The following is a 72,089-nucleotide window of genomic DNA, read 5'->3' on the forward strand; positions in this document are numbered from 1 at the left end:
AGAAAGCAGAAACAACATGACTGAAATAATATGACTAGAATTATTTCTGACTAATGGCAGAAATAATATGACTAGAAATAACAATATGGCTAAAACTTTGAAAGTTATTGAATGAAAGAAGACAGAAACATAAGAGTTCTCTGGTGGCCTGGTGATTAGGATATAGTGTTTTCACTGAGGAGGACTGAGTTCAGTCCTTGGTCAGGGAACTATCCTGCATGTTGTGTGGCCAAAATGCAAAACAAACAAAAAAAAGATAGGCACAAAGAAATCTTCCATTTATATACAGTTCAAAAGCAGTAAAAATGAAACGATATTGTTTAAGGGTGCATATCGGAGAAGGCAATGGCACCCCACTCCAGTACTCTTGCCTGGAAAATCCCATGGATGGAGGAGCCTGGTAGGCTGCAGTCCATGGGGTCGCTGAGGTTAGGGCACGACTGAGCGACTTCACTTTCACTTTTCATTTTCCTGCACTGGAGAAGGAAATGGCAACCCACTCCAGTGTTCTTGCCTGGAGAATCCCAGGGACGGGGGAGCCTGGTGGGCTGCTGTCTATGGGGTCGCACAGAGTCGGACACGACTGAAGTGACTTAGCAGTAGCAGTAGCAGCATAGAGGTGGTGAAACTATAAGGCAAATTGAGGAATTGATTATTAAAAAATCAGGATGTTTATTATCTCTGGAGAGTGAGGAGGGGTCGGAATTGGGAGCGAACACAGGAAGAACTTCTGGGGATGCTGGCAATAAGCATATTTCTTAACCTGATGGTGGTTTCATAGGTATTCACTTAATATAATTTGTTCCATTGTATATTTGTGTTTTATGTACAAAGAGTACATTCTATTTCTTATATATGATGAAGAAAAATGAAGATTAAGAATCATGCACCATGTTCTTATGCTCCATTACCTAATTGAAATCCCCTTTCTTTGGTTAACAGATATTAACCTTTGTTTCTACATCATTTTTTATTAGTCAACTCATTGGTATTCAGCCCTGGCTGTGTGTCAGAATCTCCAGGGGAGTGTGTCTTCCTCCCAAACATAGTTGCTTGAGCCCATCCTCTTAAGATTTTGCTTCAGGAGAGCCAGGTGGGAGCCTAGCTAGGCCTTGCTAGTTTGCAGACACTCCCCAAGCAATAGTGATAGGCAGCTGGGGTGGAGAGCCTCTGGTTTCAGCTCCTGCTATCTCATTGCAATTTCTGCAGAGTATTCCCCTCAGTCACACACTTCACCCCCAATATTCATCCAAGCTGACAAGCTGAGCATTTTATTTTTAATTGCATTTTCCTTGAAGTTAGTTTGCCGTTGAGTAAAAAAGACTGGTCCTATTCAAGGTGTTATCTTATCTGGCATTTATTCTAGCTTTCCATTCACCCCTTCCTAAACTCCAGCACCTCGACACTTCCTTTTTGGTACATTCACTTCCTTATTTTAAGCCCAGGGCACATTCTTGGTTCCTTACAGCCAATCCCATCACTCTTTTCTCCCCAGTGCTGTGGCGGGCTTGCCACCCATCCCAGAGTAGATAAGTGCCTGTTTATCCCTCGCCTTTGTTTCTGGGCTTTAAGTCAGTTTCCTATCACGGGGAAACATTCCTTCCATCCTCTGCTGACTCATCTTTATCAGCATTTACTGGAGAACCTTATCAATAGCCTTTTGAACAGCAACGTAAATTAAATTTATCCCTCTTATCCTCCTTCTTTATTTACCCTTCCAAACATCACTAGCAACTGCAAAATATTCCAGATTGACTTCCTCTTGGAGAAAGCACTGCATTTCTTCCCAGTAGATTTAAAATAAATGTTTGATCATTTGTTCATTGGAAGGTAATCTCCATTTCTGCTCAAGTCAGGGTACCTGTAAGTCCCTGTTTGCCTTGGACAGTTCTGCCTTATCCCTGGTAATTGTTAATGGTGCCCCCTTTTACTTGAAGGAAAAAAAAAAAGTCAGGATGATGCATTTTATGATCACTTTATTAAAGTCCATTATCAAGTATACTTGAAAGATAACTAGAGGAAGAGGAAGAGACTGGATCCTCATGCTAAGAGGCACACATTAACTGTGTAGGTTTGATCATTATAAACCCTCACTCTCAAAGTGTGGTCTCTAGACTAGCGGCATAAGCATCACTTGGGAGCCTGTGAAAAATACAGACTCTAAGGCCCAGTCCAGACCTACTGAACTAGAACTTTCATGTGAATAAGACTCCCAGGTGATTTGGATGCACATTACAGCTTTTGAAGCGCTGTCCTGAACCTCACCAGGCTTCAGTTTATTAGAAAAATAAAAATTGTCCAGCCTCCACACAGCATTAAAATTATATCAGTGTATACAACTTGCTCTGTTTTAATAACAAACCCACAAGAACAACAGAGAAGTACATTAAAAACATGTACTTACCTGGTGGATGACTTGCTTTTCTCTTAAAAACAACAACAACAAGATGGCGGAGGATGAGGTGGATGTGGAGTACATCTCTCTCTTGGATACTTCAGGAATACACCTTCAGACACAGAAGTGCATGCAGAACACTAGCTGAGAGTGGACAGGAGTACCTGACCAGTGGAAAAGAATATATAGAACCATGCAAAACTCGGTAGGGTGAAGGAACTAGGAGGAAAAACAGGAGTGTTAGTAGGACTGGACCTGCCCTCAGGCAGTGGGGGAACTGAAGCAGTGGGCCAATCCCCATATTGGGGCAATTGTCTGAGTCAGAGGAGAAACATTCAAGGCTGAGAGCGAAACAGCTGATCTGTGGCAGCCCAAATGGAATGAGAATCAGACAGTCCTTGCCACAGCCATACATACCCCAGACAGGGATGCAGATTCCCTGGAAGGCACAGCAGCTGGGAGTTGGAGATTAGGGAGTGTGGAGCAATCCCAAGGTGAGGGCTGCTCTTAACTGTGGAGAGACAGATCAAGGGGACGTGAGGGAGGAGATTGTGGTGGGAAATGCCTGTGGAGGAAAGCCAGGCAGCCACGGAAGCAAGGCGATACTGCTGAGTCACGCATAGTGGATGGAGCCATCACCATATCCTCTCTCTTCCCACACTGCCACATCTGCAGCTAAACAGTAGAGAGGCTGGCCCATCAAATGCCTGATGTACTGAACTACAGAGTAGGACCCCACCCAGGGTGCCCCTTTAAGTGCCTGATGTGCCAATCTACAGAGTAGGACCCCAGGCAGGGTGTCCCCTCTATGTGCCTGATGCACCCAACAGCAGAGAAGGACCCCAGGCAAGGAAGCCCTCTAAGGACCTGAGTGGGTGGAGCTATGGAGAAAGACTAGCCAAAGAGGCCTTCTGATCGCAGCTACAAGAGGCTGGAAAGAAGACTCTGATAGGGCCATAACTCCTGTGGTGGAGACAGTCCGTGTCCCTGCACACTTGGTGCCGCCAGGGTTCCCGCAAGCCAAGCAGCTGCCCCACCTTCATGCTCAACTCTCACTGGGGCAGAGCTGCCACAGGCAAAAAAGTCTTGTGTCTATGTGAGCAGGATCACTTCGGTAGTGTCCAACTCTTTGCAACCCTGTACACTGTTACCTGCCAGGCTTCTCTGTCAGGGGGTGGTGGTGGTGGGAGGGGGGGGGGTGGGGGGCGGTTCTCCAGGCAAGAATACTGGAGCATATTGGCCAATGCTGGTTGCCATACCCTTCTAGAGCGCCACATTTCCTGCTTCCCTAGCTGCCAAGTCCCCTGAGTACCGGGTGCTGCCAGAACCCCTGCAACCACCTCCACACCTGGCCCTCACAGGGGCAAACCCAAGTCCTCCAGGGCAGCCTCAGGAGCAAACCCCAGTGGACGACCCACATGCAGAGGTGGAAATAAAACCACAATTGAAACCCAGGGGCAGTGTGGCTAAGGAAGAAGATCCAAAACCTCCCCACCAGCTGTACAGGCTGCAGATTAAATCCACATAATCAACTAGGCAGAGTCTGTGTCTATGGAATATATAAAAGGTCATTGAGAGCTCCTACAAAAGAAAACACACTAGTTCTGATAGCTGTGGACATTGAAGGCAAGAACACACAGGAGTAGGACCAGATTAGAATCTAAGCTGCCCCCACAGCAGATCCAGAGATCAGCACAGTGTTGGAGGGCATCCTAGGGAGGTGAGGTGGACTGTGATTCCAGGAAGGGAAGGACTTTGACAGCAGTGACTCAAGAAAAACATCTATATTCTTATGTCTTGATTTGTTCTGTAGATTCTGTTGGATTTCTTTTCTTTTTTTTCTCCCCCCCCCCCCCACCCCGCCCTGCTCTGTTGTAGTTGTCGAATTTATTGGCACTATGAAATCCAATTTCATATCCAATAGGGGCGGCAGCTGAGAGGAGCAACCCCACATCCAAGGAGCAGTGGCTGTGTGGGCGCAAGAGGGCCGAGAGGAGCTACTTCACGTTCAAGGTCAGGAGGGGCAGCCAGTGAGGAGAGATCCCTCGTCCAAGGTAAGGAGCAGCGGCTGCACTTTGCTGGAGCAGCCATGAAGAGGTACCCCACGTCCAAGGTAAGAGAAACCCAGGTAAGATGGTAGGTGTGCGAGAGGGCATCAGAGGGCAGACACTCTGAAACCATAATCACAGAAAACTAGCCAATCTGATCACACGGACCACAGCAGTGTCTAACTCAATGAAACTAAGCCATGCCGTGTGGGGCCACCCAGGACGGGCAGGTCATGGTGGAGAGGTCTCACAGAATGTGGTCCACTGGAGAAGGGAATGGCAAACCACTTCAGTATTCTTGCCTTGAGAACCCCATGAACAATATGAAAAGGCAGAATGATAGGATACTGAAAGAGGAACTCCCCAGGTCAGTAGGTGCCCAATACGCTACTGGAGATCAGTGGAGAAATAACTCCAGAAAGCATGAAGGGATGGAGCCAAAGCAAAAATACCCAGTTGTGGATGTGACTGGTGATAGAAGCAAGGTCTGATGCTGTAAAGAGCAATATCGCATAGGAACCTGGAATGTTAGGTCCATGAATCAAGGCAAATTGGAAGTGGTCAAACAGGAGATGGCAAGAGTGAATGTCAACATTCTAGGAATCAGCGAACTGAAATGGACTGGAATGGGTGGATTTAACTCAGATGACCATTATATCTACTACTGCGGGCAGGAATCCCTCAGAGGAAATGGGATAGCCATCATGGTCAACAAAAGAGTCCGAAAGGTAGTACTTGGATGCAATCTCAAAAATGACAGAATGATCTCTGTTCGTTTCCAAGGCAAACCATTCAATATCACAGTAATCCAAGCCTATGCCCCTATCAGTAATGCTGAAGAAGCTGAAGTTGAACGGTTCTATGAAGACCTACAAGACCTTTTAGAACTAACACCCAAAAAAGATGTCCTTTTCATAGGGGACTGGAATGCAAAAGTAGGAAGTAAAGAAACAGCTGGAGTAACAGGCAAATTTGGCCTTGGAGTACGGAATGAAGCAGGGAAAAGGCTAACTGAGTTTTGCCAAGAGAACTCACTGGTCATAGCAAACACCCTCTTCCAACAACACAAGAGAAGACTCTACACATGGACATCACCAGATGGTCAACATCGAAATCAGATTGATTATATTCTTTGCAGCCAAAGATGGAGAAGCTCTATACAGTCAGCAAAAACAAGACTGGGAGCTGACTGTGGCTCAGATCATGAACTCCTTATTGCCAAATTCAGACTGAAATTAAAGAAACTAGGGAAAACCACTAGACCATTCAGGTATGACCTAAATCAAATCCATTATGATTATACAGTGGAAGTGAGAAATAGATGTAAGGGACTAGATCTGATAGATAGAGTGCCTGATGAACTATTGATGGAGGTTCGTGACATTGTACAGGAGACAGGGATCAAGACCATCCCCATGGAAAAGAAATGCAAAAAAAGCAAAATGGCTGTCTGAGGAGGCCTTACAAATAGCTGTGAAAAGAAGAGAAGTGAAAAGCAAAAGAGAAAAGGAAAGTTATAAGCATCTGAATGCAGAGTTCCAAAGAATAGCAAGGAGAGATAAGAAAGCCTTCCTCAGTGATCAATGCTAAGAAATAGAGGAAAAAACAGAATGGGAAAGACTAGAGATCTCTTCAAGAAAATTAGAGATACCAAGGAAACATTTCATGCAAAGATGGGCTCGATAAAGGACAGAAATGGTATGGACCTAACAGAAGCAGAAGATATTAAGAAGAGGTGGCAAGAATAGACAGGAGAATTGTACAAAAAAGATCTTCACGACCCAGATAATCACGATAGTGTGATCACTCACCTAGAGCCAGACATCCTGGAATGGGAAGTTAAGTGGGCTGAAGGAAGCATCACTATGAACAAAGCTAGTGGAGGTGATGGAATTCCAGTGGAGCTATTTCAAATCCTGAAAGATGATGCTGTGAAAGTGCTGCACTCAGTATGCCAGCAAATTGGAAAACTCAGCAGTGGCCACAGGACTGGAAAAGGTCAGTTTTCATTCCAATCCCAAAGAAAGGCAATGCCAAAGAATGCTCAAACTACCACACAACTGCACTCATCTCACACACTAGTAAAGTAATGCTCAAAATTCTCCAAACCAGGCTTCAGCAATATGTGAACCATGAACTTCAAGATGTTCAAGCTGGTTTTAGAAAAGGCAGAGAAACCAGAAATCAAATTGCCAACATTCACTGCATCATCAAAAAAGCAAGAGAGTTCCAGAAAAACATCTATTTCTGCCTTATTGACTATGCCAAAGCCTTTGACTGTGTGGATTACAATAAACTGTGGAAAATTCTGAAAGACATGGGAATACCAGACCACCTGACCTGCCTCTTGAGAAGCCTATATGCAGGTCAGGAAGCAACAGTTAGAACTGGACATGGAACAACAGACTGGTTGCAAATAGGAAAAGGAGTATGTCAAGGCTGTATATTGTCACCCTGCTTATTTAACTTCTATGCAGAGTACATCATGAGAAACGGTGGGCTGGAAGAAGAACAAGCTGGAATCAAGATTGCCAGGAGAAATATCAATAACCTCAGATATGCAGATGACACCACCCTTATGGCAGAAAGTGAAGAGGAACTCAAAAGCCTCTTGATGAAAGTGAAAGGAGAGTGGAAAACTTGGCTTAAAACTCAACATTCAGAAAATGAAGATCATGGCATCTGGTCCCATCACTTCATGGGAAATAGATGGGGAAACAGTGGAAACAATATCAGACTTTATTTTCTGAGGGCTCCAAAATCACCGTAGATGGTGATTGCAGCCATGAAATTAAAAGACGCTTACTCCTTGGAAGGAAAGTTATGACCAACCTAGATAGCATATTCAAAAACAGAGACATTACTTTGCCAACAAAGGCCGGTCTAGTCAAGGCTATGGTTTTTCCAGTGGTCATGTATGGATGCAGAGACTGAACTGAACTGATGAAATCCAATTAAGTTTTTGAGGTTTTCTTTTTTTCCCCTCAGTCACATTTTTTGTTGTTGTTATATCTCTGCCTCTACATTGGGCTTCTGCAGTTCTGTGGAGTTTCCTTTTTTTTCTTCTTTCTTTTCTCTCTCTCTTTTTTAATTTTAATTTTTTAAACCTATTATTATTTTTTCTATATTTATTCCTTTGTTTACTTTTCCTGCTGTTCTTTCCCCCTTGCAGTTAATCTTTAATGTTAATCTTCATCAGTTCAGTTCAGTCACTCAGTCGTGTCCAACTCTTTGCAACCCCATGAATTGCAGCACACCAGGCCTCGCTGTCCATCACCAACCTCCGGAGTTCACTGAGACTCACGTCCATTGAGTCAGTGATGCCATCCTGCCATCTCATCCTCTGTCGTCCCCTTCTCCTCCTGCCCCCAATCCCTCCCAGCATCAGAGTCTTTTCCAGTGAGTCAACTCTTCGCATGAGGTGGCCAAAGTACTGGAGTTTCAGCTTTAGCATCATTCCTTCCAAAGAAATCCCAGGGCTTATCTCCTTCAGAATGGACTGGTTGGATCTCCTTGCAGTCCAAGGGACTCCCAAGAGTCTTCTCCAACATCACAGTTCAAAAGCGTCAATTCTTCGGTGCTCAGCCTTCTTCACAGTCCAACTCTCACATCCATACATGACCACTGGAAAAACCATGGCCTTGACTGCTGCTGCTGCTGCTAAGTCACTTCAGTCGTGTCCTTTTTTGGCAAAATAATGTCTCTGCTTTTGAATATGGTATCTAGGTTGGTCATAACTTTCCTTCCAAGGAGTAAGCATCTTTTAATTTCATGGCTGCAGTCACCATCTGCAGTGATTTTGGAGCCCCCCAAAATAAAGTCTGACACTGTTTCCACTGTTTCCCCATCTATTTCCCATGAAGTGGTGGGACCAGATGCCATGATCTTCGTTTTCTGAATGTTGAGCTTTAAGCCAAGTCTTTCACTCTTCACTTTCACCTTCATCAAGAGGCTTTTGAGTTCCTCTTCACTTTCTGTCATAAGGGTGGTGTCATCCGCATATCTGAGGTTATTGATATTTCTTCTGGCAATCTTGATTCCAGCTTGTGCTTCTTCCAGTCCAGCGTTTCTCATTATGTACTCTGCATATAAGTTAAATAAGCAGGGTGACAATATACAGCCTTGACGAACTCCTTTTCCTATTTGCAACCAGTCTGTTGTTCCATGTCCAGTTCTAACTGGTGCTTCCTGACCTGCATATAGGTTTCTCAAGAGGCAGGTCAGGTGGTCTGGTATTCCCATCTCTTTCAGAATTTTCCACAGTTTATTGTGATCCACACAGTCAAAGGCTTTGGCATAGTCAATAAGGCAGAAATAGATGTTTTTCTGGAACTCTCTTGCCTTTTCGATGATCCAGCGGATGTTGGCAATTTGCGTATCTGTTCTTTCTTTCTTTCTTTTCCTCTTAACATATTTGTTAGTTTTATTTTCATTGCTTTATTTCCCACTTTGCGCCTGGCTTTAGTTTTGTTTTCCAGTCTGTGCTTTAGTTAGTTTTGTGCTAGTAAATATAAATTTGGTTTCCTTTGCTCCTGGCTCAGTCTATTCTACTTTATTTTTGTTGAACTGTTTTGATTTTGATTATGGCTGTATATGTATATATGTATATTCAGTCACACTTTTTGTTATTGTTATAAACCTCTGCCTCTACATTGGGCTTTTGTAGTTCTGTGGAGTTTTCTTTCTTCTTTTCCTTTTTTGTTTCTTCTTCTGTTATTTTTTTCTCTTGTAATTTTAATTTTTAGTTTTTTAAACCTATGATATTTTTTTCTACATTTACTCCTTTGTTTGCCTTTCCTACTGTTCTTTTCCCCTTGCAGTTAATCTTTAATGCATATAAATCTCCTTCATCTACCCCTATTTAACTTTGCGTATCTATTCTTTCTTTCCTTTCTTCTCAACATATTTGTTAGTTTTGTTTTCATTGCTTTATTCCCCAGTTGGCACCTTCTTTAGCTTTGTTTTCCATTTTGTGCTTTAGTTAGTTTTGTTCTTAACAGGTGAATATAATTTTTGGTTTCTTTTGTTCACTGGGTCAATCTATTGTACTTTTTTTTGGACTGTTTTGACTTTGCTTATAGGTGTATATGTATATGTGTATATTCCATTACTTTATTATTATTTGCCTGATTTTGTAACTGCCATTTGTCTGGGGTTCATCTTTGGTTTCTTGTTTTTGTATATTTGTTTTAATCTCATTTAATGCCATAACAAACCACTTGTGGAATGTTCACTCCTGACCAGAGATCAAGCCCTGAGCCTTTGGAATGGGAGCATTAACTCCACAATCCTAGACTACCAGAGAACTAAGCCTAGGGAGTATAAAATAGTGAGAACTCACAGAAAGGCAACCACTTGAATATAAGACATCGTATCACCCAACCACCAGTAGTAACCTGTGCAAGATGCCTCATCTAAACAACAAACAAAACAAAAATACAAACCAAATCATCAGCAGACAGGATTACCACCTCACTCAGCCTTGCCCATCAGAGGAAAAACAAACAAGCAAACAAAAACTCAGCACAAATCTCACCCTATACAAAGCTTACATAAACCACTGGACCAACCTTAGAAGGGCAGAAACCAAAAGGAAGAAAGAATTCAACCTTGAAGACTGGGAAAAGGAGACCTCAAACACAATAATTTAAAAAAATAATGAAAAGTCAGAGAAATACTACACAAATGAAGGAACAAACTAGAAACACAGAAGTCCAAATAAATGAGAAGGAAATAGGCAAACTACCTGAAAAAGAATTCAGAATAATGATAGTAAAGATGATCAAAAAGCTTGAGGACAAAATGGAGAAAATGCAAGAATCAATTAAGAAAGACTTAGAAGAATTAAAGAATAAACATGCAGACACAAACAACACAAAATTAAAAACACTCTAGAAGGAATCAGTAGCAGAATACCTGAAGCAGAAGAACAAATCAGTGAGCTGGAAGATAAAATGGTAGAAATAACTCTTGATGGGCAGAATAAAATAAAAAGAATGATAAGTACTGAGGATAGTCTCAGAGACCTCTCAGACAATATCAAACACACCAACATTCGAATTATAGGGGTCCCAGAAGAAGAAGAGAAAAAGAAAGGGTATGAGAAAATTTTTGAAGAGATTATAGTTGAAAATTTCCCCAACATGGAAAAGGAAATAGTCAATCAAGTCCAAGAAGCACAAAGAGTCCCATACAGGACACACCCAAGGAGAAACATGCCAAGACACATACTAATCAAACTAACAAAACTAAACACAAAGAAAGAATATTAAAAGCAGCAAGGGAAAAGCAACAAGTAACATACAAGGGAAACCCCATATGCTTAACAGTTGACCTTTCAGCAGAAACTCTGCAGGCCAGAAGGGAATGGCAGGATATATTTAAAGTACTGAAAGGGAAAATTCTACAACCAAGACTACTATACGTGGCAAAGATCTCATTCAAAATTGATGGAGAAATAAAAAGCTTTTCAGACAAGCAAAAGTTAAGAGAATTCAGTACCACCAAACCAGTTTTACAACAAATGTTAAAGGGATTTATATAGTCAAGAAATACAAAAGAAGAAAAAAGATCTACAAAATCAACCCCAAACAATTAAGAAAATGGCAATAGGAACATATATAGCAATAATTAAATGTAAATGAATTAAATGCTCCAACCCAAAGACACGGACTGGCTGAATGGATACAAAAACAAGACCCATATATATGACGTAAACAAGAAACCCACTTCAGACCTAAAGACAAATATAGACTGATAGTGAGAGGATGGAAAAATATATTCCTTGCAAATGGGAAGCAAAAGAAAGCTGGAGTAGAAATTCTCATGGCAGACAAAATAGACCTTAAAATAAAGAATTTTACAAGAAATAAGGAAGAACACTACATAATGATCAAGGGATCAATCCAAGAGGAAGACATAACAATTGTAAATATCTATGCATCCAACATAGGAGCACCTCAATACATAAGATAAACACTGCTGCTGCTGCTGCTGCTGCTAAGTCGCTTCAGTTGTGTCTGACTCTGTGCGACCCCATAGACGGCAGCCCACCAGGCTCCCCCGTCCCTGGGATTCTCCAGGCAAGAACACTGGAGTGGGTTGCCATTTCCTTCTCCAAGACAAACACTAACAGACATAAAAGGAGAAATTGACCATAACATAATAATAGTAGGAGGCTTTAACACCCCACTCACACCAACAGACAGATCATCAAAGCAGAAAATTAATAAGGAAACACAGTCTTAAATGATACATTAAATGAGATGGATCTCATTGATATCTCCAGGACATTCCATCCAAATTCAGAAGAATACACCTTCTTCTCAAGTGCACATGAAACATTCTCCAGGATAGACCACATCTTGGGTCACAAATCAAACCTCAGTAAATTTAAGAAAATTGAAATCATATCAAGTATCTTCTCCGACCACAACACTATGAGACTAGATATCAATTATAAGAAAAAAAACTGTAAGAAACACAAAAGCATGGAAATTAAACAACATGTTTCTAAATAACCAACAGGTTACTGAAGAAATCAAAAGGGAAATAAAAAACTTTCTAGGGACAAATGGCAATGAAAACACAACAAACTGAAAACCTATGGGATACAGCAAAAGCAGTCCTAAGAGGGAAGTTGATAGCAATACAATCCTACCTCAAGAAACAAGAAAAATATTGAATAGATAACCTGACTTTACACCTAAAGCAACTGGAGAAAGAAGAACAAAAAGCCCCTCAAAATTAGTAGAAGGAAAGAAATCATAAAGATCTGAGCAGAAATAAATGAAAAAGAAATGAAAGAAACAATAGTAAAGATTAATAAAACTAAAATCTGGTCCTTTGAGAAGATAAACAAAACTGAAAAACCATTAGCCAGACTCATCAAGAAAGGAAGAGAAAAGAATCAAATCAATAAAATTAGAAATGAAAAAGGAGAGGTTACAACAGACCATGCAGAAGTACAATGGTTTATGAGACTATTATGAACAACTATATGGCAATAAAATGGATAACCTGGAAGAAATGGACAGATTCTTAGAAAAGTTCAATCTTCCAAGACTGAACAAGGAAGAAATAAAAATCATGAACAACCCAATTACAAGTGCTGAAATTGAAGTTGTGATAAAAAAAATCTCTTAAAAAACCAAAAGCCCAGGACCAGATGGCTTCATAGGAGAATTCTGTCAAACATTAGAGAAGAGCTAATGCCTATCCTTCTAAAACTCTTTCAAAAAATTGCAGAAGAAGGAACACTTTCAAATTCATTCTACAAGGCCACCATCAACCTGATACCAAAACTAGACAAAGATAACACACACAAAAAGAAAACTACAGACTGGTAGCACTGATGAACATAGATGCAAAAATCTTCAACAAAATTCTAGCAAACAGAATTCAGCAACACGTCAAAAAGCTCATACATCATGATCAAGTTGGGTTTCTTCCAAGAATGCAAGTATTCTTCAATATATGTAAATCAATCAATGTGATGCACCATATTAACAGATTGAAAGATAAAAATCATATGATTGTCTCAATAGATGCAGAAAAAGCCTTTGACAAAATTCAGCACCCATTTATGATTAAACTCTTCCAAAAATGGGCACAGAAGGAACCTACCTCAACATAGTAAAGGCCATATATGATAAGCCTACAGCAAACATTATTCTCAATGGTGAAAAACTGAAAGCATTCCCCTACGATCAGGAACAAGACACGGGTGACCACTTTCACTACTATTATTCAACATAGTTCTGGAAGTCCTAGCTACAGCAATCAGAGAAGAAAAAGAAATAAAAGGAATCTAGATCAGAAAAGAAGAAGTAAAGCTCTCACTGTATGCAGATGATATGATACTGTACATAGGAAACCCTAAAGATAGTATCAGAAAATTACTAGAGCTCATCAGTGAATCTAGCAAAGTTGCAGGATACAAATCAATACACAGAAATCACTTGCATTTCTATATACTAACAATGAAAAATCAGAAAAAAATCAGAAAGAAAAATTAAGGAATCAATCCCATTCACCATTGCAACAAAAAGAATTAAATATCTAGGAATAAACTTACCTAAGGAGACAAAAGAACTGTACACAGAAAACTATAAGACACTAATGAAAGGCAGAGGAACCAGAGATCAAATTGCCAAAATCTGCTGGATCATTGAAAAAGCAAGAGAGTTCCAGAAAAACATCTATTTCTGCTTTATTGACTATGCCAAAGCCTTTGACTGTGTGGATTACAAGAAACTGTGGAAAATTCTGAAAGAGATGGGAATACCAGACCACCTGCCTCTTGAGAAACCTGTATGCAGGTCAGGAAGCAACAGTTAGAACTGGACATGGAACAACAGACTGGTTCCAAATAGGAAAAGGAGTACGTCAAGGCTGTATACTGTCACCCTGCTTATTTAACTTCTGTGAAGAGTACATCATGAGAAACACTGGGCTGGAAGAAGCACAAGCGGGAATCAAGATTGCAAGAAGAAATATCAATAACCTCAGATATGCAGATGACACCACCCTTATGGCAGAAAGTGAAGAGGAACTAAAAACCTCTTGATGAAAGTGAAAGAGGAGAGTGAAAAAGTTGGCTTAAAGCTCAACATTCAGAAAACGAAGATCATGGCATCCGGTCCCATCACTTCATGGCAAATAGATGGGGAAACAGTGGAAACAGTGTCAGACTTTATTTTTTGGGGCTCCAAAATCACTGCAGATGGTGATGCAGCCATGAAGTTAAAAGACGCTTACTCCTTGGAAGGAAAGTTATGACCAACCTAGATAGCATATTCAAAAGCAGAGACATTACTTTGCCAAAAAAGGTCCATCTAGTCAAGGCTATGGTTTTTCCAGTGGTCATGCATGGATGTGAAAGTTGGACTGTGAAGAAAGCTGAGCACCAAAGAATTGATGCTTTTGAACTGTGGTGTTGGAGAAAACTCTTGACAGTCCCTTGGACTGCAAGGAGATCCAACCAGTCCATTCTAAAGGAAATCAGTCCTGGGATTTCTTTGGAAGGAATGATGCTGAAGCTGAAACTCCAGTACTTTGGCCACCTCATGTGAAGAGCTGACTCATTGGAAAAGATTCTGATGCCGGGAGGGATTGGGGGCAGGAGGAAAAGGGGATGGCAGAGGATGAGATGGCTGGATGGCATCACTGACTCGATGGACGTGAGTTTGAGTGAACTCTGGGAGTTGGTGATGGACAGGGAGGCCTGACGTGCTGCAATTCATGGGGTCGCAAAGAGTCGGACGTGACTGAGCGACTGAACTGAACTGAACTGAACTCAATGAAAGAAATCAAAGATGACATAAACAGATGGAAAGATATTCCATGTTTCTGGGTAGGAAGAATCAAGATTGTGAAAATGACTATACTACCAAACGCAGTCTACAGATTCAATGAGATCCCTATCAAACTACCAGTGACATTTTTCACAGAACTAGAACAAAAAAATTCACAATTCATATGGAAACACAAAAGACCCCAAACATCTAAAGCAGTTTTGAGAAAGAAGAATGGAGCTGGAGGAATCAACCTTCCTAACTTCAGATTATACTACAAAGTTACAGTCATCAAGACAGTATGGTACTGGCACAAAACCAGAAATATAGACCAATGGGACAAGATAGAAAGCCCCAAAATAAACCAGTGCACCTATGGGTACCTTATTTTTTACAAAAGAGGCAAGAATATACAATGGGGCAAAGGCAGCCTCTTCAATAAATGGTGCTGGGAAAACTGGACAGTAACATGTAAAAGAATGAAATTAAAACGCTTCCTAACACCATAAACAAAGATAAACTCAAAATGGATTAAAGACCTAAATGTAAGACCAGAAACTATAAAACTCTTAGAGGAAAACATAAGCAAAACACTCAATGACATAAATCAAAGCAAAATCCTCTATGACCCACCTCCTAGAGCAATGGAAATAAAAACAAAAGTAAACAAGTGGGACCTAATTAAACTTAAAAGCTTTTGAACAGCAAAGGAAACTATAAGCAAGGTAAAAAGACAACCCTCAGAATGGGAGAAAATAAAAGCAAATGAAACAACTAACAAAGGATTAATTTCCAACATATATAAGCAGCTCATACAACTCAAAACCAGAAAAATAAACAACCCAGTCAAAAAGTGGGGAAAAGACTTAAACAGATACTTCTCCAAAGAAGACATACAGATGGCTAATAAACACATGAAAAGATGCTCAACATCATTCATTATTCAGTTCAGTTCAGTTGCTCAGTTGTGTCCAACTCTTTGCAATCCCATGAATTGCAGCAAGCCAGGCCTCCCTGTCCATCACCAACTCCCGGAGTTCACTCAAACTTATTCCATCGAGTCGGTGGTGCCATCCAGCCATCTCATCCTCTGTCATCCCTTTCTCCTCTTGCCCCCAATCCCTCCCAGCATCAGAGTCTTTTCCAGTGAGTCAGCTCTTCGCATCAGGTGGCCAAAGTACTGGAGTTTCAGCTTCAGCATCATTCCTTCCAAAGAAATCCCAGGACTGATTTCCTTTAGAATGGACTGGTTGGATCTCCTTGCAGTCCAAGGGACTCTCAGAGTCTTCTCCAAGCACCACAGTTCGAAAGCATCAATTCTTTGGTGCTCAGCTTTCTTACAGTCCAACTTTCACATCCATGCATGACCACTGGAAAAACCATTGCCTTGACTAGATGGACCTTTTTTGGCAAAGTAATGTCTCTGCTTTTGAATATGCTATCTAGGTTTCTCATAACTGTCCTTCCAAGGAGTAAGCATCTTTTAACTTCATGGCTGCAATCACCATCTGCAGTGATTTTGGAGCCCCCCAAAATAAAGTCTGACACTGTTTCCCCATCTATTTGCCATGAAGTGATGGGACCAGATGCCATGATCTTCATTTTCTGAATGTTGAGCTTTAAGCCAACTTTTTCACTCTCCTCATTATTAGAGAAATGCAAATCAAAACTACAATGAGATACCACCTCACACCAGTCAGAATGGCCATCATGGAAAAGCCTACAAACAATAAATGCTGGAGAGGGTATGAAGAAAGGGAATTCTCTTGCACTGTTGGTGGGAATAGAATTGATACAGCCACTAAGACAGTATGGAGATTCCTTAAAAAACCATGAATAAAACCATCATATGACCCAGCAATCCCACTCCTAGCTATATACCCTGAGAAAACCAAAGTTGAAAAAGGCACATGTATCCCATTGTTCATTGCAGTACTATTTACAATAGCTCGAATATACAAGCAACCTAGACGTCCATTGGCAGAAGAATGGATAAAGATGTTGTGATACATATACACAATGGAATGTTAATCATCCATTAAAAAGGAACACAGTTGAGTTAGTTCTGATGAGGTGGATGAACCTAGAACCTATTATACAGAGTGAAGTGAGTCAGAAAGAGAAAGATAAATATCATATTCTAACACATATATATGGAATCTAGAAGAATGGTACTGAAGAACTCATTTACAGGGAAGCAATGGAGAGACATATGAACCTGGGGAGAGGGGAGGAAAGGGTGAGATGTATGGAAAGAGTAACATGGAAACTTACATTACCATATGTAAAGTAGATAGCCAACAGGAATTTGCTGTATGGCTCAGGAAACTCAAACAGGGGCTCTGGATCAACCTAGAGGGGTGGGAGATGGGAGAGAGGTTCAAAAAGGAGGGGATATATGTATACCTATGGCTGATTCATGTTGAGGTTTGACTGAAAACAGCAAAATTCTGTAAAGCAATTATCCTTCAATAAAAAAATAAATTAAAAAAAGTGAATAAATGGAATCTACTATTCAATCAAAGGGCTACAACATCATTTTGTTGTCATTGAATAAGAAATATGCCTCGTTAAGATGGCTTTCATTGGAGGAGAAAATCTATATAATAGGAGGCAGACATGGGCAGCTAATACAGGAGCAGGGTGTGATGTTCACTATTCAAGTACAGAGCATCTGGATGGGGCACCAATTATCATACGATGCCTATTTTACTAAATGTTGATGCCTTCTTCTCTGGTCTCTCTAGTTAGTGCTAGAAGCATTTACTAGTTATTCTTTGATAATGGTTACTTAAAAAAATCTGTATTAATGCTTTTCAGACATTTTCATGGATATACCTCTAATGTCATAGAGTAAGAGTGGATACTGTGAAGCAATGAAATTGTGTGCTATATCTCAAAACTCAGATAAATGTCATCTTCTACTAAAAAGATAGAAGGGAAAGAAGGAAAGAAAAGAAGACAGAAAGAAGTGAAAGAAAAGTACCAGTCTTTTAAAATATTTTTTAAAAGACTTATTTATTTTATTTTATTTTTGGCTGTGCGGGGTCTCAGTTCCTGTGGACAGGCTTTGTCCGGTTGTGGCAAGCTGGGACTACTCTTCATTTGTATTGCGTGGGCTTCTCGTTGTGGTGGCTTCTCACGGTACCAAGCATGGGCTCTAGGTGCACATGCATCAGTAGCCATGACACTCAGGCTCTAGAGCTCAGGCTCAGCAGTTATGGCGCATGGCTTAGTTCCCCCATGGCAGACGGGATCACAGTGAAAATCGCTCAGTCATGTCTGACTCTCTGCGACCCCATGGACTATACAGTCCATGGAATTCTCCAGGCCAGAATACTGGAGTGGGTAGCCTTTCCCTGGTAGAAGGCAATGGCACCCCACTCCAGTACTCTTGCCTGGAAAATCCCATGGACGGAGGAGCCTAGTAGGCTGCAGTCCATGGGGTCGTGAAGAGTTGGACACGACTGAAGCGACTTAGCAGCAGCAGCAGCAGCCTTTCCCTTCTCCAGCAGATCTTCCCAGTCCAGGGATCATACCCAGGTCTCTTGCATTGCAGGCTGATTCTTTACCAGCTGAGCCACAGGGGAAGCCTGTGGCTTAATCACTGGACCATCAAGGAGGCCTAAGTACCAGTCTTAAAAATCCAAATGCTGGCATGATCTAGAAAACACTTAACTAGTATACTTATTATTATTATAGAATTGGTCATTGAATATTTTGATTTGCATGAATGCTTTATGTCCCTGTTTTTTTTTAATTAAAAATTCATACACAAATGAAAACAGAAAGGAAAAAAAAAAACTTGTCAATACCTGTTTTTGTCTTCTATTTTTCCATTCTGTTTTTTGTTTTTGGGCTGCACCATGAGGCTTGTGGGATCTTAATTCCCTTATCAGGGATTGAACCTGAACCCCTGCAATGAAAGCTTAGAGTCTTAATCACTGGACCACCAGGGAAGTCCCACTAAGATCACTTTTGCCCATTCAGAAAAAGTATTTAGGTTTTCAGTAATAGCAAAAAAGAAAAATATATTTTTTATTAACTTGAGGAAATGTTTCTTGTACTGTAACTTAAGAAGCATATGCAGATTGCTCTCTGGGTGTTGGGGATGTGATGATTACCAACCAATAGATGGAATATTTATGTCCTCCACCCATCTCAAATTTATGTGTTAAAAGTCTAACCCCCAATATGATGATAGCAGGTGATGCCTTTGGGAGGCGATTAGGTTGTGAGGGTGGAGCCCTCATGAATGGGATTGTTGTTCAGTTGCTAAATCTTGTCTGATTCTTTGCTGCCCCATGAACTGCAGCATGCCAGGCTTCCCTGTCCTTCACTATCTCCCAAAATTTGCTCAAACTCATGTCCATTGAGTTGGTGAGGCCATCCAACTATTTCTTCCTCTGTTGCCCCCTTCTCCTCCTGCTCTCAATCTTTCCCAGCATCAGGGTCTTTTCCAGTGAGTCAGCTCTTTGCATCAGGTGGCCAAAGTATTGGAGCTTCAGCTTCAGTATCAGTCCTTCCAGTGAACTTTCAGGGTTGATTTCCTCTAGGATTGACTGGTTTGATTTCCTTGCAGTCCAAGGGATTCTCAAGAGTCCTCTCTAACACCACAGTTCGGAAGCGTCAATTCTTCGGCACTCAGCCTTCTTTACGGTCCAACTCTGACATCCATACTTGACTATTTGAAAAACCATAGCTTTGGATTTTGTTGTTAAAGTGATGTCTCTGCTTAGTGTCCTTTAAAAGAAATCCCAGAGAGCTCCCTTGCCCTTTCAGCCATGTGAGGATACAGGGAAAAGACAGCTGTCTGTGAGCTAGGATAGGAGTCGTCACTAGACCCAGAATCTGTAGGCGCCCTGACCTTGGATTCCCCAACCTCCAGAACTGTGAGAAATAAGCTTCTAATGTTTATAAGTCCATGGTATTTTGTTACAGCAGCTCAGATGGGCTAAGTCATTTACTCATTCGGCACAGGCGGCAGGAGGTTGGTATCTTTGAGCAGATAAGCCTGTAGCCCTCCTGATGCTGTAGGACTGATGCTGAAGCTGAAGCTCCAAAACTTTGGCCACCTGATGCAAAGAACTGACCCATTGGAAAAGACCCTGATGCTGGGAAAGATTTGCCTCCCACAAAGCACCATTGTCAACTTTCTGGAAACCCAGACCTGGCATGAGGTCCAGGTGGTTCCTGGCACCAGACACAGAAAGGAATGTCTCTGGATGTTTGATAACATCTGACTTCAGGAAATACCGCTGCACTAAGCTTGTAGTAACAAGATTTCATTGCCCTGCTTATAAAGGATGTGATTCAAACATAGAAAACATACTTATGGTTACCAAAGGGGAAGGGAAGGTGGAGGGATACATTAGGAGTAGGGATTTGCAAATATATACACTGCTGCTGCTGCTGCTGCTAAGCCGCTTCAGTCGTGTCCGACTCTGTGTGACCCCATAGATGGCAGCCCACCAGGCTCCCCCGTCCCTGGGATTCTCCAGGCAAGAACACTGGAGTGGGTTGCCATTTCCTTCTCCAATGCATGAAAGTGAAAAGTGAAAGTCAAGTCGCTCAGTCGTGTCCATGGGACTCTTCACGACCCCATGGACTGCAGCCTACCAGGCTCCTCCGTCCATGGGATTTTCCAGGCAAGAGTACTGGATTGGGATGCTATTGCCTTCTCCCAAGTATATACTACTGTATATCAAATAAACAACAAGGATCTACTGTAGAGCATAGTAACTGTATTCAGTATCTTGTAACAACCTATAATGGAAAAGGATCTGAAGAAAATATGTAAAAAAAACTGAATTACTTTGCTGTACACCTGAAACTAACACGGCATTGTAAATCTCCGTACTTCAAAAAAAAAAAAAAAAAATGCGCTGAGTGGTTAAGACTCCTCATTTCCACTGTAAGTAGTGAGGGTTTGATCCCTGGTTAGGGAACTAAGATCCTGCATGCCACATGGTGGAGCTAAAAAATTAAAAGAAAAAAAAAAAAAGGAGCCCTGGGTGTTTTTCCACTCGTTGACTGGCTGACAATCTCTTTCTTGTCACCCAAGGGTGGAGGGAAAGCCCATTACTCCCTGATCTGTTGCGGGAGCTGAGTAAGCGTGGCTATTGGTGGTGACTGGACATAATTTATGATCCCCACAGCATGACATTCTCAAGAGGATAACATGTAGAGATGTAAGGTTTTAATTTGGGGACCCTGAGTCTGGCCAATGTACCCATCCTTGGGGCCCAGGAACTTCCAATGTCCCACTTCCTGTGTACAGAAAGATGACATTTCAGAGGGGCTGTGCATAGGATAGGACTTTTATGTACATTCTATGCTGACAGCACTCTGGCTCAGTTGGTAAGGAATCCACCTGCAATGTAGGAGACCCAGGTTCAATCCTTTTGTTGGGAAGATCCCCTGGAGTAGGAAATGGCTACCCACTCCAGTATTTTTGCCTGGAGAATTCTATAGGCAGAGGAGCATGGCAGGCTACAGTCCATGGAATCTCAAAGAGTCAGACACAACTGAGAGGCTAAAGCACTAATTACCATACAGTCTACAAGCCCTCTTCATGCACCATGATTGGAAGATGTAGACACTTGGGGAGCTAATAGTCCAGTGTGGGAGTTGACCTCCAAAAGATAGTTTAATGAAAGAAAGAAAGAGATTGCAACCTGTTTGTGGGGATGTGATGTACCTTATTTACTTGGGGAGGTCAAAGAACAAGTTTAGGCAGAGATAAGGCTTGACCCCAATCTCAAGGGATAAGTAAGCATAAAATAGGCAGGGGAGATCCTTAGGAGGAAGGTCACTATAGAACAGTGGTTCTCATCAGTGGGTAACACCCCCTCCCTGACCCTCCCCAGACATTAGGCAATGCTTAGAGACATTTATGGTTGTTGGAACTTGGCGGGGTTGGGGAGGGGCACCTAGTAGGTAGAGGCCAGGGCTGCTGCTAACATCTTATACTGCCAGGACAGCCCCTATGGCTGTCTGGCCCCAAATGTCAATTGTGCCAAGCCTGAAAAACCCTGCACCAGGGGAAAGGATAAGCATCTTTAAAGGACTTGGAGTATCAGGGAGCATAAGTAGGGGGAAAACAGGTGCAGGCTTATCTAGAAGTGGGAGAAGTAAGAAGGGACTTCTGATGTGTTTTTCCCAATACCACCACGCGGTTTTCCGGTCTTCAGCAGACTTTGACTGAGTGTCCTACAAATTTAATTCAGTTCTTACACCGTGTTCCTGGAGACAGCGCCAAATCCCACAAGTTAAGGGCTCAGTCTCATGAGAGACTTCACACTTCACACACCCTGCTTCACACAGCAATCACAAGTCCACGTTGTCACTTGAACATCTCATGAACTGGCTATAAATTGGAGGTTCCCTGGCCCCTCCCTCACGTTCAATTAATTTGCTAGAGTGGCTCACAGGACTCAGAAAACATTTACTGTTTTTACCAGTATGTTTATTTTTTATTGAGGTGTAGTTGATTTACAATATTATATACGTTTCAGGTGTGGGCTTCCCTAATAACTCAGCAGTGAAGAATCTGCCTGCAGTGCAGGAGCTGCATGAGATGGGGAGTTTGATCCCTGGGTCGGGAAGTTCCCCTGGAGGAGGGCGTAGCACCCACCTCCAGTATTCTTGCCTGGAGAATCCCATGGACAGAGGAGCCTTGGGACGTGGGGGAGGTGGGGAGGATACAGACACGACTGAAGCAACTTAGCATGCATGCATGTTTCAGGTGTGCAACAGAGAGATTCACATTTTTTGAAGTTTATGAACATAAATTTTCCTGGTCCAGTGGCTAAGACTCCACAATCCCAATACAGGGGGCCCAGGTTTGATCCCTGGTGAGGGAACTAGATCCCACATGCCACAACTTAGAGTTTGGAGTTTCCTTGCCCCAACTAAAGAGCTCTCATGCCTCAACAAAGATGGAAGATCCTGTGTGCTGTGACTAAGACCCAGTGCAGCCAAATAAATAAATAAATAAGCAAAAATAAATGTTAAAAAAAATCCTCAAAAGAAAAAAAGATACAGATGAACATCTAGGTGAAGAAGTACATAGAGCAAGGTTTGAAACAATCCTGATCTTGCAACCAGGAAACTCTTCAAATCTCATTGTCCAAGAGTTTTTATGAAGTTTAATTTTCAGCCCCCTTCCACTTCCCTTCCCAGAGGTCAGTGGGTGGGGCTGAAGGTTCCAGCCATTTAACTACTTGGTCTTTCAGGCAACGAAACCCCACTCCAAGGCTATCTAGGGTGCCTCCTTTAAAACATGCTCCTTAGGAATAACAAAAGCCATCCCTATGACTCAGGAAATTCCAAAGGTTTTAGGAGCTTTGTGCTAGAACTGGGGACAAACACCAAATATATTTCTTATTATACCACAGAACCAAACTTAAGAAGGGTTTTATCTATCAAGACCAAAATATTGAGGGACTGCCCTGGTGGTCCACTGCTTAAGAATCTGCCTGTCAATGCAGGAGACAATGGTTTGATTCCTGGTCCAGAAAGATTCCACATGCAGGCAACTAAGCCTGCTTCCCACAACTACTGAAGCCCTCACTCTAGGACCCGTGCTCCACACTAAGAGAAGCCACAGCAGTGAGAATCCTACCCACTGCAACTAGAAAAAGCTGGTGCTAAGCCCTTATGCAGCAGTGAAGATCCAGCACAGCCAAAAGTAAATTAATTATTTAATTAATAAAAAGAATACTGAACTTTAAGCTGGGGCATTAAGAAGCACCAAATGAATTATTAAAAAATTAATATATGCTCTTTAATAGACAATGCTAAAGGAGTGTTTGAATAATCTCATGACTGGGATTCTATGCCATTTATATCTTTCCTAAGTATCATGTTGTAGACGCATATACAGACATTGTATTTTGTCACAAATGTTATTTTCATAATAAAATATTATTTATTTTAATTTAGTCAAGAAGAGTTAATCATAAGATGAAAACCGCAAAAGAACTATGAAAAAAGGTGTGTGATTATTTTATCAGATCCTTGGGAAGAGGAAAGCCTTTTTGAGCTTAACAGCAAGAAGAAAACCTGTAAAGGAGAATGCCCTTGGGTTTTAGTACATAAAAATTCAAAACAGTGTTTAGAAAAATTACAAAGAAACAAAGAGAACCCTGGTAAACATAAAAATAATGGAAGAAATTGTGAAGAAAATGGTTGATTTTACTACACTATTCTTCAAGTATCTGTGAATCAAATATGTGTTCAAAAAATGAAGAGGCAGCAGGCACTGTGGGAAAAACACTTTAATATCAAAAACAGTCTTGCAATTCAATAGGAAAACCTCAATAATACCCGCATATGAAAAATCAGCCAAAGGACATAGATTCGTGGTGTGTACCTAAATAGGTAACAACCATAATAAAACAGTTTAACCCTTCTATTAAAGTTCCTGCATTAACCAGACATCCTTAGGAGATAACCTTCCCTCTTAATCTCATCATGAGTCGTAACTTCTTAGGAGATAACCTTCTTTCTTAACCTTGTAAGGGGTCAGGGGACCCATGACCCACTGCTTCCTTTGTGTGTGTGTAGATCTGGATTGTGTAAACTGTCAATAACGTGTAATTTCCTGTATGGCCCTCTGTCTCAAAAACCTACTTATCTGTGCTTTGACCTCTTATGGGTAGAACAGTCCTTAGAGCTTTTTGAAAGGCTGTCTCTCAGATTTATAAACCTCTGGTTAGCTCAAATAAAATCTTCCATTTATTTCTTAGATGAACTGATTAATATTTGTTGACAAGCTTAAGCAGTCATGGTGGCTTCCCTGCTGGCTCAGAGGTTAAAGCATCTGCCTGGAATGCAGGAGACCAGGTTCGATCCCTGGGTCGGGAAGATCCCCTGGAGAAGGAAATGGCAACCCACTCCAGTACTCTTGCCTGGAGAATCCCATGGAGGGAGGAGCCTGGTAGGCTGCAGTCCATGGGATATAAAGAGTCTGACATGACTGAGTGACTTCACTTTCACTTTCACTGCTTAAGCAGTCAAAGGCAGCATCAGTTCAGTTCAGTCCAGTCACTCAGTTGTGTCCAACTCTTTGCAATCCCATGAATCGCAGAACGCCAGGCCTCCCTTTCCATCACCAACTCCCTGAGTCCACTCAAACTCACATCCATCGAGTTGGTGATGCCATCCAACCATCTCATCCTCTGTCGTCCCCTTCTCCTCCTGCCCCCAATCCCTCCCAGCATCAGGGTCTTTTCCAATGAGTCAACTCTTCACATGAGGTGGCCAAAGTATTGGAGTTTCAGCTTTAGCATCAGTCCTTTCAATGAACACCCAGGACTGATCTCCTTTAGGATGGACTGGTTGGACCTCCTTGCAGTCCAAGGGACTCTCAAGAGTCTTCTCCAACACCACAGTTCAAAAGCATCAATTCTTCGGAACTCAGCTTTCTTCACAGTCCAACTCTCACGTCCATACATGACCACTGGGAAAACCATAGCCTTGACTAGATGGACCTTTGTTGGCAAAGTAATATCTCTGCTTTTTAATATGCTATCTAGGTTGGTCATAACTTTCCTTCCAAGGAGTAAGTGTCTTTTAATTTCATGGCTACAATCACCATCTACAGTGATTTTGGAGCCCCCCAAAAATAAAGTCTGACACTGTTTCCCCATCTATTTCCCATGAAGTGATGGGACCAGATGCCATGATCTTTGCTTTCTGAATGTTGAGCTTTAAGCCAACTTTTTCACTCTCCTCTTTCTCTTTCATCAAGAGGCTTTTGAGTTCCTCTTCACTTTCTGCCATAAGAGTGGTGTCATCTGCATATCGGAAGTTATTGATATTTCTCCTAGCATTCTTGATTCCAGCTTGTGCTTCTTCCAGCCCAGCGTTTCTCATGATGTACTCTGCACAGAGGTTAAATAAGCAGGGTGACAATACACAGCCTTGACATACTCCTTTTCCTATTTGGAACCAGTCTGTTGTTCCATGTCCAGTTCTAACTGTTGCTTCCTGAACTGCATATAGGTTTCTCAAGAGGCAGGTCAGGTGGTCTGGTATTCCCATCTCTTTCAGAATTTTCCACAGTTTAATGTTATTCACACAGTCAAAGGCTTTGGCATAGTCAATAAAACAGAAATAGATGTTTTTCTGGAACTCTCTTGCGTTTTCGATGATGCAGCGGATGTTGGCAATTTGATCTCTGGTTCCTCTGCCTTTTCTAAAACCAGCTTGAACATCTGGAAGTTCATGGTTCACCTATCACTGAAGCCTGGCTTAGAGAATTTTGAGCATTACTTTACTAGTGTGTCAGACGAGTGCAATTGTGTGGTAGTTTGAGCATTCTTTGGCATTGCCTTTCTTTGGGATTGGAATGAAAACTGACCTTTTCCAGTCCTGTGGCCACTGTTGAGTTTTCCAAATTTGCTGGCATATTGAGTGCAGCACTTTCACAGCATCATCTTTCAGGATTTGAAATAGCTCCACTGGAATTCCATCACCTCCACTAGCTTTGTTCACAGTAATGCTTCCTTCAGCCCACTTAACTTCCCATTCCAGGATGTCTGGCTCTAGGTGAGTGATCACACCATCGTGACTATCTGGGTCTTGAAGATCTTTTTTGTACAGTTCTCCTGTGTATTCTTGCCACCTCTTCTTAATATCTTCGGCTTCTGTTAGGTCCATACCATTTCTGTCCTTTATCGAGCCCATCTTTGCATGAAATGTTTCCTTGGTATCTCTAATTTTCTTGAAGAGATCTCTAGTCTTTCCCATTCTGTTGTTTTCCTCTATTTCTTTGCATTGATTGCTGAGGAAGGCTTTCTTATCTCTCCTTGCTATTCTTTGGAACTCTGCATTCAGATGCTTATATCTTTCCTTTTCTCCTTTGCTTTTCACTTCTCTTCTTTTCACAGCTATTTGTAAGGCTTCCTCAGACAGCCATTTTGCTTTTTTGCATTTCTTTTCCATGAGGATGGTCTTGCTCCCTGTCTCCTGTACAATGTCACCAACCTCCAACCATAGTTCATCAGGCAGTCTGTCTATCAGATGTAGTCCTTTAAATCTATTTCTCACTTCCACTGTATAATCACAAGGGATTTGATTTAGGTCATACCTGAATGGTCAAGTGGTTTTCCCTACTTTCTTCAATTTAAGTCTGATTTTGGCAATAAGCACTCCCAGGCATGGAGGCCTTTTTCTTTTGTCCCCTGTATCTTAAAGGCAATACTCCCACCTCTGTGACCTTCCCTTAGTTCCAAAGGGCATATTCCAACAGCTGCTAATTAAAGGAGGAGCAGCCAAGATACCACCTGAGGCAAGATTAAGGGGATCAGAGAAGCTCATCAAGATGAGGAGACTGAGGCTTTCCTGGTGGCACAGCGGAGAAGAATCCCCCATGCAATGCAGGGGCGAAGTGCTGGATCCCTGGTCTGGGAGGATTCCACGTGCAGTGGAGCAACTAAGCCCGAGCACTGAAACTGCTGAAGCCCGAGAGTTCTAGGGCCAGCCAGCCACAAGCCCAGAGCCTGCGTGCCGCAACTACTGAAGCCCGTGCGCCTAGAGCCTGTGTTCAGCAGCAGGAGAAGCCCACGGATTGCAAAGAGGAGTAGCATCCACTCGCCACAACAAGAGAAAGCCCAGTGCAGAAAAAGAGAAAGCCACGAAGACCCAGTTCAGCCACAAATAAATAAATACATAATTTAAAAAAAAAAGATTAGGAGACTGATCACCTGGGACCCTGCACACCCTCTAATCTTATCAGCAACCCCACTCTTGAACCATTGCCATAAAACTCCTCACCAAAGTCCCCTGAGTTGGGACGCATAGTTTTTAAGGACAGGAGCCCACTGTGCCCCTCTTTGCCTGGTAAAGCAATAAAGCTATCTGTTGACGAGTCCGAACGCCAGTTGGAAAAGAATTTCTAGACATGGAGTATTGTGGAAAGGAGTGAGTTAATTAAGAACAAAGAGCAGAGATAATACGGGTGCTTTGAGGCAGTGGGCCAACAACTCCTGACAGGCCAGGGAGAGTCGACGGTTTTTGTGGGTTAGTAGCCAGTTTTCAGAGCCTCAAGACAAAGAATGTTCCTGCTGGAAGACTGGCATTAGATGATTGGTTGGGCTTCCCTAGTGACTCAGAAGTTAAAGCATCTGCCTACAATGAAGGAGACCTGGGTTCAATCCCTGGGTTGGGAGGATCCCCTGGAGAAGGAAATGACAACCACTCCAGTATTCTTGCCTGGAAAATCCCATGGACAGAGAAGCCTGGTGGGCTATACTCCACAGGGTAGCAAAGAGTCAGATGATTGGTTAGGGTGCTATTATAGGGTGAGTACCAACGTGGCATTTTTACCTAATTTGGAGTCAGGAAGCCTGTTAGTGATGATCAGGGAGGCTTTTGGCAACAGCTACAATGGGGCTCAGTCAGCTTCAGAGGTGACCTTTGTTCTGGGCTCTGCTTCTGTGGCCTTGGTGCAAGGCCTCACACCTGCGGCCTTGGAGAGGACTCAACACTATCCTTTCCTACTTCATCCAAAACTCCGTCTCCAAGATTCGATTTGGCAGCAGTGTTCAGAGAAGCTGAGTTTCCAGCATCATTGGTGGTGAATAGTGGGCAGGCCACTGGCTCTGTCAACAGCATGATGCACCAGGGCTGGGAGTGGCCAAGCAGCAGAGACACAGGGAGGAAACAGGACTAGAGCTGGTGCAGTTGACTTCCATGCTGCATATGGAAGCTGGCTTGCATGTGACACATCCACCCACCTCCTCTGAGAACACCTAGAAACACACAAGAGGGAAATGTCATGCTGTTTGATGGATGGTACTAGTGATGCCAAAATCTTGGCTCTCTGTGCACCGAGGCTGAACAGAAATACAGAGACAGAGATATGGAGGAAAAATAGAGAGTTGCATTCTTTTTTACCCAGGCAAAGAGGGAACAAAGTAGGCTAGCGCCTCAAGCACTGTGTTCCACTCCCTGGGAAAAAGGGAGAGGTCTTACAGTCAGTTGCTCGTGGTCAGGGAAGTACTTTAAGTATCAAGGCAGAAACAAACTTGCATTCTTCTTTCTTCTGTAAAATTTCAAAAGGGTGTCTTGCTGACAAGATTAGGGGGTGTGCAGGGTCTTAGATTGGTGCTAGTGGTGAAGAACCTGCCTGGCAATGCAGGAGACCCGGGTTGGAACCTGAGTCAGGAAGATCCCCTGGAGAAGAAAATGGCAACCCACTCCAGTATTCTTGCCTGGAGAGTCCCATGGTCAGTGGAGCCTGGTGGGCTACAGTCCATAGGGTCGCAAAGAGTTGGACACGACAGAGCACCCATGCACGCAACGGTCCCAGGTGGGGTCCTAATCTGGAGGAGCTTCTCTATCCTTGCCTCAGGTGGTTTTGTGGCAGCTCTTCCCATGTCTAGCAACTCTTCAAATCTGCCCTTTGGAGCTCAGAGAAGGTCACGGAGGCTGGACTCTTGCATATAAGAAATGGCGGACAAAAAGGCCTCCATGCTCAGGAGACTCACAGGGCCCTGCTTGGTTTCATTAACCACCCATTGGATGGAGGACAGGCTGAAGGTGGACCCTGCCTGCCAATCCTATTTTAGCCCAGTGTTACCTGAATCCTCATGTGATGATTAGCCCCTACCTCTGGAATAGACGGCCCAGAGTTTTCTCCTCATTATGGTTAATAAATTGCTAGATGAATGGTACCAGAGTGATCTGATGACGCTCCTGGACCTTGGGTTACACCAAATAAAGAGAAAATATTTGACATTACTGAGATTTTAACCCCGTTTGTCCCTAGGTGAGACAGTAGCTATGGGGAGACTACTGTTGAGGCAGGGAAGTTTAGCTCGAAAGATTTTTTTTTTTTAGGAAAAGGTAGAGGAGGCCACGTGTATTCACAAGGATCTTTTCCATTTAGACAGATGGAAAGCAAGCAAACTGGCTTTGAAACAGGGCAAGATACCGGCTCATATAATGAAAGAGTTCAGGGGTGTCTGGATTAGGCGACTCAGATGGGACATCAGGTTTCCATCTCACACTCTCCAGCTCTTGGTGCTGCTTTCTTCATGTTAATTCCACTCTTGGCTTTGAGGCCAGGCGTAAGAGGATGTAAAGCAGCCTTGGGTTGCAGGTTGGGAGATGGCAGTTCCTTTGACTGCTTAGCTACTATTTGGTCCATTTAAGTTGGCTTAAAGCTCAACATTCAGAAAACGAAGATTATGGCATCCAGTCCCATCACTTCATGGCAAATAGATGGGGAAACAGTGGAAACAGCGTCAGACTTTATTTTTCTGGGCTCCAAAATCACTGCACATGGTGACTGCAGCCATGAAATTAAAAGACGCTTACTCCTTGGAAGGAAAGTTATGACCAACCTAGATACCATATTCAAAAGCAGAGACATTACTTTGCCAACAAAGGTTCGTCTAGTCAAGGCTATGGTTTTTCCAGTGGTCATGTATGGATGTGAGAGTTGGACTGTGAAAAAGGCTGAGTGCCGAAGAATTGATGCTTTTGAACTGTGGTGTTGGAGAAGACTCTTGCGAGTCCCTTGGACTGCAAGGAGATCCAACCAGTCCATTCTGAAGGAGATCAGCCCTGAGATTTCTTTGGAAGGAATGATGCTAAAGCTGAAACTGCAGTACTTTGGCCTCCTCATGCGAAGAGTTGACTGACTCATTGGAAAAGACTCTGATGCTGGGAGGGATTGGGGGCAGGAGGAGAAGGGAACGACAGAGGATGAGATGGCTGGATGGCATCACTGACTCAGTGGAAGTGAGTCTCTGTGAACTCCGGGAGTTGGTGATGGACAGGGAGGCCTGGCGTGCTGCGATTCATGGGGTCGCAAAGAGTCGGACATGACTGAGCTACTGATCTGATATCATTTTAATTCATTTTACAAAATAGGGCTCCATTACACTGCCCTTTTAAACTTCTAGTCTGTAATGACAGACAAATGAAAGGCGAGGGTGCCTGTCCACCCCTACTTTGGGAAAGGACATGTGAGTCTTCCTCTTATCACGCGAGAAGTCCTTTCGGGTGAACGCTGAACTTCTATCCCAGCTTCAGGGGATGCAGCTGATCCTAAAATAGTTTTGGAGGGCAGGGAAAATCTCTACTCCTTGGAAACTTTAAAGGCACACAACCAGAAATGGCCCTCAAAGGCAATGAACAAACAAAGAATATAATCCCCAAAGCAAGCCTGGCATAATGAAAAGTGGCCCTGGGAGAGAGAGGCCATTGAGTTCAATGTAAATTCCTCTGCATATTTACTCTGTGATATTGAAGAAATCTTCAAATTGTATTCTGCTCCTTCACAAAGGATAGAATTGGACTTATTTGAGTGTTTTCTACTGCTCTTTCTGTGTATTCAGTCCTCATAAAAATTCCATGAGGTGGGTTCTTAATTCCCCTTGTCAATAAAAAAAAAAAATTAACCAGTAGATCTAAGGAAGAGATGAAAAAAAAATTTTTTTTTAAGAAATAGAAAATTTCAGGACTTCCCTAGCAGTCTGGTGGTTAAGACTCCATGCTTCCACTGCAGGTGGCCAGGGTTCAATCCCTAGTCAGGGAACTAAGATCCCACATGCTGTGCAATGGGGCCCAAAAAGAGAGAGAAATGGAAAATTTAATTTAAGGCAAACTGAGGATTATAACACAGGAACAGCCTCTCAGAAAGTTCCAAGGACTGTTCTGTCCATTGAGATCAAAACACAGTTATGCAGGTCTTTGATAAACGATGTAGATAGTTTGTGCAATCCAGCTCTGCAAGTACAAAGTAGTGGGTCATTGTGACCCTTTACAAAATCAAGAACGTGTGTCATCTTTTAAAGAGTTGTCTTACTGGTGCTTGAAGAATGCTGTTCTTTGTGGCTGAGCAGGTTTCTGCCAATGGGGAAGTTTGGTCCATGCATAACGCAGGTACACAATGCACAGTGTGGGGAGAGAGGAGAACAAAGGGCAGAGCAGATGTTTTACATTTTTTTGTCTTGCAATAAAATATGAATTTTATTCTATATCCTACTTTATAAAAGAGGAAACGGAGGTGTAGAGAGGTATCTTGCCTGGGATTTGTACTCAGTTCTGTTCTGCTCCTGCGAGGGTGAGTGTGGATTCCTTCTGAGATCTAAGATTTCAGAAAAGCTCTACAAAGCTGATGCCACTGAAAAGAACAAAATTGTACCTCTTTGGTTCAGAATCCACCAGCTCAATCATTTTTTGTTTACTTCTGGTTTTTCTTTTTTAATTTGAGGAGACACTCTCCATGTTCACGACTTCCCTGGTGGCTCAGATGGTAAAGTGTCTGCCTACAATGCAGGAGACCCAGATTCAATCCCTGGGTTGGGAAGATCTCCTGGAGAAAGAAATGGCAACCCACTCCAGTATTCCTGCCTGGAGAATCCCATGGACCCAGGAGCCTGATAGGCTTCAGTCCATGGGGTTGCAAAGAGTCGGACACGATTGAGCTACTTCACTTTCTTTCTCCATGTTCACAAGTACATGCTCAAGAAAGTCAACTGCAGAAAGAAACTGAAGCCACGGTGGGGACTGAATTGACTGTGAAAGGGGATGAGAGTGTTTGCAGACACAGTCTTTCCAATGAGAGACTTTTCACTAGGGAAGCCAGACAAAAATCCTGTGACCAAAGCTTTAACCCTTAGCTGCTTCTAGCAGCTGTTTTCTCTGCCTTCTTTTATGTCTCTAAACTTTTGTCTTTGCTTTCTTATTTTCTCCTACAACTTTTAAAAAAAATGTAGATTATACACCCTTATTGTTACATCTTTAACTTAAAAAAAAAAAAACCAGCTTTACCTTTGATCTTTAATTTTTCATAGGGTGTTTTTTTCTCTTTAAGCTTTGAATGTCGGATTATTGTAACTTTGTATTGATTTCCCTTCTTTTATTTCAAGTCATGTCTATTTTTGTCTTTTTATAAATCTCAGCTGTGTTTTATTGAAATCTTCATGAAATAATCATTGTATCTTAAGAATCTAGTCTTTTCATTTTCTCCCTCATTACATTTTAGCATTTTATTATTCACCTGGAAATTTTAACAGATATATTTAAATGCAGATGTGTATGAGCAAAAAGTAAAAGTTCTCCTTTCCCAATGCATTCCCTAGAGGTAACTTCTAGGCTTCCTAAGTAGCGCTAGCGGTAAAGAACCTGCCTGCCACTGCAGGAGATGTTAAAGAAGTGGGTTCAATCCCTGGGTCTGAAAGATACCCTGGAGGAGGGCATGGCAACCCACTCCAGTGTTCTTGACAGAGGAACCTGGTGGGCTACAGTCCATAGAGTCACAAAAAGTTTTGGACACAACTGAAGCAACTGGAATCAAGATTGCTGGGAGAAATATCAATAACCTCAGATATGCAGATGACACCACCCTTATGGCACAAAGTGAAGAGGAACTAAAAAGCCTCTTGATGAAAGTGAAAGTAGAGAGTGAAAAAGTTGGCTTAAAGCTCAACATTCAGAAAACGAAGATCATGGCATCTGGTCCCATCACTTCATGGGAAATAGATGGGGAAACAGTGGAAACAGCGTCAGACTTTATTTTTTGGGGCTCCAAAATCACTGCACATGGTGACTGCAGCCATGAAATTAAAAGACACTTACTCCTTGGAAGGAAAGTTATGACCAACCTAGATACCATATTCAAAAGCAGAGACATTACTTTGCCAACAAAGGTTCGTCTAGTCAAGGCTATGGTTTTTCCAGTGGTCATGTATGGATGTGAGAGTTGGACTGTGAAAAAGGCTGAGCACCGAAGAATTGATGCTTTTGAACTGTGGTGTTGGAGAAGACTCTTGCGAGTCCCTTGGACTGCAAGGAGATCCAACCAGTCCATTCTGAAGGAGATCAGCCCTGAGATTTCTTTGGAAGGAATGATGCTAAAGCTGAAACTGCAGTACTTTGGCCACCTCATGCGAAGAGTTGACTCATTGGAAAAGACTCTGATGCTGGGAGGGATTGGGGGCAGGAGGAGAAGGGGATGACAGAGGATGAGATGGCTGGATGGCATCACTGACTCGATGGACGTGAGTTTGGGTAAATTCCGGGAGTTGGTGATGGACAGGCAGGCCTGGCGTGCTGCAATTCATGGGGTTGCAAAGAGTTGGACACAACTGAGCGACTGAACTGAACTGAAGTGAAGCAACTCAGCATGCATTAGTTACTCAAGGGTAACTCCTAGAGGTAACTGCTGTTAATGGTTAGGTGTCTGCCCCATTCGGGTGTTTTGTTTGTTTGTCTTCTGTAAACTGATATATTATATAAACATGTTACCACTCACATTCATTTCTTTATTAGAAACGAGATCACACTATCCTGAACATTATTGATCTTACCTTTGTTTACTTTTTTTTGCTGTTGCTTTTCACATGTCATGATTGTTCTCACTTTCAACCTTATTTATTTTATTTTTTCTTTCTGCACTTAAATGGAATAAAAATCAGCACCTTCATGATTTATTCCATGTATTATATTTTGATTATTTACATAGAGGGAAAATAATCTGCTGTATCAACTGATGAGTTTTTCCCCTTGTAGTTTCTCTTTACCCAATGACCCTCTTCCATTTGGACAACTGGAAATCAATCATCTGTTGCCTGAAGGGAGAGTGTCACAACAGAAGTGCTTTTGAGCCTCTAAAGTTGAGGTCATGGTCTATGCCCTAGATTTAGAAGATGATAGAGGAGATAAAAATTCCCTGGACTAGGGGAGAGGTGAAGAAAAGAGTATAAGAATGAGATAGAGGTGGGAAGGGAAAATTAATGGGACTCTATTATAGATCAAATGTTTGCATCTCCCCAAACTCCTGTGTTGAATGCCTAAACTCCAGTGTGGCTTTGTTTGGAATAAGGAAGCAATTAAGGTCACAAGGAGTCAGACATGATTTAGGGACTGAACAACAACAAAGGTTAAATGAGGTCATAAGGGTGGAGCCCTGACCCAATAGGATTAGTGTCTTTATAAGAAGACACAAGAGAGCTGCTGCTCCCTCACCCCTCCATGTGCATGTGAGGACACAGAGAGAAGGGCTTGTGTGCAAGCCAGGAAGAGAGATATTGGGCCCATTGGACCTTGATCTTAGAGTTTTCAGCCTCCAGAACTTTGAGAAGACAAATTTCTATTGTTTAAGTCATGTCTTGTTACGGCAGCCCACATAAACTCTAGGACAGGTTTGGGGATATCTCTCATCAATCCCTGGCCCCAGAAGATCGCACACGCCATTGAGCAACACAGCCCTTGCACCACAACTATTGAGCCTGTGTTCCAGAGCCTGGGAACCACAACTACTGAAGCTTGGGAGCCTTAGAGCCTTTGCTGTGCAACAAGAGAAGCCACGGCCATGAGAAGCCCAAGCACTGCAACTAGAGAGTAGCCCCTGCTCACTGCAACGAGAACAAGCCAGCATGCAGCTACGAAGACCAAGCACAGCCAAAATAAATAAATAAATTATTTTTAAAAACTATTTTCTTAGCTGCACTGGGTCTTAGTTGCAGCATTCGAGCTCTTAGTTGTGGCGTGTGGGATCTAATACTCTAACCAGGGATCAAACCCCATGCTCACTGGGCTTCCAGGGAAGTCCCATTCAACAAATCTTAATGAGGGGCAATCTGGGAGCCAAGGATATAACTGTGAACCAAGAGACACAGCTCCTGCTTGCATTATATAACATTGTACCCCCACAGTGTAACAGCCAGAACCTAGGAACTGTTTGATGGTGGCAAAGCAGAAAGGGCATAAGACTCTCCACACATTTCCTGTTGCCCTCGAGTGGCCTGGAGAGCCCCTGAAATGAAAGTAGGAGGTAGTACTTAAGTGAGAACGGAAAGGAAAACAAAAAGGAAAAAGAATAGTCAGTGCTAGATGGTCCCTGTTTGTTTTTACTGATTTTCTTGACACAGTGATTGATAGACTCATAGACTTAGAGACCAGTTCATCCAAGGCTTCTCAAACTTCTTTGTGCATCAGGATTTTCCAGATGGTTTGTTGCACCATGAAATTTCTGGTCCCTTCTCCCAGAATTTCTGATATAGAAATTTTGGGTAGGGCCCCAAAATTTGTATCTCTGTAGGTGATGCCAAAGCCCTTGCCCATGGTGTGTGTAGCTCTAATCTAATCTAATATTCTACCAAAAAAATTTTTTTTATTGGAAAAAAATTTTTTTTTGGCCAGGCCTTGTAACATGTGAGATCTTAGTTCCTTGACCAGGGATCAAACCCACGCCCATGTAGTGGAAGCACAGAGTCCTAAACACTGCACCACCAGGAAAATCCCCTAATGTAACATTTTGAAAAATGGCACCCACAGATATAAGTGATTCTCTTAAGGTTATACAGTAAGTCAATAGACTTACTGTATAAGATGGATGGCTCAAGGATCTGTATTGGCTCTGTGAAATCAAATGCACATTTTGTGACATGACAAGAAAAATTAAACATAAAATTTCCCCGCCTTTTGGCCTCTTCCCTTCCCTGGTGGCTGAGATCATAATCTGCCTGCAATGCGGGAGACCTGGGTTTAATTCCTGGGTCGGGAAGATCCCCTGGAGAAGGAAATGGTAAAGCACTCCAGTATACTTGCCTGGAGAATTCCACGGACACAGGAGTCTGGTGTGCTGCAGTCCATGGGGTCACAAAGAGTCGGACACGACTGATCAGCTTTCACTCACTCACTTACCCCTACTGTACATTGTGCATCTGCATTTTGTGTTAATCAAACCTCCCTGGGCAGCAGAAATACCTGCTCAACCGTAAAGACCAGCATTCTCCTAGCACCAACAAGTGAACGTGAAAGCGAAATTGAAGTTGCGCAGTCGTGTCCGACTCTTTGTGACCCCGTGGACTGTAGCCCACCAGGCTTCTCTGTCCATGGGATTCTCCAGGCAAGAATACTGGAGTGGGTTGCCATTTCCTTCTCCAGGGGATCTTCTCGACCCAGGGATTGAACCCGGGTCTCCTGCATTGCAGGCAGACGCTTTACCCTCTGAGCCACCGGGGAAGCCCATCAAGACAACTCCTTAAATGGATAACATTCCTTCATGATCTTGTAAGAGGTCATGATGCTGCTTAGATATGGATTGTATAAACTGTCCATAATATGCCATTTAACGTACAGCCTTTTATCTCAAAAACCCTTTTATAACTGTGCTTTGACTTCAAACAGGTGGAAGAGTTCTTGGAGCTTTCTGTGATGTTGTTCCCAGGTTTATAATCCTCAATTTGACTGGAATAAAAATTTCCATCTCTTCTTAGATCAACTGATTCACTTTTTGTCAACAACGCTTATATTAAATTGGTGCAAAAGTAATTTTGGTCTTGCCTTGTTGAGTTTTGCCTTTTGATATTAGAATATATTCTTAAATAAATGTGGTTATGTTACACTTCATTTTAACACGCATTTCTTGCTTTGTGCTTTTTGCTAATGAATTATTACTTGTTGTTTATTTTATATGTATTTTAGACTATGGAAATGATGTTAAGTGAAAAGCAAACTTGAGGGATTTTCTTATTTGAGTTCAAAATGTGTCATAAAGCAGTGGAGACAACTTGCAACATCAACAATGCATTTGGCCCAAGAACGGCTAATGAACATACAGTGCAGTGGTGGTTCAAGGAGTTTTGCAAAGGAGATGAGAGTCTTGAAGACAAGGAGCACGGTGGGTGGCCATCAGAAGTTGACAACAACCAACTGAGAGGATCATTGAACTGACAACTGATCAACTGATGGGATCACTGACTGATCCTCTTACAACCAAAATGAGAAGTTGCCCAAGAACTTGAAGTCGACCATTCTATGGTCATTTGGCATCTGAAGCAAATTGGAAATGTGAAAAAGCTCAGTAAGTGGATGCCTCATGAGCTGACCACAAATCAAAAAAAATCGTCAATCTAAAGTATCATCTTCTCTTATTCTCCACAACAAACCATTTCTTGATCAGATTGTGACATGTGATGAAAAGTAGATTTTATATGACAACCGGTGACAAGCAGTTCAGTGGCTGGACTGAGAAGAAGCTCCAAAGGACTTCCCAAAGCCAAATTTGTACCAAATCAAGGTCATGGTCATTGTTTGGTGGTATGCTGTTGGTCTGATCCACGACAGCTTTCTGAATCGAGGCAAAACCATTACAGCTGAGCAGTATGCTTAGTAAATCAATGAGATGTACAGAAAACTAGAATGCCTGCAGCCAGCATTGGTCAACAGAAAGGGCCCAGTTCTCCACAACACCCGACCACACATTGAACAACCGATGCATCAAAAGTTGAATGAATTGGGTTACAAAGTTTTGCCTCATCTGCCATATTCACCTGACCTCTCGCCAACTGACTACCACTTCTTCAAGCATCTTGACAACTTTTTGCAGGGAAAATGCTTCCACAACCAGCAGGACACAGAAAATGCTATTCAAGGGTTTGTTGAATTCCAAAACATGGATTTTTACGCTACAGGAATAAATAAACTTATTTCTCATTGGCAATGTGAGATCAACAAATGTGTTGATTGTAAAGGTTTCTATTTTGATTAATAAAGATGTGTTTGAGCCTAGTTATACTGATTTAAAATTCAGGGTCATAAACTGTAATTACGTTTGCACCAACCTAATACCATACACTCATACCTGGATCAACCCCATTGACCCCTCAGGGGTCAGGGCAGATGGGAGGTTGTGAATGGCTGGGCCTGGGTCCCCAGTCACCTTTTCAGTGAGGGGTAGTGTGAACTCCATCAGAACAACACATTCTTGGCAGTTCCCTGGGGGTCCACTGGTTAGGACTTCACACTTTCACTGCTGAGGGTGTAGGTTCAGCCACTTGGGTAACTAAGATCCAAAATAAAATCACAATTTTTTTTTTTTTGCGTGTATATTTTTACGGCTGCCGATGGGCTTTGTCTCTCTGCATTGAGCCATGGTTTCTCTTGTTGCAGTGCTCAGGCCCTAGAGCATGTAGAGTTAATTGTCCCTTGGCATATGGGATCTTTCTGGACCAGGGATCGAACCTGTGTCCCCTGCATTGGCAGGCAGATTCTTAACCATGGACCACCAGGTTAAGTCTTAAGTGTATGTTCTTAAAGTGAAGGAACTTTGTTCCCCAGATGGAAGTAAGGTAAGTGCTTTCAGTAGGGCCTGAAACAATATGTTCTGTAGACCATAAATTACTGGGCAGGGTGCAATGAGCTATTGAAATAAAGCCTCATCGTATATAAGAGCCAGGCTCTGGAGGCATGCTGTGGAAGATGTGTGGGAGAGGCAGTCTAATCCTTGATCCCAGTACCTAACAGCATAAGGCTCTGCATAGTGCCTGGTGAGGAGAAGGCAATGGCACCCCACTCCAGTACTCTTGCCTGGAAAATCCCATGGAGGGAGGAGCCTGGTGGGCTGCAGTCCATGGGGTCGCTAAGAGACACGACTGAGCAACTTCACTTTCACGAATTGGAGAAGGAAATGGCAACCCACTCCAGTGTTCTTGCCTGGAGAATCCCAGGGATGGGGGAGCCTGGTGGGCTGCCGTCTATGGGGTCACACAGAGTCGGACACGACTGAAGCGACTTAGCAGCAGCAGCAGCAGTGCCTGGCTTCTCAGGTGGCTCAGCGGTAAAGCATCCATCTGCCAATACAGGAGACTCAGGTTCGATCCCTGGGTTGAGAAGATCCCCTGGAGGAGGAAATGGTAACTCACTCCACTCCTCTTGCCTGGAGAATCCCATGGACAGAGGAGCCTGGTGGGCTACAATCTATGGGGTCTCAAAGAGTCGGACACGACTGAGCAACCGAGTACACACGCACACAATACATAGCTCCTGTCATAGGTCACCCCTTGACACTGGAGTGTGAATTTCAGGTTTAAACCCTTCTAGCACTGAAAGGCAAAGACGAATTGGTAGTCTGGGAAACTCTTGGTTGGGCTCAGGGCTCTAGGGCTCAGTCAGGGATTATTTGTTTTTTTCCTTTTTTTTTTTTTTAAGCTGATGATCTTGGGGAGAGGGTCACAGAAAGAGGGTTTTCAGGGATGGGTCTTTTCATTCCTACTAGTTGCCTTTAACTTTCAGCCGCATCCTGGGGAAGGGGTGCATGAGTGGGCCACAGGAACTGGGAGGCATTTGTTGGGTGGTTAACCCTGGGACCAGGACTTGGTGCCCATCCAACAAGGATTGTGAAAAAAAAAAAAAAAAAGAAGTGGGTCCAGGCGGCACCACTGCCCTCCTCACTCTCCTTGGCTTAGCGACTGCCACCATGGCCCCCATGACTCTGGTTTCTGGGCAGCAAGGGCTGGGGTGGGGCCCAGGGAGTCATAAGGACCTTCTGCAGGGATGTTTCCTTTTGGGCTGGAAGGGTGGGTGAGACTAAAAATACCACCTATGTGACATATTTACTCTGTTCTTGTTAATACCCCAGAGAGATTGCCAAGAGTCACTACACCAAGCCTGTGATTAAACCATAATAACCACTTTCATGTTTATAAATTTTGTCCTTGATATCAGAGAGGAGTATTTTTAGGCTAGAACTTGGAACTAACACATTGCAAATGCAGGAGTGTAGATTCAAGCATGCATGCATGCTCAGTTGCTTCAGGCGTGTTCAACTCTTTGCAATCCCATGGGCCGCAGCCTGCCAGGCTCCTCTGTCCATGAGATTTTCCTGGCAAGAATATTGGAGTGGGTTGCCATGCCCTCCTCCAGGGGATCTTTCCAACCTAGGAATCAAACCCACATCTCCTGCACTGCAGGCAGATTCTTTATCACTGAGCCCCTGGGAAAGCCCAGATTTAAGCATCTCTCCTTAAGATTTACCTCCCAGGGCACAGCAAGTCCAGAGGGATCTGTCCACAGGTGTCAGATTAGGATTCTCCAGGTAAATGAGGTAACACATCCTTTTATCCCAGGGCATCTCATCAAATGTGGAAGCTTCATGAACATCTATGCTCTTCCATTGAACTCTGTTTCCAATTTCATAGGGCTACTTTTATTCATCTGTTCGCTAAGTCATTCGACATACATTTATGGAGTGCTCACTATGTGCCAGGCACTGACGATAATAAGTCTGTGAATGAACAGACCAGTTTCAGTTCATTTTCTGTTCATGTTTTCTGAATGTAAACATGGAGTTTATCTTCTAGTGGACATGGTGGCTGCTGATTGGGGAACAATGCAGTAAATTACTGTATTTATGTATTCAATATTAGGTAACTTGTAAGAAATGTACAGGGAGAAATGATATATAATTTCCTAGGGTGACAGGGAACTTTGGATGATGAAGTCAAGGAAATTGTGAGCTGAGAAGGACCCAGGCATAGGAGAAGCCAAGTCCCTGACCCAAATCCCCCACTGGTTCCCTCCCTCCTGACTCTTCTTCCTGTGCCCATTTCCACTGCTTTTGGAAATTGTTTTAACTGACACTTGATTCTTCTTTCAGGATATTGATTCCCCCTGCTGCTCTTGCAAATAGTTCAGTTCAGTTCAGTCCCTCTGTCGTGTCTGACTCGACATGCCAGGCCTCCCCGTTCATCACCAACTCCTGGAGTTTACCCAAACTCATGTCCATTGAGTCGGTGAAGCCATCCAACCGTCTCATCCTCTGTCGTCCCCTTCTCCTCCTGCCTTCGATCTTTCCCAGCATCAGGGTCTTTTCAATGAGTCAGCTCTTCTCATCAGGTGCCCCCAGTATTGGAGTTTCAGCTTCAATATAGTAGTTGCTCATTCTCCACACCCCATTGATTCCAGGTCAGAAACAGGGTGTTGGAACCCTCATTCCTAGTGCTCTTTCCACTGGCACATCAATGTCCCCAGTCCTTTGAGACTCCGGCCACCTGATTACCTCACTTCCTCCCTCTCACTGCTGTTGTTCACTCATACCCCCCATTCCATTCATTGAAGACTTTAGGACTTGGTCCACTGTCTGCTTTTTCAAGCCAAATACTGACCATCAGCTGCACTGTTTGCCTGATGCTTAGACCCTTAGACATTCTTTGGCTTTAATCCTTTTGACTTTCACCTTCAACCCACTTCAGCCACTTGGACTTGTGTGGGCTCCACCTTAACAATCTTAAAAGTTCCAGGACTTCCCTGGTAGTCCCGGGGTTAAGACTCCATGCTTCCACTGCAGAGGACTCAGGTTCGATTCCTGGTCAGGGAAGTTCTGCATTCTGCCCAGTGTGGCCAAAAAGAAAAGTCTTAAAGCTCAATGTATCACTCTAAACAGGGCAAAACCAGGTTTCCTCAAGACTGTTTCTCAGCTTGATTTCACAGGTTAAAAAAACAAACGACTATTCTTCTGGAGAGAGCCGTGGAAAATGTTACTAGTTCTTCCTGAAAGGATCTTGAGACAGTGGCAGAGGGGTGAGGTACCTCACATAATATACAAGAAGACTTTCTAAAAATCACATCTGTTCACCTCTCCCCACAAAGTCCCACATCTTATGGCAGTTCCTTATCTCCTTCCTTCTGTTCAACCCCCAAGTCCACTTAGTTCTCCTGTCTCACTCGTTCTTTCCTCTCCTTGCCCCCTCTTTGCAACTCCTCCTTAACTCAGATCTATGTCTTTTTTAAAAATTGAGGTATAGTTGATTTACAATACGGAGTTAGTCTCAGGCGAACACCAAAGTGAATCAGTTATACATGTATCCACTCTTTTATAGATTCTTTCCCCATATAGGCCATTACAGAGTATCGAGTAGGGTCCCCTGCTGCTGCTGCTCTAAGTTGTGTCTGACTCTGTGCGATCCCATAGATGGCAGCCCACCTGGCTCCCCCATCCCTGGGATTCTCCAGGCAAGAACACTGGAGTGGGTTGCCATTTCCTTCTCCAATGCATGAAAGTGAAAGGTGAAAGTGAGTCGCTCAGTTGTGTCCGACTCTTAGTGACCCCATGGACTGCAGCCTACCAGGCTCCTCCATCCATGGGATTTTCCAGGCAAGAGTACTGGAGTGGGGTTGCCATTGCCTTCTCCGCTGTGCTATACAGGTCCTTATTGTGTGCTCAGTCCGTCAGTCATGTCCAACTCTTTGCAACCCCATGAACTGTAACCCCAGCCTCTTCTGTCCATGGAATTTTCCAGGCAAGAATACTGGAGTGGGTTCCCAGTTTCTACTCAGGGGATCTTCTCAATCCAGGGATCAAACCTGCATCTCTTGCATCTCCTGCTTTGGCAGGCAGATTCTTTACCACTGTGCCAGCTGGGAAACCCAGGTCCTTAATAGTTATCTATTTTATATATAGTCGTGTATGTATGTCAATCCCAACCTCCCAAGTTATCCCTCCCTGCCTCTTTCCCCCTGGTAACCATAAGTTAGTTTTCTTCATCTGTACTCTTATTTCTCTTTTGTAAATAAGCTCATTTGTACCATGTTTTAGATTTCAAATATAAGCAACATCATATGATATTTGTCTATATCTTTTAAAAACGCCCTTGTGTAGGATTCTTCGTGTGTTCTGCATCTTCATCCATTGCCTCATCAGCAGATCAAGCAATCAAAGAACCCTCCTCTCCTTGGGAAATGGATGTGCGTGTGGGTGGGAAATTATAACCATTCATCATATGATTTGTCCTCATCACACCCCTCGGGCTCCATCATCTCCCATCTGTGCAGGGCTTTTGTTTCCATCCCTCCCACAACACCTATTCTTCCAACTTAGAGTGACTTCCAGAGCTCCATTCTCTCCAATCCCCTGGCCCCTGTCTGATGTCTCTTCATCCCTTCACAGCTGTGACCCATCTCAGGGGCGGTCCTCTGAAGGATTATTTCCCTTGTCCTTACCCATGTCTGTCTTTTTATCATACCTGTCAAGCCAAATTCAATCCGAATTCCTCAGTGGGACATCTCTGCATCTACCCCTGGAGAAAATCACATGACTTGAACACTGGTGCCTTGCAAATCCATGGCAATAGATGCTGGTCCCCCAGAGCTGCTCATAAATCCTTTCACTTGTCTGCAACTAATTTCTTCTCTGGTTTCCCTCAACCTGCGTTCAGCAGGCCTGAAGCCAAGTCATGTTTGGACTTTGCAGTTAGAAGAACAAACAATTTCTCTCCCGTCTAATTGGAGTGTTTATTGAATTTGAATTGGGTTTCTTCCACTTGAAATCAAAAGACTCCAGACAAATAGAATGAATGACCCAAGCTAAGAGAAGATTCTGGGAGAAAGGATATCCCTTCTGAATGGATATTATGTTGGGAGTAGCTATTGGTTCACTGTGGTGTCTAGTCCCTGAAAGTCTAAGGACAAGTCTGGTTGTTGGGGAAGCACAAGCAGATCTCATAGAGAATATTCTGGAAGACAATTGACAAGAGCATCTCTGCCCTCTTCCTGTCTTTGCTCCAAATCCTCCTTAGAAAAGCAGAACTGCCTGCGGTTTGAAATGGACAATCAGACGCTGCTAACAGCTGCAGCCCAAGAACTTCGGTTCCTGGCAAAAGGATCCCAACACAAAAGTATTTCTTTGTGGAAAATTACGCATTCATCGGGCTCATTTGAAACAAAATATGATTTGCATCTTAACTTCCTGTAACAAGCTCCAGTTCTTCTGTAGATTTCATAATGTCTGATTTCGTTGGACCAGATTGGTGGGGCACATGCTTTACCAAACAGTTTAAATTCAAGCCCAGGTTTTTCTTATTTTAAATAGCAACAGCTGCTAAGCATGATAATTATTGTATTTCATCAAAATAAACTCACTAAGTTGCTTCTGACTGTTCCTTGGAGCTGCTCTGCTGGGGGCTGGGGGGCCCTCAGGGCTGTCAAAGAAGAAGCATAGACTGGATATGAAAAACACAGGAGATGAGGTCTCAGGCTGGGAGAGGGGGACGTGGAGGAAATGGATGGACAATTCCAGAGACAGAGAAAGGAAAAGACAGTCTCTAGCTGGAGGCAGAGCCAGTGAGAGTCTTCCCTCTTAGTATCTGGTTGGGCTTTCTCTCTGCAATGTTCAGCGATTCCATGCTTCTAAAAGATTGAAAGCATATGGGAAGGAAGGAAGGAAGCATCAAGGCACTGTCATGGGAGCTTTATATATTTATAAGGCTGCCAGCATGATCTCTCTTAAAGAGAATTCAGACCATGTCATTCTCTTGCTTGAAACTCACCCCCAGTGGCATCTTTGTCCAGCAGTCTCCACCTGGGTTGGCTTTCCTGGTGGCTCAGTGGTAAAGAATTCGCCTGGAGATGCGGGTATGATCTCTGGGTCAGAAAGATCCCTTGGAGAAGGAAATGGCAACCCACTCCAGTATTCTTGCCTGGAAAATTTCATGGACAGAAGAGCCTGGCAGGCTATAGTCCTTGGGATATCAAAAGAATCTGACACAATTTAGCTACTAAACAGCAACAATTCCACCTTGGCTGCCCATAAGAATAATTGGAGAGCTTAAAAAAAAACCCCACTGAGTAGGCTGCACCCCAGACAAACCATATCAGCATTAGTGGGGTGGGACTCAGACATAAGCATTTGTTTAAAGCTTTCTAGGTTGTTCTGTTACTGAGTCCAAGCTTGGTCTGCTCACCACATGACAGGCCAATAAATCAGAGAGATGAGGTGTTGAGGCAAGGAATATGACTTTGTTTGGCAAGCCAGCTGACTGAGAAGATGGCAGACTGATGTTTCAAAATATCTAATTGTTGGGGTTTGGCTGCCAGGTTCTTTCATAGGACAAAGAGGGAGAGGAGTTGAGAAAGTAAAAACCAGTATCTTATAAATATCTCCTGGAATGGCCAACCTCAGGGAGGGAACGTGTTAATCTCTTTAGGCAGAGGGGCAGGTTTCCCTGAGGCAGGACATTATGAATGATTATAATAACAAACCAGTCAATCTTAAGGAAATCAACTCTAAATATTCATTGGAGGGACTGATGCTGAAGCCGAAGCTCCAATAATTTGGCCACCTGATGGGATAGTGAAGTGAAAGTCACTCAATCATGTCCAATTGTTTGTGACCCAAGAATTCTCCAGGCCAGAATACCGAAGTGGGTAGCTGTTCCCTTCTCCAGGGGATCTTCCCAACCCAGGGATTGAACCCGGGTCTCCCGCATTGCAGGTGGATTCTTTAACAGGTGAGCTATTAGGGAAGAAAAACCAAGTTATTAGAAAAGACTCTGACGCTGGGAAAGATTGAGGGCAGGAGAAGAAGGGGGTAACAGGATGAGACGGTTGGAAGGCACCACTGACTCAATGGACACGAGTTCAAGCAGACTCTGGGAGACAGTGGAGGACTGAGGCGTGCTGCTGTCCATGGGGTCACAAAGAGTTGGACACGAATTAGTGACTAAATAATAGTGCCATAATAACAAAAGCAATGAAAAACAAAGGTTAAAGTCAGTGACATAGATCCACCATGGAGTCACAATTGACTCTTCCCTACAATAGTTCCCACTTGTGGTCAACATTAAGAACCACTGCATTAGATTCTGCTGCTGTTGCTGCTGCTGCTGCTGCTGCTAAGTCGCTTCAGTCGTGTCCGACCCTGTGCAACCCCATAGATGGCAGCCCACCAGGCTCCCCTGTTCCTGGGATTCTCCAGGCAAGAACACTGGAGTGGGTTGCCAAATCCTTCTCCAATGCACGAAAGTGAAAAAGTGAAAGTTAAATCGCTCAGTCGTGTCTGACTGTTTGCAACCCCATGGACTGCAGCCTACCAGGCTCCTCCGTCCATGAGATTTTCCAGGCAAGAGTACTGGAGTGGGGTGCCATTGCCTTCTCCAACATTAGATTCTGAATTAAATCCAAATGACTGACCATAACCAGGGAGGCCCTGACTGATATGGTCCCTCCTGTCTTAACTCAGCTTAAGTTAGTAGTCTTGCAGATCTTGGGTCTGTGTGGATCAAAGACTTTTCCATACTTGTCATCATGGGAAGATCATAATTTCCATGTTCTGGAAGACCCTATGTGACCTGGCCACCTGTCCCATCTCTCCTGGACATTCTCTCCCTCCTCCTACTGCCCTTCTGTCTGTTTTTCTGTTCATAAAATACTTCTGTCTTTTCAGAGCTGCTTCACCTGTGGTTTCCTTTGCATTGTTCTGGGAGCATATTCTTTCTCTAGGCCCTCTCATGGCCAACTTATCAACCAGACCTCTTAGAAGCCTTCTGTGTCATCCCATCTCTAACCTACCTCTTGTTTAATTTCCATCTCATTACTGCATTTGTTTCCTGTATAGCGTATCACTGTCTGAAGTCATTTTGTCTACTTGTTCCTGATCTCTCTTTGAGAAGGTAAACTGCAACTTTCTAGATATTATTCAATTGACATGTGGCAGATATTCAGTAAATATTTGCTGAATGAAAGAATGAATGTACAGTAGGTCAGTCAGAAAATATCAACTGCATTAATGACTTTTTAAAAAATTAATGACTTCTTAGCACCCTTCTAACGAGAGGTGTTGTTAGCACAATGTTGTAGATAATTCATCAAGATCAGAGGTTTGGTTACTTTTCCAGGATTACAAATAAAGGCTACAGTGGTTTGTTGGGGGAGCAGGCAAGAGCAATTGTGGATTTTGGGGGATTCTGCTATCATCGGATACGGCAACTCCTTCACTAATTGGCAAAGATGTGTAATTAGGCTTTAATTGTGGGCTTCTGAAGGGACTATTTTAAAACCACATCTGTGGCAGCCTTTGGTGGAATCTGACTTTCTGACCTTCTAGAAGGTGATGGGAGGGCAATCGAGATGACTGAGAAACCAAGGGAGAACCTCACTATTTGGGGGTGACACATTCTCAGCATCTGTCAAGGAACCGGGGGCTGGGTAATGGAGCATGTCTTGGAATCTCAGGGACTCCCCTGAGTCCCCTGACTCATAGCAGTTGTCAGCTGGTCTCTAGAGATCTGCACCCTGCAAGGAAACCAGAGATGGCCTGAGTCATACAGTGGTGGTCTCTGCAGCCAGTCAGCCCACGTGACAGGGCTGGAAGGAATGTGGATTCTGCCTTCCTCTGCATAATTGGCCTGGGAGCCTTTATCAGTAGTGAAAACCAAGGGCACCTTGCTTCTCAACTTTGCATCTGGATTTCAAAATAATAACAATAGGGGATATGTTAGTCTGCTCAGGCTGCCATAACAAAATACCACAGGCTGGGTGGTGTAAACAATAAAAACTTTATTTCTCACAGTTCCGGAAGTGGATGGTCTAAGATCAAGGTGTCAGCAGGTTTGGTTTGTCCTGAGGCCTCTCTCCTTGACGTGTAGACCACTGCCCATCTAATATCTCTGTGTACTCACATGGTCTTTCATCAGAGACCCTTTCTCCAAATACAGTCACATTTTGAGGCACAGGCTTATGGCTTCAACATAGAAGTTTTGAGGGGACATAATGCAATCCATAATGTGTGACATTTGTTGAGTATTTATTGCATGTTAGCCTCATGCTTAATATTTTGCAAATGTCAATCATCTCACATAATTTTCCTACCTAGCCAGAAGTCTGTACTATTGTAACTCAATTTATTAAAAAAAAAAAAAAAACTGAAATAGAGAGTTTAAGAAAATTGTCAAAGTTTAAAGATAAAAGTGCCAGAGCTCAGATTCAAGTCTGGGTATCTCTGATTTTAGAGTCTGCTCTCATCAAATCTGTGCTAAATTGCTGAATGCTACAATTCTGGTTTTTCTGTTCTCTCCATCTGAAATAGCTACTACATACATTTTGTGAATATCAAATATCTATCCTTCCTATCTCTTATCTGTCCTCAAATAGTTTTATCTCTTTATTTAAAAAAAAATACAGAAATTCTGGAGATTTTCTTGTATTTGGCCTTTAAGCCCTTTATTTGTTTTCCTGCCATAACCAATCTGCTCTTCCCTGCTTCTACTTGAATAAAAAAATTCACAAAATGAGTCAGTTCTGATGAGGTGGATGAACCTAGAACCTATTATACAGAGTGAAGTGAGTCAGAAAGAGAAAGATAAATATTGTCTTCTAACATATATATACAGAATCGAGAAAAATGGTACTGAAAGATTTATTTTCAGGGCAGGAATGGAGAAACAGATAGGGAACAGACTTATGGACATGGGGAGAGGGGAGGAGAGGGTGAGATGTATGAAAAGAGTAACATGGAAACTTACATTACCATATGTAAAATAGATAGCTAATGGGAATTTGCTGTATGGCTCAAGAAACTCAAATAGGGGCTCTGTATCAACCTAGAGGAGTGGGATGGGGAGGGAGAGGGGAGGGAGGTTCAGAAGGGAGGGGATATATGTACACCTATGGCTGATTCATGTTGAGGTTTGACAGAAAACAACAAAATTCTGTAAAGCAATTATCCTTCAGTAAAAAAATAAATTTAAAAAAATTCACAAAATGAGGTTTTCCCAGGTCATTTCCTGTTCAAGGTGTCCCTTCACTGTGGTTGCCGTTTTGTGCTTTTGCAAGAACTCTAAGGAAGTGAATATCAGTTGGGCACTATATATGAAATAAATATAATGATCGTGCAGGCATGCCTTCTGAGAGGAAGGGGAAGCCATCTGCTTTAATAACTCAAGTTAATAAACACACAGATAAAACAGGAGCTGCCTGAGGGAGCTGCCCACCTGCCCATAGAAACCTTACTCCAATGTTCAGGGTAAGGCTTGTTGTTCAGTCACTAAGTCATGTCCAACTCTTTTTGACCCCATAGACTGCAGCTTGCTAGGCTCCCCTGTCCTCCAGTACCTCCCAGAGTTTGCTCAGATTCATGTCCATTGAGTTGGTGATATTATCTAACCATCTCATCCTCTGCCACTCTTTTCTTTTGCCATCAATCTTTCCCAGCATCTGGGTCTTTTCCGATGAGTTGGCTCTTTGAAACAGGTGGACAAAGGCTTGGAGCTTCAGCTTCAGCGTCAATACTTTAATGAATATTCAGGGTTGCTTTCCTTTAGGATTGACTGATTTGGTATCCTTGCTGTCCAAGGGACTCTCAAGAGTCTTCTCCAGCACCACAACTTGAGGTGCCAATTCTTCAGTGCTCAGGCTTCTTTATGGTCCAACTCTCACATTTGTACATGACTACTGGAAAAATCATAGCTTTGACTATGCTTCACTGCTTTCTCTGTACCAGCCCTCTCACTTATCAGTTCAGTTCAGTCGCTCACTCGTGTCCTACTCTTTGCGACCCCATGAATTGCAGCACACCAGACCTCACTGTTCATCACCAACTCCCAGAGTCCACTCAAACTCATGTCCATCAAGTCGGTGATGCCATCCAGTCATCTCATCCTCTGTCATCCCCTTCTCCTCCTGCCCCCAATCCCTCCCAGCATCAGGGTCTTTTCCAATGAGTCAACTCTTCGCATGAGGTGGCCAAAGTACTGGAGTTTCAGCCTCAGCATCAGCCCTTCCAATGAACACCCAGGACTGGTCTCCTTTAGAATGGACTGGTTGGATCTCCTTACAGTCCAAGGCACTCGCAAGAGTCTTCTCCAGCACCACAGTTCAAAAGCATCAATTCTTCGGTGCTCAGCTTTCTTCACAGTCCAACTCTCACGTCCATACATGACCACTGGAAAAACCATAGCCTTGACTAGATGGACCCTTGTTGGCAAAGTAATGTCTGCTTTTTAATATACTGTCTAGGTTGGTCATAACTTTCCTTCCAAGGAGTAAGCGTCTTTTAATTTCATGGCTACAATCACCATCTACAGTGATTTTGGAGCCCAGGAAAAAAAAGTCTGACACTGTTTCCACTGTTTCCCCATCTATTTCCCATGAAGTGATGGGACCAGATGCCATGATCTTAGTTTTCTGAATGCTGAGCTTTAAGCCAACTTTTTCACTAACTTTCATCAAGAGGCTTTTGAGTTCCTCTTCACTTTCTGCCATAAGGGTGGTGTCATCAGCATATCTGAGGTTATTGATATTTCTCCTGGCAATCTTGATTCCAGCTTGTCCTTCTTCCAGCCCAGCATTTCTCATGATGTACTCTGCATAGAAGTTAAATAAGCAGGGTGACAATATACAGCCTTGACGGACTCCTTTTCCTATTTGGAACCAGTCTGTTGTTCCATGTCCAGTTCTAACTGTTGCTTCCTGATCTGCCTATAGGTTTCTCAAGAGGCAAGTCAGGTGGTCTGGTATTCCCATCTCTTGCAGAATTTTCCACAGTTTAATGTTATTCACACAGTCAAAGGCTTTGGCATAGTCAATAAAACAGAAATAGATGTTTTTCTGGAACTCTCTTGCTTTTTCGATGATCCAGCGGATGTTGGCAATTTGATCTCTGGTTCCTCTGCCTTTCTAAAACCAGCTTGAACATCTGGAACTTCACGGTTCACGTATTGCTGAAGCCTAACTTGGAGAATTTTGAGCATTACTTTACTAGCGTGTGAGATGAGTGCAATTGTGTGGTAGTTTGAGCATTCTTTGGCATTGCCTTTCTTTGGTATTGAAATGAAAACTGACCTTTCCCAGTCCTGTGGCCACTGCTGAGTTTTTCAAATTTGCTGGCATATTGAGTGCAGCACTTTCACAGAATCATCTTTCAGGATTTGAAATAGCTCCATTGGAATTCCATCACCTCCACTAGCTTGTTCATAGTGATGCTTCCTTAGGCCCATTTGACTTCATATTCCAGGATGTCTGGCTCTAGGTGAGTGATCACACCATCGTGATTATCTGGGTCGTGAAGATCTTTTTTGTATAGTCCTCCTGTGTATTCTTGCCACCTCTTCTTAATATCTTCTGCTTCTGTTAGGTCCATACCATTTCTGTCCTTTATTCAGCCCATCTTTGCATGAAATGTTCCCTTGGTATCTCTAATTTTCTTGAAGAGATCTCTAGTCTTTCCCATTCTGTTTTTCCTCTATTTCTTTGCATTGATCGCTGAGGAAGGCTTTCTTATCTCTCCTTGCTATTCTTTGGAACTCTGCATTCAAATGCTTATATCTTTCCTTTTCTCTTTTGCTTTTCACTTCTCTTCTTTTCACAGCTATTTGTAAGGCCTTCAGACAGCCATTTTGCTTTTTTGCATTTCTTTTCCATGGGGATGGTCTTGATCCCTGTCTCCTGTACAATGTCACCAATCTCCGTCCATATTTCATCAGGCACTCTATCTATCAGATCTAGTCCCTTACATCTATTTCTCACTTCCACTGTATAATCATAAGGGATTTGATTTAGGTCATACCTGAATGGTCTAGTGGTTTTCCCTACTTTCTTCAATTTAAGTCTGAATTTAGAAATAAGGAGGTCATGATCTGAGCCACAGTCAGCTCCCAGTCTTGTTTTTGCTGACTGTATAGAGCTTCTCCATCTTTGGCTGCAAAGAATATAATCAATCTGATTTCGGTGTTGACCATCTGGTGATGTCCATGTGTAGTCTTCTCTTGTGTTGTTGGAAGAGGGTGTTTGCTATGACCAGTGACTTCTCTTGGCAAAACTGTGTTAGCCTTTGCCCTGCTTTATTCCATACTCCAAGGCCAAATTTGCCTGTTACTCCAGCTGTTTCTTGACTTTCTACTTTTGCATTCCAGTCCCCTATGAAAAGGACATCTTTTTTGGGTGTTAGTTCTAAAAGGTCTTGTAGGTCTTCATAGAGCCATTCAACTTCAGCTTCTTCAGCTTTACTGGTTGGGGCATAGGCTTGGATTACTGTGATATTGAATGGTTTGCCTTGGAAACGAACAGAGATCATTCTGTCATTTTTGAGATTGCATCCAAGTACTGCATTTTGGATTCTCTTGTTGACCATGATGGCTACTCCATTTCTTCTAAGGGATTCCTGCCTGCAGTAGTAGATATAATGGTCATCTGAGTTAAATTCACCCGTTCCAGTACCTTTTAGTTCGCTGATTCCTAGAATGTTGACAATCACTCTTGCCATCTCTTGTTTGACCACTTCCAATTTGCCTTGATTCATGGGCCTGACATTCCAGGTTCCTATGCAATATTGCTCTTTACAGCATCAGACCTTGCTTCGATCACCAGTCACATCCACAACTGGGTATTGTTTTTGCTTTGGCTCCATCCCTTCATTCTTTCTGGAGTTATTTCTCCACTGATCTCCAGTAGCATATTGAGTACCTACCGACCTGGGGATTTACTCTTTCAGTATCCTATCATTTTGCCTTTTCGTACTGTTTATGGGGTTCTCAAGGCAAGAATACTGAAGTGGTTTGCCATTCCCTTCTCCAGTGGGCCATATTCTGTCAGATCTCTCCACCATGACCCTCCCGCCTTGGGTGGCCCCACAGGGCATGGCTTAGTTTCATTGGGTTAGACACATCTGTGGTCCATGTAATCAGATTGGCTAGTTTTCTGTGATTATGGTTTCAGTGTGTCTGCCCTCTGATGCCCTCTCTCAACACCTACTGTCTTACTTGGGTTTCTCTTACCTTGGATGTGGGGTATCTCTTCACAGCTGCTCCAGCAAAGCACAGCCACTGCTCCTTACCTTGGACGAGGGGTATCTCTTCACGGCCGCCCCTCCTGACCTCTTATAACCATCTTGACCTCTCACTTATAACCATTTCCAATTTATAATCTGATATGAGACCAGAAATCTCCTCTAACCTACAGGAAACCTGAAGTTCAATGGGTTAGTAACACTGTGGAGTTTGGCAGTATGGAGGTGGAAGAGAAGTTGAGCATCACTCTAAGATTTCAGCCCCAAGGTTGAGAACTGAAAACTCTGAAATACCTTGAACTTGAAGCACCAATATAATAGCAAGGACAGCTAAAGTTTCTGTTCCTGTAAATGACTTCATGTCCCTTCTGGCTTATTGCATGTGGAGGGGTTGTAGTCTTTCCCAGATAAAGAGTGCTGTCCTCGTGGAGCTTTCTTAGGCCATCTCTGGAATCCCAGGCAGAAAAAAGGAGCAGTTTGACTTATTTCCTGCTGGAAATAAGCAGAGAGGGTGGCTCAGTGAAGGTCTTTAAGCTGAGCACTCCAGCTCTTGCCAGGATTCCTCTCCTCCTCTGGTCCAGATGTCTTCCCTGTCAACTCACATGTCCCCCCAGGAGGCATTGCCTCTGGCTGCCCCCTCCCTTCCCGTTGTGTTTGTTTAGATTCTAAAAAGGGATTTATTACATCTGTCTCTGGGCACATGTTCAAAAACACCCAAGCCAGGAGGTGAAATTTGTCCAGATTCACATTGTACCCATCCATACAGCACTGCCCCCCCAGCTATACTGGGTCAGGGAACTTTCACAACAGCCTGAAGGACAGTAGAGTTGTCCTTTGCCAAATCCAAGCAGTTTGGGCCTCAAGTCACTTTCTGACTACTCAGTGAGATGGGTTCAGAGGATCAACAATCAGCCACCTCCATCCAAGGGTCTGCACGCAGCTGGTGATGACACGGGGTGATCTGCAGGGGGATGCCTCCATCACCCCCAAGGGAGTTAGCCCACCCTCCAATTCTCCTTGATATTATTCACTCTAGTCCTTTGCTTTCCCTTTCAGTCGCCTTCTCTGCTGCCACATATTGACAGCTCTATCTTAGTAGAAATTTTAGACATCATCTGTTTTTATGAAAATTTCCCCTGTTGTTGGCATTGTTTGCCCTGTTTTCAGAATTAACTTCTTTTTTGTCTATTCTCTGTTAGCATCGTGCATACAACTTTCACTCCTATACTTAATGCATGGTTATTCACTAGTTCGGAGAAGGCAATGGCACCCCACTCCAGTACTCTTGCTTGGAAAATCGCATGGACAGAGGAGCCTGGTAGGCTGCAGTCCATGGGGTCGCTAAGAGTCGGGCACGACAGAACGACTTCACTTTCACTTTTCATTTTCATGCATTGGAGAAGGAAATGGCAACCCACTCCAGTATTCTTGCCTGGAGAATCCCAGGGACCAGGGAGCCTGGTGGGCTGCCGTCTATGGGGTCGCACAGAGTCAGACACGACTGAAGCGACTTAGTATAGCATAGCATAGCATATTCACTGGTTACTGGTGCTGGTCTTTTGTTAGGCGATGGAAAAATAGTGATGTGTGACAATATATAAGAGTTTAGCCTTCCTGAAGCTTATTTTCATTTTTTAAAAAATTTATTTGGCTGTACCAGGTCTTAGCTGTGGCACAAGGGATCTTCCACTGTGGCATGCAGGATCTGGTTCCCTGACCAGGGGTAGAACCTGGGCTTCCTGCATTGACAGTGCAGAGTTTGAACCACTGGATCACCAGGGAAGTCCCTCTGGAGCTTACTTTCTAGGTTGCAGAGACAGACCAAAAAACTCTCACGAAATATTTATCTTCCTACGTTATGAACTGCTTTACTATCATAGTGGTTATTTTTCTCATCTTACCAAACTCTATATATCACTTGCTATGTGCCTGGCTCATATGTGTGTACCACATGTTAACTCCCGATAAGGCAGGCACCATGCCTTACTCACTCTGTGTACCATCCCCCACACCTGCCGTGGGCCATTGTGCCCAGCATCGTGTGTGCCACATGGCAGACACTTAACTCATCTCTGTTGAATTTGTGATTCATCTATATTGTCATGTTGATTAATTATAAAAAAGCGTGGGCAGGCAACTTTTAAAACAGAAACATTCAAATTCAAGGGGAACCCACTAGGAACAGGTTTTTTCCTGTTTTCCTTAACTCTTATCTTTCAAGTACATTCAAGCATACACACAAAGTCTAACTAGGGAAACAATAATGACTTCCAGTACTTATCACAGAGGAAATTTATGAAGGGACTTGGTGATGGAGGAGAAAATGGTAAGATATGGCTGATTCTAAAAATGGCCCTAAGATTTTTTTCTCCCCAGTTTAGAAATGGAGCCTATATCTTTACCTGTGGAACTGAGACAGGTCTTGTGACTTGCTTTGGAAAGAAGTGATGTTGTGTAAGTTTAAGCGTGGGCCTCAAGAGGTCTTTCCTATTTCCCTTCTTGTTCTTAGAACCAGCTGCCAACTGAATGTATCTAGGCTAGGCTGTTGGATAATGAGAGACATATGGACCCACCATCACCCCAGACGACAGCCAGCCAGCTCCCTAAGTGGAGGCCCCTGCAGATCTGGCTGCTGACTATGGATGCCTGAGTGTGCCCAGCCAAGACCAGCAGAAGAATTTCCCAGCTGATCTCAGTCTAAATTGCTACCGCATGCTTGGTGAGCTACAAAGAATGGTTGTTGTTTTAGCCATTAAGTTGTAAAGTAGTTTGTTTCAGAACAAAAGCAAACCAGTACATGAAGTAATCCAGAAATTAGCAACAGTAGGGGTTGTTACTATTGGTGGCTGTAGAGACATAGGGAGGAGGGGCCCTGGGTAACCTGAACACCCAACAGAAGAGGAATAAGGGCAGAGATGACTCATGGAGGCTTAGAGGTGCAGAGCAGCCAGAGCTGATTGAAGCAGAGAGAGTGAAATACCCAGCTTTCTCTCTTCTGTTTGCCCTCCAGTCTCCCACCAGGGCTAAACATTATGAGCTGAGTTTGGCTGGCAGCCAGGTGGGACAGGAGCCTGGAGATGCAGGCTTCAGGGACCAGTCCCTTCTGCAACACAGAGCAGAGGAGGCAAAGGCCTGGGAATGGATGCAAGTCCTAATAGGCCTAAGACTGATCCTACACATCCTTTGGGAGAAAGAAAAAGAAGTCGAACTACTTCTTTTTTATTTGTATTCCCCATTCAGGACTGCAAGGAGATCAAACCAGTGAATCCTGAAGGAAATCAGTCCTGAATATTCATTGGAAGGACTGATGCTGAAGCTCCAACACTTTGACCACCTGATGCAAAGAACTGACTCATTAGAAAAGACCCTGATGCTGGGAAAGATTGAAGGCAGGAGAAGGGGATGATAGACGATGAGATGGTTGGATGGCATCACTGACTCGATGGACTTGAGACTAAGCAAGCTCTGGGAGTTGGTGATGGACAAGGAAGCCTGGGGTGCTGTAGTCCATGGGGTTGCAAAGAGTCGGACACGACTAAGTGACTGAACTGAACTGATTCAGGTATTTAACCCAAACTAAAAATGAACTTTAACTGTTGAAAAGTTGTCATTGCAACTGTCTCAACTTTTAACAAAATATTCCATCAGACTGTATTAGCATATTTATAAAATGTTGCACCCACAATAGCCCATTGAAAACACAAATCATCAAAACAGTTTGAGTGGTACTCTTGTTAGGTCAAAAAGCACAGACATTATAAAACACGAAATTAAAAAAAAGTGTTTTTTATTTAAAAAAATTTTTGGCTAGGCTACACAGCATAAGGGATCCTAGCTCCCTGATGAAGGATCAAACCCATGCCCCCTGCATTGGAAGCATGAGAGTCTTAACAAGTGGACTGCCAGGAAAGTCCTTAAAAAACTAATTTGATTAATATAAGTTCATCCAGCAAGCATTAAAAACTTTTTGTATGGCAGTCAAGCACAATTGAAGGGTGACACAACACGTATGCACACACATATAGACACAGACAATTTCAGTAGAATACAAGGATTGATTCAAGGGATTAGATCTGGTGGACAGAGTGTCTGGAGGTCTATGTGCAGAGGTTCATAATGCTGTACAGGAGGTGGTGACCAAAACCATCCCCAAGAAAAAGAAATGCAAGAAGGCAAAGTGGCTGTCTGAGGAAGCCTTAAAAATGGCTGAGGTAAAAAGAGAAGTGAAAGGCAAAGGAGAAAGGGATATACCCAACTGCATGGGGAGTTCCAGAGAATAGCCAGGAGAGATAAGAATGCCTTCTTAAGTGAACAATGCAGAGAAACAGAGGAAAACAATAGAATGGGAAAGACTGGAGATCTCTTTAAGAAAACTGGAGCTATCAAGGGAGTGTCTCATGCAAAGATGGGGACAATAAAGAACAGAAACGGCAAGAATCTAACAGAAGCAGAAGATATTAAGAAGAGGTGGCAAGAATGTACAGAAGAACTGTACAAAAAAGGTCTTATAATCCAGATAACCACAATGGTGTGATCACTCACCTAGAGCCAGACATCCTGGAATGCAAAGTCAAGTGGGCCTAAGGAAGCATCACTACAAACAAAGCTAGTGGATATGATGGAATTCCAGTTGAGCTATTTCAAATCCTAAAAGATGATGCTGTGAAAATGCTGCACTCAATATGCCAGCAAATTTGGAAAACTCAGCAGTGGCCACAGGACTGGAAAAGGTCAGTTTTCATTCCAGTTCCAAAGAAAGGCAATGCCAAAGAAATGTTCAAACTACAGTATAATTGCGTTCATCTCAAATGCTAACAAGGTAGTGGTCAAAATCCTTCAAGCTAGGCTTCAACAGTGTGTGAACCTTGAACTTCTAAATGTACAAGCTGGATTTAGAAAAGGCAGAGGAAACAGAGATCAAATTCTCAACATCTGTTGGATCATAGAAAAAGCAAGGGAACTCCAAAAAGACATCTACTTCTGCTTCATTGACTATGCTAAAGCCTTTGACTGTGTGGACACAGCAAACTCTGGAAAATTCTTAAAGAGATGGGAATACTAGACCACCTTATATGTCTCCTGAGAAACCTGCATGCAGGCCAAGAGGTTACAGAACTGGACATTAAACAATACTGGTTCAAAATTGGGGAAAGAGTACATCAAGGGCTGTATATTGTCAACCTACTCATTTAACTTACATGCAGAGTACATCATGAGAAATGCTGGGCTGAATGACTCACAAACTGAAATCAAGATTGCCTGTTTGTTCAGTCATGTTCACCTCTTCACGACCCCATGAACTATAGCCTGCCAGGCTCCTCTGTCCACAGAATTTTCCAGGCAAGAATATTGGAGTGGGTTGCCATTTCCTTCTCCAAGATTACCAGGAGAAATATTGACAACCTCAGATATGCAAATGTTAACATGCTAATGGCAGAAAGTGAAAAGGAACTAAAGAACCTCTTGATGATGGTGAAAGAGGAGAGTGAAAAAGCTGGCTTGAAATTCAACATTCAGAAAATTAAGGTCATGTCATCCAGTCCCATCATTTCATAGCAAATAGATGGGGGAAAAGTGGGAACAGTGACAGACTTTATTTTCTTGGGCTCCAAAATCACTGCAGATGGTGACTGCAGCCATGAAATTAAAAGATACTTGCTCCTTGGAAGAAAAGCTAGAGTCCATAGGGTTGCAAAATGTTGGACATGTAGCAACTGAACAATAACAAAAAAAAAAAAAAAAAAAGGAGAAAAAAGGTCACAATTTCTGTCCTCTCTCATTTTGGCAGTAGCCAGGGCAAGTAAACAGGAGGGTATCCTGACATATCTTTCTCTTATTGAGGGTTGATTCGTTTGCTTATTTGAGCTCACCTGAATTGCAAAAGAAGATCCAGAGTTGTCCCTTGGTATGGTAGATTGGTTTCAGGATTCCTGTGGATGGCAAAAGCCAAAGATGCTCGTCCCTTATATAAAATAGTGTAGTATTTGCATATAACCTATGCAAATTCTCCTTTATACTTTAAATCATCTCTAGATTACTAATAATACCAATACACTGTAAATGCTATGTAAATAGTTGCTTGTGGGAGGCAAATTCAAGTTTTGCTTTTTGGTACTTTCTGAAAATTTCTTTCCCCAAATATCTTTAATTCGAGGTTGGTTAAATCTGCCAATGCAGAGTGCAAGGCTGCAGAAGGCCGGCTGTACTTATTATTCTGTACCTTGTTTTTCTCCCTTAACAATATATGGACATCCCTCCAGATGAGTGAGGCTTCACTCATTTATTCATTTAAATATTCTCTTGCCAGTTGACAAGTTGTTTTTCATTTTCAGTAACTACAAAAATATTGCTGTATCCTTGAGATGAGCCTGGGTATATTGGGACTTTCATTTCAGTAAAATAGATTCTCAAAGGCAGGATATCTAGGTCAGTGGAAGTTTGTATTTTTAATTTTAATTGATGCATCCAGATTACTTTTCTAAAAGGTTGTAGAATTCCTATTCCTTAATGCTGTCAGCTGGAACTGGACATCATCATTCTTCCACTTGCAAATTTTGGTCAATGTAATGAGTGAAAAACATGCTTCGATGGTTTAATTTGCATTTCCCTGACTTCTATAGACATTGAATATCTTACTGTGTTTATTGACAATTTGTACATTCCCTTATGTGAATTGCCTGCTCATTTCTCTATTCAGTTACCTTTTTTTTTATCATTGGGTGAAAGCTGTTTGAATATTAGTAATTGTTCATCTTTATCCATATGTTTTGGAGAAGGAAATGGCAACCCACTCCAGTATTCTCGCCTGGAGAATTCCACGGACAGAGGAGCCTGGTGGGCTGCAGTCCATGGGGTGGCAAAGAGTCAGACACGACTGAGTGACTAACACACACACATCCATATGTTTTACAAAGGTTCCCTTTTATCCTCAGAATATCATTTGTTTGTTTGTTTGTTTTTAACTTTTTATTTGGAAACATTCAGAGACTAACACAAAGTTATGAAATGGTACAAAGAGTCCCATGTATCCTTCACCCCACTCTCCCAAGGGTAGCATCTTCTATAACTATAGTACAATATCAAAACTCTATTTGTCTCTTGATATAGCATATGATGCTATTTTGCTTTCAATAACTTTCTTATAAATTTTAGTATCTGATAAGTTAAATTTTAGTATCTGGTAAGCAAAATGGCTGTCTGAGGAGGCCTTACAAATAGCTGTGAAAAGAAGAGAAGTAAAAAGCAAAGGAGAAAAAGAAAGATATTCTCATTTGAATGCAGAGTTCCAAAGAATAGCAAGGAGAGATAAGAAAGCCTTCCTCAGCGATCAATGCAAAGAAATAGAGGAAAAAACAGAATGGGAAAGACTAGAGATCTCTTCAAGAAAATTAGAGATACCAAGGGATCATTTCATGCAAAGATGGGCTGAATAAAGGACAGAAATGGTATGGACCTAACAGAAGCAGAAGATATTAAGAAGAGGTGGCAAGAATACACAGAAGAACTGTACAAAAAAGATCTTCACGACCCAGATAATCACGATGGTGTGATCACTCACCTAGAGCCAGACATCCTGGAATGTGAAGTCAAGTGGGCCTTAGAAAGCATCACTATGAACAAAGCTAGTGGAGGTGATGGAATTCCAATGGAGCTATTTCAAATCCTGAAAGATGATGCTGTGAAAGTGCTGCACTCAATATGCCAGCAAATTTGAAAAACTCAGCAGTGGCCACAGGACTGGGAAAGGTCAGTTTTCATTTCAATACCAAAGAAAGGCAATGCCAAAGAATGCTCAAACTACCACACAATTGCACTCATCTCATACACTAGTAAAGTAATGCTCAAAATTCTCCAAGCCATGCTTCAGCAATATGTGAACCATGAACTTCCAGATGTTCAAGCTAGTTTTAGAGAAGGCAGAGGAATCAGAGATCAAATTGCCAACATCTGCTGGATCATCAAAAAAGCAAGAGAGTTCCAGAAAAACATCTATTTCTGCTTTAATGACTATGCCAAAGCCTTTGACTGTGTGGATCACAATAAACTGTGGAAAATTCTGCAAGAGATGGGAATACCAGACCACCTGACTTGCCTCTTGAGAAACCTACATGCAGATCAGGAAGCAACAGTTAGAACTGGACATGGAACAACAGACTGGTTCCAAATAGGAAAAGGAGTCCGTCAAGGCTGTATATTGTCACCCTGCTTGTTTAACTTCTATGCAGAGTACATCATGAGAAACGGTGGGCTGGAAGAAGCACAAGCTGGAATCAAGATTGCTGGGAGAAATATCAATAACCTCAGATATGCGGATGACACCACCCTTATGGCAGAAAGTGAAAAGGAACTAAAAAGCCTCTTGATGAAAGTGAAAGAGGAGAGTGAAAAAGTTGGCTTAAAGCTCAACATTCAGAAAACAAAGATCATGGCATCTGGTCCCATCACTTCATGGGAAATAGATGGGGAAACAGTGGAAACAGTGGCTGACTTTATTTTTGGGGGCTCCAAAATCACTGCAGATGGTGATTGCAGCCATGAAATTAAAAGACGCTTACTCCTTGGAAGGAAAGTTATGACCAACCTAGATAGCATATTAAAAAGCAGAGATATTACTTTGCCAACAAGGGTCCATCTAGTCAAGGCTATGGTTTTTCCAGTGGTCATGTATGGATGTGAGAGTTGGACTGTGAAGAAAGCTGAGTGCTGAAGAATTGATGCTTTTGAACTGTGGTGTTGGAGAAGACTCTTGCAAGTCCCTTGAACTGCCAGGAGATCCAACCACTCTACCATAAAGGAGATCAGTCCTGGGTGTTCATTGGAAGGGAGGATGCTGAGGCTGAAACTCCAATACTTTGGCCACCTCATGCGAAGAGTTGACTCATTGGAAAAGATTCTGATGCTGGGAGGGATTGGACGCAGGAGGAGAAGGGGACGACAGAGGATGAGATGGCTAATGGTATCACCGGCTTGATGCACATGAGTTTGGGTGAACTCCAGGAGTTGGTGATGGACAGGGAGGCTTGGCATGCTGCAGTTCATGGGTTCGCAAAGAGTCGGACACGAATGAGTGACTGAACTGAACTGAAGTTAAATCCCACCACTCCATGCTTTTTCCTTATACTGGGGGCTATTCTCAGATTCTTATATTTTCTATTCAAAATTTAAAATAATTTTAACCACTCACTCTCCTTGTCTTCCCCCTAAAATTCTGGTTTCAACTTAAAGTTACATATTAGTTTGTGAAAGATTGACAGTCCTGATTGTAAGTCTCTTAAAGTTACATGTTAGTTTGTGCAGGATGGACATTTCAAAATACCAAGCTTTCCTATTCAGGAATGGAATATTTCTCTTCAGCTATTCAGGTCTTTTTTATACTTTTTAATGAGAATTTAGGTCTCTTCATGTAGATTATGCACCTTCTAGGGACAATTTATTCATAGTCACGTTAATTTAATTTAATCACATCTGCATTATTCCTTCTGTCATTTAATGCAATACACTCACAGGTTTTGGGGCTTCCCTCATAGCTCAGTTGGTAAAGAATCTGCTTTTGTGGCTCAGCTGGTAAAGAATCTGCCTGCAATGTGGGAGACCTGGGTTTGATCCCTGGGTTGGGAAGATGCCCTGGAGAAGGGAATGGCTACCCACTCCAGTATTCTGGCCTGGCGAATTCCATGGACTCTATAGTCCATGGGGTCACAAAGAGTTGGCCACGACTGAGTCACTTTCACTTTTCACTTTCACAGGTTTTGAAGATTACTTTGTGGATACCTTTGGGGAAGGGTGTTATTCTATCCACCACTGCCGGGGTCCAGCCCCAGCTGATCCAGGGTATTCGAAGGAGAGACGGTGTAGGCGAAGATCAGGAAACAACTGCTTAATTAAACGTTAATTAAGGATATAAAGAGTAATAGAATAAGGATAGCTCAGTAGGAAAATTCAGTGGAGAAAAGAGGCTGAGTGGCTTGGTTTACGCGGGAGACCAATAAAACTTCAAGATAAGAAGTTTGCACCACTTACGTAGGCCGCAGGCATCCTTCCGTTCTCCCGAAGGAGAGGAGACACTGAGACCTCCCCGGTCGGATCTTAGAAGCCCAGGCATAATTAGTAAGCATGGCGGGTTCCGCGCTCCAGATGGAGACTCAGCCAGAGTGAAAGAGAGACATGGGGAGACCAGTATTTCGAGAAACTGATCCAAATTCTTTATTTTCCATGGTCTACTTTTATGCACTGAGATGTTATGCAAAAGTCATGCGGGGTCAGCAGTCCTGACTTTTATCAAAGTCAGGTGCTTCATACAAATGTATACAGAGGTCTTAGGGGTGTTACATCATCTTCTGGCCAGGGGGCCTGCTGACAATTTATGACCCTCTCCTTGTGACAACGGTCAGTCAACCAGGACACTTATTTCTCCAGGGGTGATTATTCTTAAAACAGACGCCACCCAAATAAAGTTACATTCCTATAGGGTGAAGGTGTAGTGGGTTTTAGTTAAGGAAAGAATTTACTTAGCCTAAGGTCTAATGTGATTAATATCAAAGGTTAATACTTATTTCTTCTATATATTCATTAATGTGTGTAAGGGCAGGGGATGTGGAGACTTAGCAACAAACATTGGCTCAACAAATGAAAAACCCTTCACCAATACAATTTCTAATCAGCCCATTATACTTATGCTAATAGTTTTATAACTTCTCAAAAAAACCTGTTTTTAGAGGGTTTAAAGCATCTCGTGCCTCTCACGGTTGGGAGGCTGTGAGCAATCACATGTGGCTGGACGAGCCTGTCAGGCAGGCTAGAGAACCTTCAGAGGAGTTTGTAGGTTAAAACACTCTTGTCACGCCCAAGAGTTTTTACTGACTGGAGCTCTAGGTTAACTCCTTCTCCGAAAGAGGTGGTGGGGGACAGCCCCCCATAAAGTCAGAGGTGTAGGTGAGAGCACAAAGTAGTAAAGTAGGCAGGCTCTGGTTATGGGGGTAGATGCTCAAGGATTTCCAGGGGGACTCCTGAGGCTCGATCCCGCCTTTACGTATGTCGAGCCTCCTTCCTCATGACCTTTGTCATGGGCAGAGTACCTCACTCTGGCCCCCAACACACCACAGTTGAGATGATTTTCATGTCTTACTGTTTATTGCTGGCGTGAAGAAAATTTCATATATTTATTTATTTATTTGCCCTCACCCGTATGGTGTGTGAGATCTTAGTTTCCTGACCGGGGATCAAACTCTTGCCCCCTGCAGTGGAAGCAGAGTGTTAATCACAGGACAGCCAAGGAAGTCTGTATTTACTTTTGTATTCTTAACTACTATCATTCACCTTACCAAAGTTTAATTTTTTTGGTTAATTTTATTTTTGGCTGTGCTGGGTCTTTGCTGCTTCGAGGGCTTTCCCCTAATTGTGGAACGCTCTAGTCTCAGTGTGAGGACTTCTCATGGTGGTGGCTTCTTTTATTGCAGAGCACGGGCTCGAGGGCACAGGCACCACAGTTGTGGCACCCGGGCTTAGTTTCTCTGAGGCATGTGGGATCTTCCCGGATCAAGATCAAACCTGCATCTGCTGCATTGGCAGGTGGATTCTTTACCGCTGAGCCACCAGGGAAGCGCCCCAAAGTTTCATTATTTCAAATAGCTTTGGCTGAATCTTTTGGATTTCCTGAATATGCAGTTATGTCATATGAATATAAAGTAATTTTTGTCTTTTTTTCTCCCAGGTTTTGTGTGGATTACTTAATAATACTAAGTAATGTATTGCATTAGTTAAGGTCTTCCAAGCAATGTTGAGAACGATAACTTTGACAGAAATGACTTCAGCTTATATTATACATGCTATCAGTTTTTGGTAAATGATTTCTATCATTTAAAAATAGCTTTGCTTTTTGTGTGTTGGTGGGAAATGAACTCATAAATGTTCTTTCTTCCACACTGGGGGTGGAGGAGGTGGTGGCTAGACTCTCATACCTCTGAGTCTGAGAAGGGGACAGATTTTTTTTTTTAAACCACTCTGAGATCAAGTCAGGTGAACTGGATATTTTCACTTCTGTCTCCTGGTGTCAGCAAGATGGAGCAATCCCCACTAAGGACATCCAAGAGAACGCCAGTGTCTACCATACATCTTTTCTTAGAAAGCCATAAAGTCTTTGTCTCAGCCCAAGAAGGAAGCCCCACACTGTCCCTCCCCTGGAACTCTCAAACAAGTGCTAACCTCACATACCTTGCAGTTTCCATCAGAGCTCTTATTTTGGTATGTATATTGCTCCAAAAACAGACCACAAAGGGGAGGGACTGGGGATATTCATCCAGTTGGTCATCTTTCTAGAACTTTCTAATTATGTCACGCTGAAATTATGAAGCAGATGAGTAACACGATCAGATTTCTGTTAAAAAGTATTTCTGGAAGGAGCTTAAGTGATCAATTTGAATCGTATCCCTGTTAAAAAAATATGATAAGCTGCACTGTTACATAAAATATGGCATATCCACAGAGGAGATTATAAGAGGATGTGAATACAAGGAAACAGAGGTCATCTTAGAGCGAGCCTGTCACACCATGTAGTAGCAGCCCAAATAAGGTAGTTCTGAATATACTGACATGGCAAATCTCCAAGACATATTAAGTGGGAAAAGGAAATAGCAAAACTGTTTATGCCACCATTTATTATTTTTAAAAATCATACAAAAGTAGTAAAAAAAATTTTTTTTCTGTGTAGATATGCAAAGAAAAACACTCCCAACTGGTTACCATGGTTAAATCTTGAATTGTTGATTATCTATATTGTTTATATTTTAAAAATGATAATATGTTCATGCTTTGTGCAATTAAAAATGCTTTTCAAATAATAAATGAAACAGACTTCGGTGAGTACAGAACAGAACTCATGGGACCTGAAAGTACTATAGCATTAAGTGAGATGCTGGAAAAAAGCAGAGAAGTGAGAGGTACTTAGGAAGTAATAACCAAGATATCTTAAAGCATCTGATAGAAAGGGAGGAGTCTAGGATTATTTAAGGTTTTGGGTTAGGTGATGGGGGTGGATGAAATCTAGGGGGAGCAGGCGTGGGGGTAAATGTCCTTAACAATTCCTTCCAAGCTTAAGGCATATTAGGCCACTGATATCTGTGGGTTCTGTGTCTGGGGAGATAATTAAGAGAAAGCTGAGAAATAAACCTTCACCTAAATTCTTGACTATAGTGCTACATTAACCTCACAACTTCCTAGAGGAAAATGCCAGAGCAATTAGTTATTGTTACAATGATGTGAAAGTCGCTCAGTCGTGTCTGACTCTTTGTGACCCCATGGAATTCTCCCGGCTAGACTACTGGAGTGGGTAGCCATTCCCTTCTGCAGGGGATCTTCCCAACCCAGGGATAGAACCCAGGTCTCCTGCATTGCAGACAGATTCTTTACCAGCTGAGCCACCAGGGAAGCCTGATGACAGCTCTGGTCAAAGACTCCAGGGTCATCCCCTTGTTGAGTTATGCTGGTGGGCACATGTGTCTTGAACACATGCCTTGTCTGGAATGGTAAAGCCGAAATAGCCCATTTCAATCTTCCTTTTCCCCCAAACCACTCTGGAACCCTCTTGATTCTCAGACCCTTTGCAACCCCATAGTGACCTGGGATCATAGAGAAATAAACCAAGATTGGAATCTGTAAATAAGAATCCAAAGAGAAAAGACAAACAGCTCTCTCTGCATCATGCTAAAACACACACACACACACACCACCCCCAACACCCTGGGTCTTGCTCTACCCAGGTCTTAATGAATAAAACGAATCTTCTTTAGGGGGGTGTGTGTGTGTGTGTGTTTGAAGTGGGTCTGGGATGAAGATGAGGGTGGGTGGAACTTAGGGTTCAAATATCCCCTCCACAGTTTGTTCACTTTTAAACGCAGTTTGCCAACCAGACTGTGGACAACTTAAGACCGGTGTTTCTTCGGCTACTTATCAGAGGAGATAATGCTCATGACTCCAGCCATGAAAATTCTCTCAGCTATTCATCTGGGACCAGTGGAAAATGACCACTGAATTTAACAAGAGCCCTTTCCAAACATCTCTTTGGCATTGGCCCCAGAAGCTGCTGAAAAAATGTCAGGAAGCAAGTTAATAAATTAACCTCAAGGCCACATTCTTCACTGGATCTGGGAGCCTCTCGGTTAATTATCATCTCAGTGGTGTTCAGTTACAGTGTCCAGTCAGGCCTCCCAGAGAGTGTTAACATCCTAAACAGAGTCCAAACCATGCACCACTCATGACAGAATCCCTAGACATGCCACCACTCTGCATTGTTCACACTCCAAACCTTCCTTTATCCACTTAATCCCTTGTTTCTACAGTGCAATTAAAGCTCCTTTCCTATTTTTTTCTGCTTAAAGAAGCAGCAGGATATCCACCCAGTCTCCACCCCCCAGGTTCACTGACTGGAACTTGAATTCTTCTGCACTCACAGCAGAGACTCTCAGGCCAGGTTGCACATTGGAATAATCTGGAAGCTTGAGAAGCCCTATTTCTAAAGATTTGGACTTAATTGGCCTCAGGTTAGGTCCAAGGCGTCAGGATTTTGAAAAGTTATCAGATGATTCTAATGTGCAGTTGGCATTGAGAGCAATTCACCTACATCCTGGACAGGTTCATGGACTAAGCAAACTACAGCTCTTCCAAACAGATTTTCTCCAATTCAAAGTCTCTCTCTCTTTTTCCATTTTTTAAAAATTGCAGGATGGTTGCTTTACAATATTGTGTTGGTTTCTGCCATACATCGAGTCAGCCACAGGTATACAAAAATGTCCCCTCTCTCCTGAACTCCCCTCCTGTCTCTCTCCCCATCCCATCCCTCTAGGTTGTCACAGAGCAGTGGGTTGAGCTCCCTGTGTCACACAGAAAATTCCCACTTTCTATCTATTTTACATATAGTAAATGTATATGTTAGGAGAAGGCAATAAATAGCAACCCATTCCAGTACTCTTGCCTGGAAAATCCCATGGACGGAGGAGCCTGGTAGGCTGCAGTCCACTGGGTCGTGAATAGTTGGACATGACTGAGCGACTTGACTTTGACTTTTCACTTTCATGCATTGGAGAAGGAAATGGCAACCCACTCCAGTGTTATTGCCTGGAGAACCCCAGGGATGGGGGAGCCTGGTGGGCTGCCGTCTATGGGGCCGCATAGAGTCAGACATGACTGAAGCGACTTAGCAGCAGCAGCAGCAGCAGCAATGTATATGTTGGGCTTCCTGTTGGTGCTAGTGGTAAAGAACCCACCTGCCAATGCAGGAGACATAGAGATCCCTGGGTTGGGAAAATCCCCTGGAGGAGGGCATGGCAACCCACTCCAGTATGCTTTTTGTTTTTTAAATTAATTAATTTTAATTGCAAATAACTTTGCAATATTGTGGTGGGTTTTGTCATACATCAACATGAATCAGCCAGGGGTGCACATGTGTCCCCCATCCTGAACCCCCTCCTCCCTCCGTCCTTCCCACCCCATCCCTCTGGGTTGCCCCAGAGCACTGGCTTTGAATGCCCTGCTTCATGTATTGGACTTGCAGCGGTAATCTATTTTACATATGATAATATACATGTTTCAATGCTATTCTCTCAAATCATCCCACCCTCGCCTTCTCCTGCATAGTTCAAAAGTTTTTTCTTTACATCTTTGTCTCTTTTGCTACCTTACATATAGGATCATCATTACCATTTTTCTAAATTTCATATATATGCATTAATATACTGCATTGGTGTTGCTCTTTCTGACTTACTTCATGCTGTATAATAGTCTCCAGTTTCATCCACCTCATTTGAACTGACTCAAATGCATTCTTTTTTATAGCTGAGTAGTAGTTCATTGTGTATATGTACTACAACTTCCTTATCCATTTGTCTGCCAATGGACACCTAGGTTATTTCCATGTCCTGGCTATTGTAAACAGTGCTGCAATGAACATTGGGCTACATGTGTCTCTATCACTTCTGGTTTCCTTGCTGTATATGCCCAGCAGTGGGATTTCTGGGTCATTCAGTTTAGTTCAGTTGCTCAGTCATGTCCGACTCTTTGCGACCCCATGAACCACAGAATGCCAGGCCTCTCTGTCCATCACCAACTCCTGGAGTCCACCCAAATCCATGTCCATTGAGTCGGTGATGCTGTCCAATCATCTCATCCTCTGTCGTCCCCTTCTCCTCCTGCCCGCAATTTTTCCCAACGTCAGGGTCTTTTCAAATGAGTCAGCTCTTCGCATCAGGTGGCCAAAGTATTGAAGTTTCAGCTTCACCATCAGTCCCACCAATGAACAGCCAGGACTGATCTCCTTTAGGATGGACTGGTTGGATCTCCTTGCAGTCCAAGGGACTCTCAAGAAGACTCAAGAGTCTTCTCCAACACCACAGTTCAAAAGCATCAACATTTTGGTGCTCAGCTTTCTTCATAGTCCAACTCTCACATCCATACATGACCACTGGAAAAACCATAGCCTTGACTAGATGGACCTTTGTTAACAGAGTAATGTCTCTGCTTTTTAATATGCTGTCTAGGTTGGTCATAACTTTCCTTCCAAGGAGTAAGTGTCTTTTAATTTCATGGCTGCAATCACCATCTGCAGTAATTTTGGAGCCCAGAAAAATAAAGTCAACCACTGTTTCCACTGTTTCCCCATCTATTTGCTATGAAGTGATGGGACCAAATGCCATGATCTTAGTTTTCTGAATGCTGAGCTTTAAGCCAACTTTTTCATTCTCTTCTTTCACTTTCATCAAGAGGCTCTTTAGTTCTTCTTCACTTTCTGCCATGAGGGTGGTGTCATCTGCATATCCGAGGTTATTGATATTTCTCCCAGCAATCTTGATTCCAGCTTGTGCTTCCTCCAGCCCAGCGTTTCTCATGATATACTCTGCACGTAAGGCAGTTCTATTTCCAGTTTTTTAAGGACTCCCCACACTGTTCTCCATAGTGGCTGTACCAGTTTCCATTCTCATCAACAGTGTAAGAGGGTTCCCTTTTCTCCACACCCTCTCCAGCATTTATTGTTTGTAGACTTTTTGATGGCAGTCATTCTGACCTGTGTGAGATGATACCTCATTATGGTTTTGATTTGCATTTCTCTGATAATGAGTGATGTTGAGCATCTTTTCATGTGTTTGTTAGCCATCTGTATGTCTTCTTTGGAGAAATGTCTATTTAGTTCTTTGGCCCACTTTTTGATTGGCTTGTATGTCTTCCTGGTATTGAGCTGCATGAGCTGCTTGTGTATTTTGGAGCTTAATTCTTAGTCAGCTGTTTTGTTTGCTATTATTTTCTCCCATTCTGAAGGTTGCCTTTTAACCTTACTTACAGTTTCCTTCATTGTGCAAAAGCTTTTAAGTTTAATTAGGTCCCAATTGTTTATTTTTGTTTTTATTTCCCTTTCTCTGGGAGGTGGGTCAAAGAGGATCTTGCTGTGATTTATGCCAGAGCCACTCCAGTATTCTTGCCTGGAGAATCTCATGGACAGAGGAGAGTGGTGGCTACAGTCCACAGGGTCACAAAGAGTCGGACAAGACTGAAGTGACTTACCATGCACACACACACAGAGTATGTTTCCATGCTATTCTCTCAATTCATCCCACCCTCTCCTTCCCCCACTATGCCCACAAGTCTGTTCTCTATGTCTGTGTGTCCATTGCTGCCCTGCAGATGTGTTCATAAGTACCATCTTTCTAGATTCCATATACATGCATTAATATAAAATATTTGTCTTTCTGACTTACTTTCCTCTGACTCTCTTGGTTCTACTTTTCTAAAACTCTAATCTGATAGAAATTTCTGTGATGATTGTGTTAACCTAAAACAAGAAAACTATCACCTATTTTACCAGCAAAACAAGTTTACTTGGGAAAAGCAAAGATTTGCAATTTAGGACTATGGCAAACCACATGCAAGCTTCGTAAAGCAAAGGAGGGGAAACTCGGACTTCCCTGGTGGTCCAGTGATTAAGAATCCACCTGCCAATGCAGGGAACACGGGTTTGATTCTTAGTTCAGGAGGATTCCACATGCTGCCCCAAGTTGCAGCTACTGAAGCCCACGCACACTAGAGCCTGTGCTCTGCAGCAAGAGAAGCCACTGCAATGAGAAGCCCGAGTACTGCAACTGGAGAGTAGCCCCCACTCACACAACCAGAGAAAACCCACACTCAGCAACGAAAATCCAACCCAGCCAAAAATAAATAAATTCAATTTTAAAAGGAGGGGAAACTCTCTTATAGAGGAGGAAGGGAAATTGGGAGGGGCTGTTATATCCATTGTAGGAAGCTGGGAAGTTGAATATAGTGGCTTTCCATTGGCTGAGATGTGACAGTCTCTCATTGGCTGACCTGTTGCCAGGCAAGGAGAAGATCTCTCTTCCTCCTGCTGGTGGTAGTAAAGTAGCATCACTTCCTGCTGGAGATGCAAGGTAAGTCTCTTCCTGTTGGGAATCTGTATTGATGTTGAAAGGTACATTTGTGAGAGCTCCCCCTTCTGACCTCCTGACCCCACTGTAATAAGATTTCTTTCTCTTCATTAATTTTCCAATGGGAAATGCTCATATAAGGACCGGAACTAGAATGAGGCAAATGAGGCATGCAGGGTGCAAAATTTAAGGAAGCCCTTGCTTTCAGATGCTGACACTTCAGTTGTACAATTCTGGGAGTCAGTGCCTCCTTAAATTTTGAACAGATGGTAACTCACCTTAATCTTGGCCCTGGTTTGTATAGCACATGCGTTCTTTATTTTTCAGGTCTCAGGGAACCCTACATGCTTTTGATCACACTTGTTTCTGAAAAAAAAAATTTTTTTTAATTTGTTTATTTTGGCTGTGCTGGGTCTTCGTTGCTGTGCGGGCTTTCCTCTAGTTGAGGCGAGTGGAGTCTCTAGTTGTGGTGCTCGGGCTTCTCTTGCTGTGAAGCAGGGGCTCTAGGGCGCACAGGCTTCCGTAGTTGTGGCTTGCAGGCTCTAGAGCACAGGCTCAATAGTGTGCACGGGCTTAGTTGCCCAGCCCCACTGAGCCACCAGGGAAGCCCCAGCCCATGCATGATGAGGA

The 72,089-nt window shown here is 42.9% G+C and overlaps 1 non-coding gene across 1 annotated transcript; it reads left to right on the forward strand.

Moving 5' to 3' along the window:
- Positions 1–24,537: 24,537 nt before the first annotated feature.
- TRNAS-GGA lies at positions 24,538–24,608 on the forward strand. Its single transcript has one exon. It is a non-coding gene; the product is annotated as a tRNA-Ser (tRNA).
- The last annotated feature ends 47,481 nt before the right edge of the window (positions 24,609–72,089 follow it).

Source organism: Bos indicus x Bos taurus, chromosome 25 (assembly GCF_003369695.1).
Source record: "Bos indicus x Bos taurus breed Angus x Brahman F1 hybrid chromosome 25, Bos_hybrid_MaternalHap_v2.0, whole genome shotgun sequence".
In the NCBI taxonomy this organism is placed as follows: Eukaryota; Metazoa; Chordata; class Mammalia; order Artiodactyla; family Bovidae; genus Bos; species Bos indicus x Bos taurus.